The following is a 53,457-nucleotide window of genomic DNA, read 5'->3' as shown; positions in this document are numbered from 1 at the left end:
AAAACTCCATGCCCGTTAAGCGGTGCTTATTGTTCTTCCCTCCCCCTGCCTCCTAGTAACCAGCATTTCTTTTCCATCTCTACAAATCTGTCTAGTCTGGATATTTCTTATCATACAATGCGTGCCTTTGTGTGCCTGGCTTCTGTCACCTAACATAATGTTTTCAAGGTTTACCTATTTAGCATGTACTAGTATCTTATTCCCTTTTATGGCCAAATAATATTCCATTATGGGAATATACCCTCTTTTCTTTATCCATTCATCAGTTGAGAGATATTTGAGTTTTTTCTACCTTTTGGCTATTGTGAATAGTGCTGCTATGAACCTTTGTGTACAGGTTTTTGTTTGAGCCCCTTTTTTCAGTTTTGGGGGACGCTTATGAGTGTGGAATTGCTGAGTCATATGGGAAATCCACACTTCGCTTTCTAAGGAACTGCCAACAATTTTCAGTAGCAGCTATTCAATTTTACATTCCCGCCCAAATCGGAGGCTCTAAGTTTTCCACATCCTCATCACTTTTGTTATTTTAAGTAAACCATCCTAACGAGGGAGCGACGTCTCACTGTGGTTTTGGCGTACATGTCCCTCGTGACTACTGACATTGAGTCTGTTTTGAAGAGCTTGTTGGTCATTTTTATACCTCCTTTGGAGAAATAGCTATTCACGGTTTTTGTCCATTGTGTAATTGACTTGCTTGGTTTCTTGTTGCTGAGCTGGAGGAGTTCTTTATACATCTGGATATTGGACCCTCAGACACACGCTTTGTGAATATTTTCTCTACTCCGTGGGTGGTCTTTTGGCCCTCTTGGTAGTGTCCTTTGATGAATAAAATTTTTCATTTTGACGAAGTCCAATGTGTCAATTTTTTCTTTTGTTTCATATACTTTTGGCATCTTGCATGCATGTTTAACTCATTGCAGAGCAGAACAATTTAAGTACTCAAACCTGATTATCAGTCCCCTGCTTAACACCCTCAATTATTCCCACTGCACTTAGAAAAAAGTCTAAAATTCTCTCCGTGGGCTACAAGGCTCTGCACAATTTGGTCCTTGTCTTTCTCTTTGGCCTCATTTTTCCACATTTTCTCTGACTTTTTTTGCTCTTGGTTTCTCAAGTATGTCAGGCTCTCTCTAATCCCAGGACCTTCTTACACGTCATTGTTCTTGCTTGGAAGGGTCGTCCGCACCTCTTCTGCATTAAAGCTCGTTCCAATTCATCCTGCAGGTTAAGTGTCACCTCCTTGGGAACCTCCCTTAACCCCCAGCCCCTAACTTATTCCATCTGGGGAGAGGTGGAGTTTTGCAAGCTGGATGTTAAACAGCCATTATTAGAAATTAAATGATAAAAAACACAATGAAGACATTACATTAAAAACAACTATAATAAACATTTGAAACGCATTGCATCCTAATTATGTCCTTCCACTGTACTGTTATCCACGCCCGCGTAGCCATCTGTAAGTACCAAGCACTGGTCTGCTGCTGTGCGCCTCACTGCAGCTCTTGCTCTGCTGATGGAAACCCCTGAATCAGTCACGGCGGGGGAGTACTGAGCAAAGGCCGCCGCTCAAGGGCTTTTTCAGAACCGGCGCTACCACTCACCATCACCCCACCGTCCCATCTCCCGTTGCCTGCCGAGCTTTTCTGTTTGGTCTTTTCCATGTTTTATAATCTTTTAATTTATTATTTGAAATAGCGTGTTGAATGTCTATTTCTCACGAGAGTGTGAACCCTATGAAGGAGGCACCAGGGTACTTGTTCCCTATTGATTTTTGTGTTCCCAGCACCTAGCACAGTTCTTATAGCACATGGTAAATTCCTACTAATTTCGGTGCCAGATTGTCAACAAGGCCCAAGGAGCAAATGCCAACATTTCACATACAGATGGATTGATGGCAGGGATTCAAGGAGAGTATGAAATTTTCCATTTCACTGATTGGGCTGCCTACCATGAGGATTTACATATTGATGATCATTTAATTATGTTCTAAAGTTTACCGGGCTTAAACATTTCTCGGATGGCTTTTTAATTAGAAGATAGCTAGGGATGGCCAGAGGCGATTTTCACCCTGGCTGTCTGTACAGGCAAACGCTGTGTACTAGTTTCCTAACGTGGCTTGCAGTCGAGTAACTCCAGCCTCTGCCTCCAACCTCACAGTGCTGTTTTCTTGTTGGTCTTCTTTTAAGGACATCGGTCGTTTTTGATTAAGGGCCCGCCCTACTCCAGTATGACTGCATTTTAACTAATTGCACCTGCAAAGACCATAGACCGATTTCCAAACAAGGTTGCACTCTGAGGTACTAGGGGTTAGGACCTTAATATACCTTTTTTGGAGACACAGTTCAGACCGTAACATCCTGCAAGCGCTTCCCATTGCACACAGTGTGCACGCAGTGCCCCACAACCAGCTGGGCCCGGTGGACTGCAGCGTGTCTGCAGCTTCCTCTGATCAGTCTATCGCAGGGGTGTCAAACTCATTTTCCCGGGGTCCACATCAGCCTTGAGGTTGCCTTCAAAGGGCCGAATGTAATTTTAGGACTGTATCAATGTAGCTACTCCGTAACAATTAAGCGAGAGCTCAGCACTGCCACTGGGTAGAAACAAGGCGTGGGGCCGGATAAAACAAGGTGGAGGGCCCCTGTGTTTGCTGCCTGTGGTCTATCAGGTGGGCCCTTTACTTCCTCCACCCACAGAACTTGCCTTTGCTATCAGAGGAGGGAGTCCCCAGGATCTCAAAAATCATCCTGAGTCCAAATACAGTCATTATGTTTTCTTTTGTTTGAGGATTTAAACAAAGCAACCCACTGGCCATAATTTGCAGGGCCTGGAAGCTGGCATCAAGGCACAGAGGAACACCTGGCAGCCCTTGGCTGGGATCCTTGAGAAGTGGGAGTCGATATCCGTACCAACCTTATATAAGCGCTGAAATGCCGGCAGTGATCACCACCCTCAGGACACTGTCAGCGACAGAGGAGTCGGGAGAGCTAGGCCCAGCTGTCCATAGACATCATTTCTCTATGGAAGCAGATTATATTTCTACCCCCCTCTGGGGACATTTACTGTCAGTAAGTATTGATATGGATGTAGTGATTGTGGAGCTAGAAAAGTCCAGATAAGTTATCTGAATCATCCCTTATTTTATTAAAAGTTTTTTCTATTTATTGATTTTAGAGAGAGAGAGGAAGGGGCTGGGGAGAGAGAGACTGAGAGACATCGGTCTGTTATTCCACTTGTTTATGCACTCACTGGTTGATTCTTATACATGCCCTGACCAGAAATCGAACCTGCAACCTTGGCGTGCCAGGATGACACTCGAACCAACGGAGCTCCCTGGTCAGGGCCACCACTGCTTTATTTTATAAAACCAGAAGCTCAGAGAAGTGGCCCAGTGCCCAAGTGCACAAGTTCGACAGTGTCTCCCCTCTGGCTGGGCACTCAGGCTAGTGCTCTGCTAGCAGCCTTGCAGACTGAAATCCATGGCTGCAATGCCAGATCTTCCCTCTGTTCAAAGTTAAGTCAAAAAACCCCAGGGAGGACTATGGAAAGTGGATTCATTATTTACCTGTTATGCTGTACTTTCAAAGTGTGCTAATTAGCATGTTATTTAGAATCATGGGGGCAAATATTTAAAAATAAAGTGAAAAGATTTGAAAATGGTTGCTTCTGGACGGTGGGAATTGGAGATCAGGGAGGCACTGGGGAAGTGATTGTTATTTTTTGTTTTAACCCTGTATTTCTATTTGATTTTAAAAACTTTATCCGCATATTACGCTATCCATATCTATATCTATATCTACATAGATATAGATATAGATATAGATACAGGTATAGATATATATAGAGAGAGAGGCTCCACAAACACCAAACACATTCCTGGCACAAATTCTTTCCTACTCCACAAGGGATAAGCGTGTGACTATGTATGAGGTCAGAGCATGGGGCGCCAACCCCACGGGGTCAGCTCAGGTCTGGAGCCTGGTCCTCCAGCCCTGCAGGTTTGATTGGACCTAGTGTCAAGGGATGCTCGACCCCCTGAAAACCAGAGTCCCCTGTGTAAATGTTCAAGAGATTGTACCGGATGGTCCATTGGTAGTTTACAGTGAGAAATGTAACAGTTGAGGATGATTGGAAACTCATGTTAGCAAGTATACACATTGTCTTCTTAACAGAGAAACATACCTGAGAAGTCTAATCACATTCAGAAGGTTGCTTGATAAAGAGGGAATCCAAATGAAGGACCTTATAGAGTCCTCGGAAATATTTTAGTCAGACCACGATAGCCTGGTGACTCTCCCTGCTCCTTTAATAGCTGACACAGAGCAGCGGACTTTTCCGGTAAAGGGCAAGACATGCGATGTCTTCAGCTTTGCAGGCCATCCCTGTCACAGCGAGTCCACTCAGCTGCTACAGGGCAACCCTGGACAGCTGCGTCCCAGCACAGCCTCACCTGGACACGCCAGACCGGAGCTTAGTTAGCTCTGCTTGCCAGGCAGTCCAGGAGACTGGCCCATGCTGGTGTTCTGACTCCTTTCTCTAACTTTATTTCAGTAATTTTTTATAATTTCTTTAAACTCTCAGACTAGAGAAAAATTGACCTAATTTTAGTTGTAAACCATAGCATCTGAGTTAGGTAAATGGCAACCTCTTAAACTCAATAGCTGACCAGCCCCCAAATCAGCCTGCATAAAAGACATTTGGGGGATATTGTTTCAGAGCCAGTGGGGAGGGTAAGTCCCATGCCTTTCCGAAGAGCAGAAATTCCTTCCTTCCCCAACCTCCGAGGTTTTGGTCACCACTGTTACACCCTCTTGGTCTTTATCCAAGTGATACACCTTTGATTTACGTCATCATAAGCACCTTGAGGAAAGCACTTGCAGTGTTTGTGATCAGTGGGAGAAAAAGACTGCCCATGTCCAGCCTGAACTAGAGCTGAGCAGGACTGTAGAAAACATACAGCTGGTGAGCTGCGTCCGAGAGAGGAGTGCTCTAGGCTCCGCCCATAGGGAACACACCCTGCACACACCGACCAGGTCTGGTTGTGGGTCTGCTACCGCGCTTCCTAGACTCTGCCTCGGCCTCCTGAGAGGGTGCAGTGCCCTCCCACAGGATAAATGAGACTATTTTCTTACTCCCACAGACTCACAGTGCAAAACGTGCTGTCAGAGAAAGGGCCCAGGGCCACAGAACTCAGGAATGCTAATTGCTCACTCTTCCTAATCCCCAGGATTAATCCCACAAACTGCCTGGGGTTTGATCCTGCGATTACCCGGGATATGTTTTAACCAGACTCCCTCGTAGAAATTCATATTCCATTGATCCTGAGGACTGGCTTCCCATGGATCTCTGGGCCCAGTGAGACGTGTGAACCTGAACGGGACTTACAGCATTCATGTACTCTGTGACTAGCCAGGTGCTCTGGGAAAATAAAATGTAGTCATTGAAGAAATATCTATTTTATACTGCATTGTTCTAAGTGGTAGGAGCTTTGCTGTTAAAACAAAATCCGTGCCTTGCTCGGGTTATCTGGGATGCAGAGCAAGGGGACACACCAAACAAACAAATATATAATGAGTCAGGAGGTGACGAGAGCTGTTGAGAAAAATAAAGTAGAACAAAGGGGTGGAGACTTTTAGTTGGGAGGGGTTGGTATGTTAGTGAGGTGGGATGGTCAGGGAAGCCTTCTTGGAAGCGGTGATATTTGAGCAAAGACTTAAATGTAGGGAGAGAGGAGGCCATGTGGATACAGAGGGAAGAGTGTTCCAGGCAAAGGAAATGGACTACAAGGCCCTGAGGACTGATCAGTCTCAGTTGCACCCATGGATACAGTTTATGAAGGTGACTGAGTGATGCCATGGAAACATGAATGTCATTGGAAGAAGAATTGATTGCTTACAGTTCCTGAGGATGGTACACGCCACACAGGGCCACAATGGGGAGAAAACAGGTCTGGTCAGGCAGCAGAAGTGGAGTGAAGCCAATGCCCAGCCCAGCGCTTCTACCGGCTTCTACCGCTGTGTCCGAAGGAAGGGGAGGCAGGGCAGAGGAAACAGCTGATTGGCTAGTTTGAGTAATATTGCTGGGCTCTGGCTAAAAAGGTGCTCGCTGTTGCTTGGTACCTGGCCCTGGGCTGGTTTAGGGCAGGGAATATTGGCGGGGTGTGGGAGAGTTAGATACGGAGGTGGTTCAGAGCATGGGCTGCAGTCCCCCGGGGAGATGGAAGCACCTTTGAGTGTTAGTTTGGCCTGTGATGGATGGATGCCAAACAGACAAATACAGACTCTAAGAAAACACAGAACTGATCACGTAGGGTGTGGCAGATCAGGTTAAAATTCCTACAGTGTGCAAACTGGGTGTATCTGGGAGTGGCAGGAACCCTTCCGCTCCCACAGACCTGTCCGCCAACCTTGGTGAGGAGGTGACAGTCACAAAGGTGAGGCCAGCTGCTTGTACTCAGCTTTTCAGTTAAGATGGCTCTCTAGTTCCTGATTTCTTTCAGGCTCTAGCCCTATGCTAATGTGTAAGGCTGGTTACAAGTTTTATCTGACCATTCCTGCTGTTACTGAGTAAGTTTTGATTTTTCATTCGAGTCCTATTTTTGTTTCTGTTTCAAGAAAATAACAGCAGAAGTATGTACCAATGGACAAGATGGATGATGGCTCAGTTGTGAGGGAGAGCCTATTCATTTTGATTTGTCATTAAGTTTTCATTTCATGGAAGAATGTTTCCTGAGATTTTTACTTGCATACAAGGACAATTTAAGATTCATTCTGTGAACTTACAGGCGCTTTTTTGAAAATTGCAGAGGTTCTCTCACAGCCTGGCTGGCTGATCGGCTGTCTTTTGTGTCCATTTGTTTTCACTGCAATTAAAACCCACAGCAATTATTCAAATGCAAAGAACCAAAATTGCAAGAGCGAATGTTTGAATCTTGGAAAATAAACATTTTGCTTTCTACTTGTCGCATTCCAACTTATTTGATGTGCTGAGAGCAATAAAGCAAAATAAATAATGTTTTCCAAGAGCTGCTTCAGCTCAGATGACAAAGAAACGTCAGTTGTAGATTCAGTCACAGAAAGCTCAGAATTTCATTCATTTGGCAAATATTTACTGGGTGTTTGCTGTGTGCAAACTTAGTGCTGAGAAAATAGTGCTAAATGAAACAAGCTTGGTCCTTGCCCTGAAAGAACTTAAGCCTAGTGGAGGAAACAGATGTTTAAAAGAGAAAAACAGCCCTAACCGGTGTGGCTCAGTTGGTTGAGTGTTGTCCAGCAAAGCGGAAGGTCACGGGTTCAATTCCAGATCAGGGCACAAGTCTGGGTAGCAGGTTTGGTCCCAGGTTGGGAGTGTAAGAGACACAACCAATCGATGTTTCTCTCTCTCTCTTTCTCCCTCCCTTCCCCTCTCTCTAAAATAAATAAATAAAATATTTTAAAAAGGAAAAGAAAAACACCCAATTACATTTATAACTATACGTTGTGATACATGCCATAAAGGAAAAGTAAAAAGGGGAATATGATTTAGACTGTGAAGGAGGGCTCTAAGGAGGTCTCTTTGACAACAGGTGGTTTATGAATGTCCAATTCAGTGGCACAGAATTCCATTTCATAGTGCCCCAAAATTCCATAGGTCAGGATTTCAAACAGCACGCGGTGGTAATGGCCTGCTCCTGCTCCACGACGTTTAGGAAAACGTGAATGTCTGGGAGTAACTCAAACAGCTGGGGGCTGGGATCATCTCTCGGCTTCCTCCCACACTTGGCTGGTGTTATATTGGGCTGGATAGTGGCTCCAAAGAGAGAAGTCAAGTCCTAATCCCTAGCACCTGTGAAGAGGACCATCTATAAACACCCTTGCAAAAAGGGTGTTTGTAGATGTGATCTAGTTAGGGATCTTGGGTGAGACCATCCTGAATTGAGAGAGGGCCTCGATGCCAATAACCTGTGTTCTTGTAAGCGTGAGGAGAGTTGGGAAGAGGGGAAACACAGGAGAGGGCGACGTGGAGAGGGAGGCAGAGACTGGAGTGTCCGCGCCCTGGGGAATGTGCAGGGTTACTGGCTACACAGAAACCAGGGGACAGGAGTGGAACAGACTCTCCCTCCAAGACCCAGAAGGGGGCAGCACTAGTGACACCTTGATTTCAGACCTCTGGCCCATTTCAGAGCTGCGAGTGAATGAATTTCTGTTGTTTTAAGCCACCAAGTCTGGGGTAACATTACAGCAGCCACAGGAAACTAATACAGGTTTGCAGACTGCAATGACTCAAAGGAGGAAGCAGCTCAAGGTGGCCTTCTTGTTGCTTTCAGCTTCTCACAGTGTGGTGGCCAGGTTCTGAGACAGAGGTTCCTGGAAGCACGTGTCCCAAGAGCTCAGATGTCAGCAGGCCAGGGCAGGCTTCTGCCCTCTTCTCAGAAGACACATTAAAATCACTTCTGTTACAGTCACAAGCCCACCCAGATTCGCAGAGAGGGAGAGGCGTGTCGAAGAATCTGTGACCGTGTTCTGAAACACCCCAAGGAGCTGGCCCTTTGTGGCAGGGAGTAGAGAGGGCACAATTGGTACTATCCATGCTGGCAGCCACTAGTCCTGTCGCTATTCACATGTAAATTATTTTAAAATTAAATAAAATTAGAAATTCAGTTTCTCATGTAATGGGGTACAGGGTGAGGGGTGACCAGGAAAATAGGAGAAAATCCCCACAAACCTTGGTTGGAGGGAGTGGACAATATGGCTTAAGATACTTTTCCTAACGAAGGCCAGATGACAGCTGTGCCACTGCCTCAGGGCAAGGTGGGCGTGACCCATCCTGACTCCTGATACATCCTGACTCACATACAGAAGTGAGGGGATCCCCCTGGATCACCAAGTCACTCTTGCCCTGACTGTGGATGGCAGCTGAATAAATGGAAACAATACAGGAGAACTGGCAAACATACCTCACTGTGGGAGGAGGTGGAGTTGAGGTCACACAGGAGGCTCCCGGTCAGGATTTAAACTGAGGGCAGGCAGCCATGAGGGACTCGGCCATGTGGCTTGGAAGGGTGTAGAAGGGCCACACTGCGGGGAGCGAGACGGCAGCCACGCAGGCTGTAGGAGCTGGTCCGCTGGGTGTAGTGAGAAAGCAGGCATGCCGCCAGGATCGTGCCTGCCCTAGTTGACTCCAAAGCCATCAAGGACCACCTTGCAAGACGCTGACCTTGCAAACCTGGACACTATCTGGACTCTCGGGACTTATGTCTTTCCTGAACTTCACCATGATCTACTGCACCGCGTCACATGCTTTTCTGGACTATTACATGGAGGCTGATGACAACATACCCCAGATCCGGAAGGGGAGAGCCGCCGCAAGACTGTGTGCACAGCTGGTTTAAATTCAGATAAAGAAATGGGGAACTTTGGGGGCTTTCGGCTTACAGCCTTTCGGGGAACAAGGGAAGTACTGGGTCTCATGGAAAAGGAGGGCTCAGAGCATAAGTGCTCAGAGCGCCCCCTCCCCCAAGGTTGGAATATTGTAAATAAAGACCTGTTTCTTCCAACGTTAATTGTTTGGTCATTCACCAAGGCGCCACGTGGATGGGCCCTCTCTGCTCGGTTACATTCAGGCACACGAGCTACGTTTCAAGCACTCACATGCCAAGCTAGAGGAGAGTGGCATAAAATGAAACTGGACCAGTAGGGGCCAAATCACCCAGGACTTTACTGAGCATTTAAAGGAGTTAGTATTTTATTCTAAGTGAAATAGAACTTGCCTAATAGGTTATTTTGTATTTTTATGAGAAGCCTAAAAAGAAACAAATGTATTGTGGTTAGTTGGTATATTTGTCAGTAAAAAGTCTACAAGAGACAGAAATCCAAAATCACAAAGTTTTCACCAAATTAGAAATCTAGTTTCTCTCTCTGTTTACAGGAGTGTAGGCCGCCGTGGTGACCCCACAATAATCAGGAACCTGGCTCTTGATTGGGGTTTCTACCTAGTATGTAAGATGTCTGCTTCAGTCCAGCTACACCTGCTTTTCAGCTAGCAGAAGAAAGAAAGGGGGAGACGGAGGGCGGTTGCCCCTCAGCTCCAGGGTGACCTCACTTCCAGATCCTTAACTTAATTATATCTGCAAAAGCTCTCTCTCCAAATAAGGTCGTGTTCACAGTTGTGGGAGTGAGGGCTTGAACTTTGCTCAGTTGAAGGCCATGTCTCAGAAAGGTGCACATAAAGCTTCCACTACAGCTTATTGGCCAGTACTTTGTCTGTGGCCACACCTATCCTGCAAGGGAGGCTGGGAAATACCATCTTTATTCTGGGAAGCTTGTGCTCAGCTGAAAAGCAGGGTTTTCTTACCATGGAAGACGCCAAGATGAGCTATGAGCGGCTGCAGCTATCCATCTCTGGCATTGTTGTATGCACTTAAGCATTTCCCACTAGACCCCGAGTTCCTGAAGGAGAGGGACCAGTCTTGTGCATCTTAAATCCCCAGCACCTAGCATATAATAACTCATCACTGATTATGTGCTGAATTGCACGCACGCTTGTCAAATGCAAGGGTGTTTTCTATTCCGACATTTTTTTTTTTCAGTAAGACATTTCCTAGAAACCACACCTTCTTTTCCCCTCCTCTTGCTGGAAGCATGAGGGGACTTTTCTCAAGCCTTCATCCTGGGAACCTGGTGAATCTCCTGGAGATGAACAAAAGTGTAGTAGTCCCTTAGGAGTACCCCCATCCCCACCCCTGGAATTTTTCATTCCTGAGGTTGTTCACACTGAGCCGCCTGTAACTTGTCACTTACAGTTGCACTGTTCCCACCGGACCGGCTCCCGCTGTGGCCTGTGCTCCTGGGTAGGTGATCCTCTCTATTTGCCTGGCTCCCCAATTCTCAGAGCAACCATTGCCCTATGACCTCAGTTCTCTGAGAGATCTAAGAAGACTTGTTGATTTTTAGTTTGTTCAACCTTTTTCTTATTAATACAACGATTTAGGGAGGGCATGGAATGGTAAAGGAAACATGAAAGAGAAAATATGAGGGACAGCCAGGAGAGGCAGGAAGCTCCCCTACAAAGACAGGAGCTGCAGCTCCACCTTCCTGCGGCCACCCCACCCCTTCCATATGGCCCCTGGGACTTAGTCTTTCCTGAACTCCAACTCCTGAGGCCACTTCAGCTTCTGGAATGGTGGTTTTCCACTCTGTTCATTAGAATCCTCTGGGGAGCCTTTGTAACTCCTTGCACCTAGGTCTCCCCTAATTAGAAGCACCTGAGGGGGTCTAATGCACAATTGCTGCTGAGAACCAGTGGTCTAGACTTGGGCTACTCAGAGAGGGGCTCACCAACCATTGGCACCACCTGGGCTTGTTAGAAAGGCAGCATCTCGGGCCCTAGCCCAGATCTACTGCCAAATCCAAATTTGCATTTTCATAAGGTCCACGGGTGATTTCTATGCACCCTAAAGTTTGCGAAGTATTGACGAGATGATCTCCCCATCCCTTTGGCCCTCATGAAGCAGAGAGCGCTCGGGAAGGTGCGCTGTGAGCCAGCCTTCCCGGGGACCTCATGATGACAGTGGAGAAGTCCAAAGCAGCCAGCATAGCTGGTGTACCTGCTGTGGTTTCCCACGGGCACTGCATTTGAAACGGAGAGCACTAGATCATCCAATAGCGGTAGGGTCCTTTCATCTGAAACAACAATGCTGAGTTCATTAGCTTCAGGGTTCACGAGAGTCAAAAATGCTCTCATTAAATAAATTATAATTGAAGAGTTGAAGAATAGTCCCAAACACCAACTGTACCCCTGAACTACGTGGATTCAGTCACTCATCCCCGGCTTACTGTTTCCATAAGCTCTTTTCCCACCCTCCCTACAAGATGTCAGTACTCTGTGGAATAAAATAATAACAGCATGTGTCAGGCACTTCGCTGCTCTCCAGGACAGGTGCATAAAGCACAGCTTGAGTGCAGCGGCTAAGAACTTGGGCTTTGCAGCCACACAGCCCGAATTCCAACCTCAGCTCTGCCACTTACTAGCTGGTAACTCTGGGCAAGTCAGCTGACCTCCTTGGGGTCCTCCCTCATAAAGCTCGGGTGGAGTGCAGGGGCTCCGCAAAATAATGTGATGTGTGGGATTTTCTTTTTAAATATTTCTGAGAAACAAAAAGGAGGAGAGACAGACGAAACAAGATTGTCAAAATATTAATAATTGTGAGGCTGGGGGATGAGAATGTGGGGTTTCTTTATGCCATTCTCTCTACTTTTGTGTTTGTTTGAAATTTTCCATGATAAAAAAAGTTTATTTTTAAAGTTTTGTTTATGCTTTTCAACTGTGTACTAGTATTTATGATTATGGCAGAAACCCAACTCAATCCTGCTGAAGCCAAAGGAGGGATTTATTGTAACTGGGCTGTGAAACAGACCAGAGGGAAGGGGGAGCTGGGCTCCGGCAAGACTGGATACACTGCCCAAACACCACCTGGGAGATCCTTCTGTCCTCTATTTCTTCCCTGTTACTGTTGGCGCATTCACTTCTTTGGCTGATACCAACTTGTCCAGGTGGCAAGGCAGAGAGCCGCCCACAGCTAGTAGGCCCATATTCCTGGGTTTTGCGATAAGAAAGGACCAAGAGGTGCTTATCACCGGACAGCAATTTGAATAGCCCCAGGAACCCTGATTGGCCTCGTTTAGGTCACAGATCCACTCCTTAAATCAATCATTGTGGCTGTGGCCGTGAGTCTGTAATTGGCCCGCCTGGGCTCACCTGACCACCTCGGTAGGCAGATGGACTGTTTTCTGGAGACTCGCTTGGGAGGGATAAGGGCTGAGCGGGCAGAAACAATAGCTGCCCTTACACGGTTTCGGGTTGTTTGTGCTAGCTCTTAGATTACAAGCAGTCTTTGATCACAGATCATGACCTTTTCCTTCCCAGTTCTTTTTTTTCCTTCCCATTTTTATTTTAAAGTTTATAGAGCTGATTGCAAGGCTGGGTGAAAAAAAATTAGTAGTTTCTATCTCTTCCCCCATTTTCCTTCCTTGGCAGCAACTAGTTTCAACCCTCCAAACTGGCTCTTTTAGTCCCAGTTCCACGTATCTAAATGATATCCTTCTATTGCTACACTTGACTTTTTAGTTTGGGGCATCATCCATGGATTTCCACCATGGGAGGTGACCCTGATGTCTTTCACACACACTCCCACCCCCACCCCTCTTATTTATCCTTCCTACGCCCCCAAGCTCCCAACAGTATCACATTGATTCGATTGATGTCTAACCCTTCTGTGTTAGACTCTTCATGACGGACCCGCCGCGATCATAACTATGTAAACACTGCCTTCGGCTCAGCCGCAGCTGCAAAACTTCTTGTTCTCCTTCGAGTTCACTTGTTTTTTTCACTGACACTCAGTCCCAGTTCTCCAGTGGTCTCATTTTCCTCTAACAAGATACACTCAGACTTATGAGGCACTCTACACGTTCATCATGCTGAAGAAGGCTCCAAGGCTGTCTGACCCCTCCAGCCTGCACTGGCTGCCCCCATTAGTACCCAGCTCTCATCCTGGCATTTCCCTTCACCACCGCACTGGGGATCCTCTGTCCCAGTTTCCTGCAGAAGTGGTATTCCAACAGCAATTAGTGAAACTACCTGTAAAACTGGAATAATAACCTGAATATAAACTACTTAATAACCATTAAAACTAAGTTAAATCACAGGTGAAATTATTGGAATGAAACTTACCTGTTCCATGTAGCTACTTAAAACACACTAATTGAAAATCTCTAAAAGATGGGAACAAATTCCCCTTAGGCAGATACATTTGTGGAATTTTCTTGGTCCAAGTTTTTTTTTTTTTTTTTTTTCAGTATCCACCCACGGTTGAAGTGGAAACTTGGAAGTATCTGTGAGATGACACATAATTCTCTATTTCACGGGGACATTCCTGTAATGACTTGAAATACTGAAGAGTTAGAATGATATATGGCTCCCTGATTCATTTTGACTTTTTAAAACTTTTTTTAGGACTGTTGCATTAAAATGCTCATGAAAAAATTCTATGTGGGAACAGTTTGTCCCACCAGCATATATTTTTGCTTAACAGAATTAACATGTAGGTGTGAATTTGAGACCTTACCATTGTGATTTCAGGTTAACTGCACTCCCCAAATTCATTTGTTTTTATTGCATTTTATAAAATAGTTCTAAATAAGGCAGCAATTTGGTTGCAAAAAAGTTTAGGGGGACCTATAGTTATGGAAATATATCAACTTGAGTCATTATTCAGAAAATATAGTTAGCCAACAATGTAGAAAGAATATTCCTGAACTTCTGACCACAGCATTTTACCATCTAAAGGTATGCATGCTTATTGCAATATTGCTTTCTAAATGCTAAATTGGTCTAATGTTTACAATGCTGAAGAAATAATTTTCGGGAAGGATATCCTAACAGTGGTTCTCAACATGTGGTCCAGAACAGCATCAGCCTCACCTAGGAACTTGTTAAAGATGCGAATTCTCTTCTCCCCACACCCATCCACTTAATGAGAAAATTGGGGGGAAAGGGGAACAATCTTTGTGTTTAACAAGCCAAGTGATTCTGATGCAGACTGTTTGAAAACCATTGTCCTAGAAAAACATTGTGTGAGTTAGAGATTATGTTCTGCTGTCGGTAATAGAGACCTGAAATAACAGTAGCTTAAGGTACATGTCCTCTTATTTTCTCCCATAAAAGAAGCCAGGAAGTAGGTAGTCTTGAATGGTTCAAATGTCTTATTTTTACTCTGTTCTTACCATATGACTTCCATCCTCATGGTTTCAAAATGGCTGCTGAAATTCCAAGCATTACAAACACATTCCAGGCAGCAGGAAAAAAGTAAGAGAGATGGGTGGAAGACAAGCTAGGTAAGCCACGTTTTAAGTGCATTCTCAGGTACCCCACCCAATGATTCTGCTTTTTCTCTTTGCCACCCCTAGTTGAAATGAAGGCTGAGAATTAATAGTTGGTCATATTGTTGCTCAGAATAAAAACACAAAAGCCATGGAGAATGGATACTAGTAGAAGCTAGCAACTTTTATATCCTTCCTGGAATGGAGTCAGTGATCAAAGTTATACTTTTGAGCATATTATTCTGAAAGAGCTCTACAGTAACCATACATTAAACACATTCTTTGATCTGTTAGAGGTATGGCTCCATTCTTCCTTTAGGCAAAGGTCTTTCTCACCTTGAGAATCAGAACAGCCATTTATCAGAATAAACAAATACAATTTACTTCCCATAGGTTGAGGCTGTGGTTGATTTATACCAAGTACCCTATATAATTCTTTGAGTGCATGATTTGTAACATATATGAAAAGCAATCAGTAAAAAATAAGATAAAATAAAAAAATGCATTCTTTTCAGGATTGAATTCCCTGAAAAGGATTGTAATCTTGAAAATGCATCATAAGGAATTGATTCAAGGACAGAAAAAGCTTTATGTACAAAGCTGTTGACAGCATTGTTATTTATGACAACAAAACAAAAAAAATAGCAGCTTAAAATTCTGAGTGAATTATCACATGACTGGCAGATAGCCATAAAGGTCATAGAGCAACACAGGAAAATACAGGCGGTGGGGAGAGAGACAGAAAAATGCATATGGATACGGATAAGATTCGAAGAGCATTCAAAGAACTATAATGTGTTTGTCAGGATGTTAGAATTATGAATACAAAGGGTTTCTGTTTAAATTTCCTTTATTGTTCTATGAGAAACAACAGCAGCAACAACAATAAAAAAGGAAAATAAATTTACCCAGATCACTGACCGTGACTTTTTCTCAGATTCTATTTGTTCTCTGCATCATAAATTCCTGGGGGTTGGTTTTTGGAGCACAATTTATTTTACAATACTGGAGCATTAACATCAGGTAGCAGCAAATACAAAATGCAATACCCATCTATTTAAAACTCACATAATGAGAAATGTCTTTTGAAAATGGTAACACACACACAGTAGGAGACAGAGATCAGTTGATAAAAATGTTTTAGACAATCAAAACTCTCATCCCATCATCATCGACCGCAACAAAAACAGCTGTAACGTGCGTCGTGTGGATACACTTTACATTCCCAAAGACGACTGTCACTTCATAGAATATATCTAAAGTAGTCACATTCTGGAAGGCGGAGAAATCTTCAGATTTAACTCTACAATTTAAACATTTATATAAATATTTCACTTAAAATAACCAAAACATTAAGAACAGCAGCAACATGGGTTTTTAAAATTATATTACAGTAGTTTGTTCACATAATGTGTATAATTTTGTAGCTCTTTCGTTATTAATATCATCTCATACAATTTAGAAATTCCAAGGTCCTGGTCTCATCACCAAATAACTTAGACTGTAGATTCTATAAATACTATCCAAAGAATAATTATAAAACACAGACAGCAGAACATTCTCCGGACCAGAAGGAATCATGCCAAAAGGTTTTAGGGGCGGAGTAGGTTGGAAGGCGTGCACAGATTCTACAGGATTCCCGAGGCAAAAGCTGTTGTGACCAGCTCCCTGCAAGGTTGGGCACTGAGTCTGAGAAATGTGCCTGGGGGTGGGGAAGAGAAGGTGCTGCCCCCTCTTCATGGTTCCATGTGTTTGAATATGGAATTAGACTGATTAATAACTGGCAAATTTCTCAATAACAAGGAACAGAATCATTCCCCATCAGAGGCAAGACACCGGATCACGAGGCGGACATCTATTTTTCAGCATTTGCATTTACTCTGATGACCAAAGGCATAAAACCCCAGATTTCAGCAGCACCTAGTGTGCTCCAGCCTGCATGACAGGGAGGCACTTCCACCCCTCTTCCTAGTCTAAGCCGCCGGGCCAACTTGCCAATCCCACTGGGTTAGGAAGAACCCCTGGTGCGGTGAATGGAGTTTCTTCATACTTAGATTTGGCTACAGAAATTGCTCCTGCATTTGTGGTTTCTTTTAATACTTCAAAGGTTTTTCAGAAAAGGTAAATGGTTAAGTCTCACAATGGTGTTGGATCTACGTTAGCCTTATTCTAAGACTGTTCTCTGACATTTAAATAGTTTGTCCCTATTTTAAAAACACTTCATACACTATTCAAGTGATTCTCACACACACACACACACACACACACACACACCCCTTGTAAAGAAACCAGGCTAGGCAGCCAAGTGCTCAGTCCGAAGCCCAGGAAAGCGACAGCTAGCCACAGCCACACACAGTGGCGGCCTGGGAAGGAGTTCTGCAGGACTCAGCTCTACCCAACAGTTCCTTATTTTTAAGAACAAGGACTTCATAATCATTGTTTTCTGAAGAATAAAGTCATTTGAAGGGGGCAGGAAAAAGGAAGAAAGAAAAATGAGTTCAAAAGAGGAAAGGGAGACAATGAATGGTGCCACTTGGCAGTTGCTATCACAAACTTCAAAACAAGCAAAGTCCATTTCACAGACATTTAGGTCGCAGACGTTTTAAAAAGTACGTGACTACTTCAGTCTTCCAAGGAGTCTCACACTGGATGGATTACTGTGGAATCAGCAGACTTTCGTTTTGTGAAACTGACACGTAACGATGATCTAAGAACTGGATGACCCAGGTTCTGTGTTCTGGAACATAATACCTTGAGTATTAATCAGTTCTCATTTTTAATCAGTAAATGTGCTTTAAAGAGAGAGCTGAATTAAAAAGGAGGCCGTCACGACCCCGTTGTGTAACATGATGCCACAGTCATATAAATAAATCCCTTTGTTCCTCTTCCGGCACCGTGTGTCCAGATCCCCCCGCTTACCCCCACCGCCTCCCGACATTCAGACACCGACCGCCACACCCGCAGAGTCTCCCGACCCTGAACTGAACAGGTGAGGCACCCAACGGTAACTTATGCTTTGGCAAGCAGGAAACTGGAAAATTCTTTGAGCTCTTTCTGAGGTAGTGAAGTCTTTCCTTCTAATATTCTACTGGTTAGAAAAAGTTGAGCAGGTTGAATTACAAGGCAAGTGGAGTGCTGGTCACTGAACTTAACTGTTGTTCTGAAACGGGTGGTTTATAGGGGTGATTGCCTCACATCCAAATCTCCTTCCACTGGACCCTGGTGCTTCCGTGGAGAGCTTAGGATATTAAGGTTGCTGTAGGAGCAGGGCAAGACGCAGACCCCTGAGGGCATTGTGTAACTCACTAAAGCTTGGATTTAATCGCCGCCTATTTCTAAAAAAGTACCCGGCATACATTAGGAGCTCAATAAATATCTGATGACTCTTTAAGATTGCTGATTTAGCTCTGTGAGATTACAGGCAGAAACAAAAGAAAGTACTCAACCAACTGCAGGCTAATCGTCACCCAAGGCTAGGTCACCTTCCCTTGTGCGTGCAATCTCGGACACCTTTCAAACGAGGAGAAGGGTAAGCTCAGCTGGTCGTGGACGCGGCAGAGTCTACAACGGCGTAGTAGCTCCACCTTGTTTCCATCATGACTTTATCATGTTGTGACCGTGGGATTTTTACCCATAAATAACTTTGTTGAAGACAAAGTGATCCACTCTCTCTGCTGTTCTTCAAGTTTTTCTGCCAAGCATTTAATCAAGACAGGGTCCACCTTAGAATCAAATTTATTAGCAAACCAATGTCCATCCTTGATAAGCCACCTTAATTCAGCTGCTCCAAAGATACACACACTTCGGAGGTGAGAGCCCGTACAGCTGGGATAGAAAAGGCCTTCGTGATAATTCCACTTGACAAGGCGAGTCTTACTCTGTAGGTCAGACACATCCTGGGCGGACCGAGAAATCTCCCCAGGTACTCCTGGCACCCGAATTAAGGTAGCCCAAAAGTGCTCATCAGGCGAGTATGTGTCTTCAGACCAGGCAAAAAAGTCTTTAACGAGGGTGCTGTTGAAAACATACTTAACAAATGCTCGACTTAAAACAAAATAAGCGCTGCCAACAAATATCTCAATGTTATGAGGGGGCGCTTCTTTGGAGACGTTTGTCCTGACCGGTAGCTTCACGTACTCATAAGGCACCTGTCTGAGTTCATGGTGATAAGTGAATCTTTCCACTTTACTGTTAGTGGGCTTCGCTGTCTCTAACATATTTGCTCCATTGAGTTTCTTCAGCTCTGACACTAATTCAAAGTTTGACTTCAAAGGAAAGTCTTGCCCACACAGGTTGATAACATATTTCCATTTAACTGAAGACTTGAGAAGGTCTGACAAACAATTTAAATCAGCTTGGAGTCTGGAAATGTGGGCATATTGCACAGTCTCTAATTTGGAAGCAATGAAAATATTGGAGAAGCACTTAGCTAAATTGTTCATGGCAACTTTGAAGGTGTCAGGCGACTTCAGGTCGTAATGGATGCAGTAGATATTGTGCTGGTTGTATATAGTGTGGATCAGCCTTTCAACCATAATTGCATCTTTGTGAACAACCAAAGAATAGGCTATTGGGAAGCTTTTCTCCTCTCTTGAAACAAGCTTTTGATGGTACCTTCTTAGGGTCTGATAAATGTCACAATCGCTGGTCATTGCCACAACATCTTCATCATCCAAGTCGATGATGTCTCTTCTTCTTATTTCCAGGGTCTTGCCAATTTCCAAAGGCTCCTGCTCATAGACGCCCGAACAGCTGACTTCATACTGGACTTCATCCTTCATGTGGGCATATCTGTTCCTCACAAAAGGGGAGGTGCTCAGGGAGTATTCGACCAAGTAAATGCCTCTCTGAGGGAAGAGGAGTCTTCCTACATTTAGAAGCTTCAGCAAGGAGAGCAGCCACAGGGTTAAAAACAGGATGAAAACTTTCTGCTGTAGGGGGTATTTAAAACAACATCTGAATATCTTCATTCTGTAAGAGGCAAAAAGGAATAATTCAGTTGAAATCAGTTCAATTCAACCAAAGTCCCCTGGGTACCTACCCCATGCTGCTGGAATGCTGGGCTCAAAGATGAATTAAACAAAGTTCTCGCCCTTAGAGTATCCAGAAAAAAGGAAAGGAAACTATGTAGAATGGTGGTGTTTTGTGGTATTCTGTTAACTATCTAATTTTGGGAGATGTTGCCTACCAAATAGAATGGAAAATAAACTACAAAAAATATAGGTTCTATTTAATTTTATATTGTCTGCTTGGCATATCTGGGGAGAGAGTACTGTGGTTTGCACAGAGGTCTAGAGAAATGGATGTCACTAAGGGATCTTTGGAGATGCAAATGGCCCACCTGAGACTAACAGAAATATCCATCTTGATTCTACCTTCAGATCCTGAGTAGGTCTATGTCTGAAGCCAGACGGGGAAAACCCAGTGCATCCTACTGCTGCTATGGACTGAGTGTATCCCTTCCAAAATGCGTATGTTTAAGCCCTAGATGTGATGGTATTTGGAGGTGGGGTCTTTGGGTCACAAAGGTGATTAGGGCAATGAGGGTGGAACCCTCATGAATGGGATTAGTGCCTTCCTAAGGGGAGAGCGAAGAGAGCTCCCTCATCCCTTCCACCAAGTGAGGACATAGCAAGAAGTCTGCAGTCTGCACCTGGTAGAGGGCCTTCCCCAGAACCCCATTATTCTGATCTCGGACTTGCAGCCTCCAGAACTGCAAGAAATACTTCTCTGTTGTTTACAAGCCATTCCGTCTATGGTATTTTGTTACGGCAGCCTGCAGAGACTAAGACTACCTTCAGAAATAAGAGCAGTGGGCAGACACCCCAAGGATCTATACTAGGTATCAGAGACTGTAAAATTTTGTAAAGATCATACAAATTTGGTAATCTCACCCATTCCTTTACTTTTTACTTTGTTAGCCTCCATTTCCTCGCAGGGTTTATAGCAGTGTGACCCTCGAGGTGAGGAAAACACGACTCTCATGGAGGGCGGGGGAGAAAAACCACCGGGGGGGGGGGGCCGACAGGAACAATCTCCCAGTCTCAAATGTGCCCACCCAGGAGAGCGCAGGTGTGCAAGGGAGGAGTGTGCACAAGAAGGCTCCCTGCAGTGCTATTCGTTCAGGCTAATGATTGAAAAGCACGAAACCATCCTTCCACAGGGGTGGATTAATTACACCCACACTAGGTGAAAAATTCTGAGACAAATCCCGATGTGCCCACGTGGAACAATTCCCACAACACATTGTGAACTGGAGATAAGCAAAATGCAGAATCGTGTGTAGGGTGCTCACGTGCGTCAAAAAAGACTATACACACGGGTGTCCACGCACAAAGAGCACACACTGGCGAAGCTTTCCTGTCTCTGGAGTTGTCACAACTACTCAGCTCTGCTGTTGTAGTGGGAAAGCTGCTACCAGGCAGTGTGTGAGTGAGTGGGCAAGGCGGTGTTCCAATAAAACTTTATTTACAAAACCAGAAAACTGGCCGAATCTGGCACACAGGCCAGAATTTCCTGGAGGTTGTTGTATAGACTCGACACAGGGAACAGGAGTTCTTTGCAATGCAGGGTGGGAGAAAACTGAGGATTAGGAGAAGGATTTACTTATCACTGAATAGCCTTTTGAGCTACTTGAACTTAAACAATGATTATATTAGGTAGAAGCAGCCTAATAAGGGAGAGGGCATGGATGTGCTTATTTTGGGAGCAGCAGGAGGTGGGGATCCAGGGAGTACCACCCCAAGGTTTGAGGATAGGAGGGTTGGCTGAGCTCCTAGGGCTGTTTCAAGGAGGTCTGAATGTTGCAAACTGGGGAGATCTGAGGAGCCCATATGCAATTTCCTAACACACCCCAATAAGTCTTAGATGACAATGTAAACTTGTGCCCGTTTCCTCAGAATTGGCAAGAACTGTTTGAACCGGATTTATTTTGGAAGATTGTACAGCTCTGCTGGGAATGGCGTACACTCATTCACCTTCATCCGAATCACGTTCCCTTCAAGACACCTTATGGACAGCGAGCCGTCCTGCAGAATCCGTGTCCTCTCCGGCCACATCCCAGTGGCTCCCCTGTGGGTCTCCCCGGGGTCCTGCTGCCAGCTCACTGCTCTTTTCATCCCACCCTTCCTGGGTCTTCAACTTCCATGCACGTGTCGTCGACAGCTTTATCTCCAACCCTCACCTCTTGCCCAAGGTTCCAAAGTGAACACCCAGCTGTCTGATGGACTTGTCCATCAGAGGTCTTACAGGTGCTCAGCTTCAACGAGTCCAGAGCTGAACCTGACATCTCCACCTCTCCTGTGTCTTCTGGCTCAATTTATAGTGAGACCATCCACTCGATGACCCAAGCTGGAGACTCGAGGGCCATCCGACTCCTCCATTGTCCCCATACCCACGTCAACAAGACACCTCACAAACACACCTCAAATCCATGCTTTCTTCTCCATGCCTGCTACTAGGTCCAGACAACCTCTTTGCTGAACTAGAACCCAGGCTGAGGGAATCCCACTTGGGCTCATGGCTGAGACCCTTGGCAGGTCTCAGCCTTCGGCTCCTCCAGAGCAGACTGAACAGGGTTCTGTCCACTCAGTCTCAAGGCCAAAGGTGCTGCCAGTTGTTGGAAAGTGTGGGAAGATTGACTCAATGAACAAGGAGACACAAACTACAACCCTGGAAACCTGTGCACACATTTAGAAATTAGGGGTTTTGATAAAATAAACTTAGAAGACTTATCAATCCCAAGTCAATCAGTCTTGTCATTGTCCTAATTCATGCTAATTAGGCATAAATTGGAAACAACTTGCATAAATGGCTAGAATTAGAATGAATTTTACCCAAAGTGAATTTTTGTGTTTTCTTTTCTTATTCTACTGGCCCATGGAATCTCAGTGAGCATCAGTGAATAGTTCCCCGATAGCGCAGTGATAAAGTGAGAAGATCTCCCATTTCTAAAGAGGTTTACAGCGTCTTCTAGAGCTGTCATGTCATTTATGATGTACCATTTAATTATCATCTTCACACTTACATAAAAAGGCGAAGGCTGGCTCCTGGTCCCATCACCCTCTCCCGGGGCCTCCTGCATCCACGCTTCCCTTGCACCTTCCTGAGAACAGGCTGCCTGGAGCACTCACTTCTTTGTGTGTGTGTCTGTGTGTGTTTGTGTGTGTTTTATTTTTTTAATTTAATTTTTATTGTTATTCAATTACAGTTGTATGCCTTTTCTCCCCATCCCTCCACCCCACCCCAGCTGAATCCACCTCCCTCCCCCGCCTCCACCCTCCCTCTTGATTTTGTCCATGTGTCCTTTATAGTAGGAGGGGGGCACCTTGTCTGTCTGTGGGTTAATCTTTGACATCAGGGGAAAGAAGCAGCCCTAACATGCCACTCTGTCCCAAGTGAAAGTAAAGCCCCTGCCCAGAAATTCATTTTATGGAACAAGCATTCCTCTCCCCAAGTTAGAAGAGGGACCGGTACAGGGTGAGCTTTTGTCAAATCCTGAAAGGGGCTGTTGACCTCTTCCCTTCCGGGAGAAGTCAGCAGGTCATCCCCGGCTCTGAAGCCTGCAGGAGATTAGAGATCTAATTCGGCTCCTCTTTGGGACACCACGGCCCCTCCCAGCAGGGCCTGTGGTCTGCTTAAAGAACACCCAGCAGCAGCTTCAGGGGCCAGGAGCTGCAGGGGGCAGAGGGGAGCTGGGCACAGCCACCTGCCTGTTGTGGCACTACCTCCCTTCCCTGCCACCCACAGCCCAGGCCTGAGGAAACCCCAGGGCACCAGGTTTGGAGAGATGAAGGGGAACTCCTGAGGCCTGACACAGCTCTGACTAGAGGGGGCTGGTCTGAGGCTGCCAGTCTTGCTGGCCCTGCAGTTCCTAGGAGACAGGGCACTAAAGCCACCTTCTGCAAACACTCCACCCGGCTCTTTCCTTCTTAAAGGCTCTGTCTTAAAGGCTGGGGAACAAGAAGCAGGCAGGTGTTTTCCTGCCCTGAAGTAGTCTTATAATTACAGTACCAATAATTTCCCCTCCATGGGAGAAGGGTATTTCTCGGCCCATGTGCCCAGGCAGAGAAGAAGGCCTAACCTGCAGTGGAGTTTATCCCCACGTGGGCCCAGGAGCCTAGCGATGATGGCAGAACTGAGAAGGAAGTAATGGCACAGTTTGATCACCAGAGCTCAGCTGAAATGGGGCCTATTTGGATAATTCAATAAACACCCGACAGGATGTGGAATGAAGCCTTTGCCCCAGCCCTAGCAGGTGCTGTTTACAGCCTTAAAGGAAACAGCAGACACACAAAGGTACACCCAGCTAAGTGGTTATAATTGCATTCAGGGCTAAATGGCCACGGCCATTAGCAGCTCCTCCATGGGGGGCAGCTCCTCCGTGAACCCTCCTTAAGTCAGTAATTTCGAGGTCAGGGCGTATCAACAGAGTGCATGCATCCCTTCCCAGGGAAGGGAGGGGGTGGTAAACCTTGAACAGGAGCAAGGAGACTGGAAGAAAAGTACTGACTGTCTGGCTTGGGCACCAAGAAGGAGAGACCCACAGGCCATATTTGCCGATTAGGTGGCCTCAGTGCTCTCCAGTCCCTCCCTGCACACCTGCAATTCTTTCTGGCAACCACCACAGGTGGCGGGTACAGGGGGGCACTTGGAAGAGAGGAAGGAAAGAAGCTGTGTGGGCTTCAGGATGCCAGACCTGGGCTTGCGTCCCTGGAGAAACACTTAGTAGCTCAACACTTAGCTGTGACATGGATCAAACTAACCTCCGAAGCCTGGCTTTTTCTATCTCAGAATGGGGATTAGATCCCCTGCCCCCAGCTGCTGTGAGGGCTCAGGAGACCCTGTCTGTGACGAGGGTCACCCCACAAAGATGCTCAGCACACGTGAACAGGCCTTTCTTTCCTGTGCCCTGCTTGCCTGACTCCAAATCATGGGGGATGTGCTGATCTTGTGTGTGTGTGTTTTTATGAAAAAATCCACTAGATAATTTTATGCAAACAATGTTAAGGAAATAACTTTTACTTTTCTGACCAAAGTGAGAGATGGAAATGTTTTAAAGGAAGGAGAAAGTTCTGGAGAGCTAAGAGCTCACTCGGGAGCTGGGTGGGAAAGGAGGAAGCCACACAGGTTCCTGCAAACACTGGGGCTTCAGCTCAGGGGAGGCCCCTGTACCCCACTCAGGAATGGCCCATCAAGACCCGGGACCCTGGACAAGTTCCTCAACTTCTCCACACCTCTGTATCCTCATTGGTAAAAGGACGGTACTGCCAGTAACTGCCTAAGGAATTTTGAGGCTAAAGGAGGCGAAGCAGGCCAAGTCCATGTCATGACCGCCTGGTAAATGCCAGCTGTGGCTTTGTCCCAAATGTCATTATTGTCCTCATCCCCATCACCTCCACCCTCAAACCCAGATACTACTATCCACCCCCTTTTTTAAAGATCTTGCCCAGACTTTTGGCTTATTGTCTTATTCTTCAACATACTTTCCATTCTCCCCAACAGTCTCAATATAAATTCAATATTTTAGAATTAATAATGCCTGAATACCCCATGTAATGTTTATTAATCTAATAATATCATTATTATAATGCAGAATCCTTCAACACGGAGTGGAGACTTGGGACACTGTTCTAAATACTCAGAATTGAAGGATTCAACCCCTTAACAGATCAGTGAGGCAGGTACCACCTTTCATCTTCGTACAAGACAGGACACTGAGGCCCAAGGGGATTAAGAAATTGCCCAAGGCTATAGGGCTATAAAGTGTTTTAGTCAGAACTTGAACCTGGAGGGTTTGCTCCAGCGATGTGCTCTTAACCCTTTAGCCAATAGTGTCTCTTGGAATTAAAGAAAAAAATATGTCTCCCACAACAGTTTGGGTCCTTGACTAAAATTTCTCATTACTCTGCCTTATCTAACCGTCCTAAAGCTGGAACAGAAATGAATGGCGAAGCAGGTTTGAAGTCCTGAGCCCTTCCACCCTGCTCATTTAAGGGCTTATTTATTTACATGGTAAGCCAGCCTAGAGGAATGCCAGGTGAGGAACACCCTCTGGTCCTGCAGTCAGCAGCGGGGCACCCCTGTGCTAAGGAAGAGCTGAGGCAATCTCCCAGCAGAGGGGGAAAGGAAAGGAAAGCTCGTCCTAAGAAATTCGTCATCCCTGCCTTGTCTCACATTCCATCACTGCTTACGTGCGGACTCACTCGTTCGCAGTGACCAGTGACGCAAGTGGCAGTCTGTGAGAACTGCTAATTATTTTAGAAAACTCGGTGAAATCCCTGTCTGTGTGGAGACTATTTCCTTTGTGGGCCACCTTTAACTTCTTAAACTTTGTATCATTATATGTCAGTGTGAAAAACAGGATTTGAAGAGTTTATTGATTTAGAAGTGTCAACGTTTTCTTGCTAAAGTCTTGCAAAGAAGAATCATCACTGCAGAACACTAATAAGAACATGAGCTCATTAAAAAGAAACAAACCCTGATCTAGTTGAATAAGCTAAGGTCCTTCTACTGTATGTAGCTCCTTGATTTCAATAAAGCCTTTGATTCTCTTTGATGACACGCTCATCACTGAACCCGGAGAAAATTCCGGAGGACTAGCAAGCAGGAGGCTGACTCAGCCGAGGTGAATTTCCTCACCACCCCCTGCAGCCCACGCAGAGTCTCCGAAGGCGCTGGGAGGCAGGTTTCTTGCCCAGATGTAGAGGAGAGGTTGCAATGGCAAACAGTTCTCCGACCATGAGCGGAAACAGCAGCAGACAAAACACAAGAACGGCGCGGCAGGGTCAGCAAACTGGGAACAAGCAGTCCTTCAATATTAAGAGGGGACAGTTTTAAAAAGGAAAATGTGTGTCATTCTTTTGCTTATAAAAGTAAACACTTTCATTAAATAAAAAGAAAAGTCAGAAAAGTCTCAAGAGGAAAACGAAGCTCCCCAGCAATCCGCCACCCTGGGCAACGCCACTCCCTGGATGGCGTGTCCTTCCAGACCGGTCTCGATGCACCTTTCGCTGGCTTGCTTTTTAACAAGAAGTCTCACGATGCAGCACCGTCTCGTGTTTCTTTCACTTCATAAAATACTGTGAACAAGTCCTATTCTAAACTGGGTCTTTAAGTTGGTACCAGGTAAATGATTTCAAGCAGAGGTCAACATACTTTTCCTTTTTTAATAAAGATTGTATTTATCTTTAGAGAGAGGGGAAAGGAAGGAGAAAGAGAGGGAGAGAAACATCGATGTGTGGTTGCCTCTTGTGCACCCCCATCTAGGGACCTGCCCTGCAACCCAGGCATGTGCCCTGACTGGGAATCAAACCAGCGACCCTTTGGTTTGCAGGCTGGCGCTCAATCCGTTGAGCCACACCAGCCAGGGGTCAACATAATTTTGTATAGGAAGAAAATATTTAAATAATAGCATTTATGTTTCTGGGCCTTCTCTGCCAAAGCTTAATTCATAAATCCAAAATTTTAAAATGGACAAGGACTTTAATGGTGATTGAATCCAAATTCCTCCTCCTCTAAATGAGGAAACAGACTGAGCCAGCATTTAATAGCATTCCATTCTTGGGATGCTTTCCCCATCACATACATGTTTGTATATCCAACTACCCCCCCAGGGGTTGGACCACAGGGCAGGGGACTTCCACTCCCCATATCCAGGCCCCTCATGGTGGCATTCTGTCAGGCCTGGCTCCACTGTCCCCTCCCCTTAGATGGTTCTGGCCAAAGTCAACACAAATCTTCATGCTGCCCAAGTCACTGGCCACATACCTGTCCCCTCCTCGTGGTTTACACCGAGCACTAGAACTATTTTGCATTATTTTATTTACTCTATTCAATAAACCTATGAGGAAGGTACTATCATTATCCTCATTTTTCAAATTAGGAAATTGAGTCACAGAGGATAGACAGTATGTGAAGGAGCCAGGATTTTCAATTATGGCCCAATTTTAGAGCCTACACTTATAACCACGATGTAAGGCCTCTCCAGTCTCTCCGCAGTAGTGAGGCCCATCCAGAACGCATTTTGAATCCACCCAGCCTTTCTACTCCAAAAGGAACCTCTCCAATCCAAGCCAGCATCAACTCTCGCCTGCTGGTGAAATAAGCTCCTCACTAGCTTCCTTTGCTTCTGTCTAATCCATTCTCTGTATGGCAGCCAAAAGGACCTTTTAAACATATAAATCAGATTACCACCACCCCTCCACCCCGCCAGTGCAGCTCCCTACACTCAAAACCCTCCACTGGGGTTTCATTGCACTTAGAATAAAATCAGGACTTCTTTCCATGGCCACGAGGCCCTGCCACTTCCTGTCCCTGCCCTCCTCTCCAACTTCATGTTATTCCGTTCACTGCACTCGAAGCAACACCAGCCTTCGAAAATGTCCTAGAACACCAGTCTCTTTCTTGTCTCAGGACCTTTGCACCGCTGCCCCCATGTTTAGGCCATCTCCCCCGGGGCCTAGCCTGACTGGACCCTCCATATCTCTCAATGTAGGAGAAAATCCTTTCCTGGGGTCCTCGTTGACCACCCTTCTCGAATCTCTCGACTACCAAAGCCCTCGTTTGCTCCTAGCACTCACCACAGCAGCAGTTCCTCTGTTAGCGGGACGGGCCTTGTTCCTGCTCTGCCCCGGCCCCACGTCCCCGCCTACCAGGCGCAGGGTAGTTGCTCAGTGCGACAAAGTCAGATGACCCAAGTTCTAGTCTGGGCTCCGCCATCAAAAATTCCTCAAGTGACCCTGGCAAGTCATTTAATCTTGGGCAAGTCTTTATTTTCCATGTGTTAAATGTGGAATGGTTTTCCTATCCCACAATGCTATTGTGAAGTCCTGTGACCCAGTCTATGGGGGAAAAGAAACCAAACAACTTTGGTATGCAAATTTGGGGTACTAGGACCTCTGTAAGAGAGATGATTTCTTGGGAAAACTGGGAGTCAATACATCGTAGTCTACTTTTATTTTGCTGAAATAGTGCCTGGATTACTCCCTTCTTTCTGATGTGCTATCTGTTCTTCACTATCTGACAACATTCTTTTTTGTTAATGTCTGTTGCATATATTGTTCCTGAAGACATACACTTGTTTTGGATTTTCAAAGACAGGAAGATAGTTATTCTGGTTAAACTTTAAAGTTTTTTCTCCCCAAGTCTGCTCAATAGCTTATGAAAGATTGATAGTCAAACAATTCCTTTAAAGACATCCAAGAGAGCAGTGCAACTAGTTTTGTGCAGAGTTACAGCCCGCTAAGGAGCTTCTGTAACCCTACGCGCTGCAGGAGCTACAGACCTTCCCCTACACCTAGTGTTCTTAGGGGCAATTTTCCAGATGGTACGAAACTGCAGTGGCCCGTCCTAGCATCCCTGTTCAGCCAAGCTAGCCCTAAGGGCCACGTAACAAATGGTACTGAGGATTCTGCAGCAACGTGAGGACAAGTATGGCTAATTCCATATTTTATACTGCCAAAATTAATTCCTCAAAGGTTACACAGAGCTCCAGAGGCGTGGCAACTCCAATTTCCCCCTGGACGTTGGAAACAGAATCTCTTGCCCGTGACTGCATCACAGAGGCAGCAGCTGTGGATCACGGCAGCCGTGGCGTAAGGCCAGGCCACACTCTCATGACTGGATTCGACACACTCCGTTCCCAGTCAGTGCTAAGCCAGCAGGGCAGCTCCTGTGTTTGCTGTGTTCTGCCAGCATGGTGGGGAGTGGGGCTGGAGACGTCAGTGTGCTTCCGTACTTCCCCTACAATATTCAAGACGGGCAACCCTGGCACGATGCCACCATTTAGGAAAGGCCTGTATTTTTTGGTTTAAAATGTACACATTGTCCTGAAAGCCCGTGTGCATATAGATACAATAAAGTTAAGATCCAGGAACTTAAAATTAAGTTAAACAGGTGGGGAAAATATCTGCAGTGCTCAGGAAAATTCTGCTGAAACAGGAATTTCAAAAGCAGTGATTTCTTGTCAACTGTCTTGCCAAAAGTCAATTCCAGACATGACTCCAGGGAGCTCTCCAGTTGGCGTCTCCTACGGGGATGCATTCTATCAACAGCTCTACCTACAGGGGCAGGTCTCAACATGGAGGTTTTATTTTAGGTTAATGGAATTAAAAAGTGGAACGATTGTTTAGTTAAAAACTAAGCATCTACGCAAACATATGCCGACTGCATAGGACACAATGGGCAGAAGCAGGCCCCTCAGACCTGCATGTGCACGATAACGCTGCAGTCCTCAGGACGGCGTGGCGCCGCGCTGGGCAGACAGAGGGCAGGGGGTGGGACTCAGGAACAGACCTGGCAGGGAAGGGTTTTACATACGGCTGTGGTAGCAATGGCCAGTCGCCTTCCAACATCCATCCTTCCTCTATTTTTTAGTAAGAAAACTCCTCCATTGTTGGTAGCAGAAACGGGCCCCTCTAAAAGTCCCTTTCCCCAGTCTCCATTATAAAGCATCAGTCTATGAAATATAATGTCAGTTCCTGGGGAAGTTCTTTAAAGGAACCTGATTTGGGGGGAAGTATGCCACTTTGTTACCCTTTCCCCTTTGTCCACCTTCCTTTCTGGAACTCTGACATGATGGCCAGCATTGCAGCAGCCATCCTGGAACCATGAAGAACAGGTCAAGAGAACATCAGAAACCTCATCCCCCAAACCTTCAAACCACTGAACCACCAGCAGCAAATGCCCCACTCTGCATTCTTGTCATATGAGAAAAATAAGCCCCTTATGTGTTTAAGCCACGTTGCAAAGATATACTTTGAAAGATGACCATGTGAAAAGAGTAATGCTTAAAACATACACGCACAATTAAACTTAAACTTAAGCCAGGCTTAACTATCTACTTATACAAAGGAAAAATCCCAAATATAGCTAAGTGCAACATTATGTCTCAGATGATGCTTAATGTCTCATCCATCTGCATTTAGGAGCTTATAGAGGTTTTAGGTAAACATCTGAAGGACAGCGGACTCCAAGATTTACCAAATTAACTCCAACATTGGCATGAACTGTGCAGCCTGCCTCAGGTACGCACGCCTCAGCTCACAGCAACCCCCATCCCCTTTTACCTGGTTCTGGCTACAAGCAGGGAGTAGGCCACGTAATTTCTGAAAGTCACCTCACAGATGAGCAGCCTCCTTGAGAGCTTGTTGTAACAAGCTTGTTACATATCAAGAAAAAGATATCAGAACAACTCACAGGGTGAGCCATGTTGAATAGTTGTGAGTCACTCCCTCATTCCTCTCCTCCCTGCCACACGCCGGCCTCCTCCACCTCAAACTTTGTGTACCACAGAACGGGTTTGTAATTTAAAGCCGATGCCTTTGAATTTAAGTCCCAACAGCACACAGGAGCTGTCACCAATCTCTTTAGCCTCAGCCTCCTCGTCTGTGTGGAAGAATGCCCAGGGCGCTGACTCACGTGTTCGCTGTGATGGCAGAGCTCAGGCATGGCCGAATTCTGGCAGGAGGAGCAGGCTGGCACACAGGCCGCACGATGGTGAGGGGTGGAAAGCACTTAGAAACAGCCAGAGAAGGAGCGTGGAGTGTCACAGAGTGGGGACTGTTATGCCAACAGGGACTGGACTTCATCATCAACACCAGCTCCTGCACCCAGAGATCACCTTCCCGAGGCCGCCACGGGGTCTCACTGGGCAGGGGGACATGCAGAAGCCTCATTGAAGCCTTTGGCTTTCTCAAGGTCAAGGGGGAAGTCAGATGGGTGCCCACTACACTATTCTTACAGCTTTTTCTGCAGGTTTTAAAATTTTCAAAAATAGAAGGTTTTCTTGTTTGTTTGCAGGTTTTTAAAAAGGATTTTAGTTATTTAATTTTAGAGACAGGGGAAGAGAGGGAGAGAAACATCAATGTGTGGTTGCCTCTTGTGCACCCCCTACTGAGGACCTGGCCTGCAACCCAGGCATGTACCTGACTGGGAATCCAACCAGCAACACTTTGGTTCCCAGGGCGGAACTCAATCCACTGAGCCACACCAGCCAGGGTTCAGTAGCACAGTTTTAGACACCTTTTTGGGTCTGGGGTCACTGCTGTCCTGTCTCTGGAATGTACACTTTGCATTAGCTGCTTAACTTCTTTGTTTTAGAAATAACTTTTCTTTTATTGTTCCGTAATTGTGAATTAGGTGATCATAAAAACATGTTTCTATTATTTTATTGTGGTAAAACATACCACACATATATAACATAAAAATGTGCAACTTTAATCATTTTCATGTGTGCAGTTCAGTGCCATTAAGTACACTCACAGTTTTACAGCCATTACTACCACCCACCCACAGAACTTTTTCTTCCTCCCCCACTGACACTCAGGGCCCGACACACCGACTTCCACTGCCCCTCCCCCGGCCCTGGCATCCGCCCTTCTACTTTCTCATTATCTGAATTTGACCGCTGTAGGAACCTCGTACAGAAGGAATCAGACAAGGCTTGTCTTTTCCTGCCTGGCCTATTTGACTTAACACAATGTCTTCCAGTTTCATTCATTTTCTTCCTTTTAAGGCTGCATAATATTCCATTGTATGTATCCACATTTTGTTTATCCGCCTGTCCATGGACATGCACCGATTGCTCCCATCTTTTGGCTACTGTGAATAATTCTGCTGTGGACACGGATGTACAAATATCCATCCCCGTCCCTGCCCTCACTTCTTTTGGGTGTATGTCCCATGCATGTGTCTATATACATACATATACACACACGTGTCACACATGCGGCACATGTATGTGTGTGTGGCATGTGTGTATGTGTCTTTATTCTCATATATCCTACTTCTATCCCCCTTCAATTGGTTGTCTGCCCACCCACCCAGCCAACGTGTACTGTGTGCCTGCCGGGTGCCAGGCAGACACTACATTAGATCCTGGGGAGATACAACTAGAAACTGGGCTGCCCGGGGGAATGCAGAGAGGCACAGTGAGGTGTTGCGCAGCCTGAACACAATCTCAAGAAAGCCCCGTCATTTTGTTACATTTAAATTTTATTGTAGAGACAGTTTCCGAGAAAAGGTAAGTCACTAGCTAGCACTTGGAAATGTTTCTTTTTATTCAGGGATTTTCCTGCCATAGTGTTGACTTTATGTTCCCCCCTTCTTAGGCTCTCTCCCGTGGTTGCCCATCCCTTCCTCCAGCTCCACCGCCTCCACATCATTCTACTAGCATTTTGTCACGACCTAGTCTTTCCAGCCAAGTGTGTCTGCCTGGTGTGCCGTCCTACTCCTCGATCCCCACCCATCTGACACTGCATCTGTCCGCCTCTGCCTGCCTCAGAGTGGGGGGAGGGCAGAAAGGCCAAAGGAAGAGAGAACCTGGTGGGAGATGGGCAGACAGAGCCTCTCCTTGTCGTACCCAGGTGGAATGTGGGGGTGCGGAGAAAGGAAGCAACAGTGCAAATATTCCAAATATGCCACAGCGACACAGAGGAGCAGAAGGTGAGAAATCTGGGCAAACCAGGAGCCGCACCGAGACTGTTCTTCCTGGCCCTGGGCACAGCTGCCCACCCTCTTGTCGTCCGGGTTAGCGGCTTTGTCATGGGCTGTCGAGATCTCGAGATGACCGGGAGAAATGCCAGGGTATACAGAGCCTCCAGAAACAGATCCCACCTCTCCAACAGCAGAGAGGCCGACTGTCCCATCTGGGCGCAGGAAGCCCTGCTCCAAGGGGACAACCTTGTCTATGCTCCCCTTAACTAGATTAGAAAACAACAAAAGGGGACCAAGGAAGAATGAAAGCAAATGAAGAGCTAGAAGTACCGAGCATTCATGGACGTTTACTTGAGATTACAAAGAGCTCCATTAGCACCAGGCACTTACTCTCTCGCTGGCTGCGCTGGGGGAGAACATCACATCACGTAAGAGGTTCAGTAGCATCTTGGGAGGAGGAAAGCAGTCTTGGATGGTTTGGAGATTTTTGCAATTTGGTTTCAGGCTGGTCTTTCAATGCAGGGGAAGGGAGGAAGAAGGTCTGAGTAGGGTTAGATAAGGATCAAAAATAACAGTGTAGAATTCCAGGCACTTCTTCATGCTCCAGCAACCCTGGCTAAACGCATTCTTGCCATGAAGTTGTTTTGCTTTTGCCTTTTGAAACTTTTTTCTTTCTGGTGTAATTACATTATCTAATTGTACTCCTTTAAGAATCATGTGTGACAGATCGCTGTCAGACGTGTGAAAAGATGCTCAGCCTCATTAACTACAAGGTAAATGCAAATCAAAACCACAATGAGATACTACTTCACACCTGTTAGAATGGCTACTATCAATAACACAAGTAGGAATAACACAGGAAATAACAAGTAGTGGCCAGGATGTGGAGAAAAAAGAACCTTGTACACTGCTGGGGGGGGATGTAAAACTGGTGTAGACACTATGGAAAACAGCATGGAGGTTCCTCAAAAAATTGAGAAAAGAACTATCATGTGACCCAGCAATCCCTCTTCTGGGTATCTACCTAAAAAACTGGAAACAGTTATTCCCAAAGATATATGCACCCCCATATTCCCTGCAGCATTGTTCACAGTATGCAAGACTTGGAAACAACCCAAGTGTCCTCCAGCGGATGACTGAAAAAATGAGAGGTGGTACATATAGACAATGGAATATTACTCGGCCATAAAAATGGTGAAACTTTCCATCTGCGACAACATGGATGCATTTTGAGAGTATATAGTAAGTAAAATAAGGCAGACAGAAACAGATGAGAACCATACGATTTCACTCAGATGTGGGATATAAAACAGAAAGCAACAAATGAACGCACAAAATGAACTCACAAACACAGATCACAGTACAGTGGTTACCAGAGGGCAGAGGGGACCCAGGAGGATGAAGAAAGTAAAGGGCGTCAAATATATGGCGAGGGAAGGAGACTAAACTCTGGATGGTGAGCACACCATGTAATATATAGATGTTGTTATAACTCATGCTACCCCAATAAGTTTAATTTTAAAAATTCTAAAAATAAAAAAGAATCATGTATGAGCAAAATTTTACAATAAAACATGAAATAACTTCACTCTTGGCTAAAAACGGACTTGATTGCAAAACTGATGCATTCCGGAGCTTAAGGGAGGAGGGTGTGCAGGGAAGCGGAGGAATGAGGAGACCCAATTTTTACTTCCTATTATTTCCTATTGAAACTTCTGAACTGTGTCCCCTGGCGGTATAAACCTAAGAGGGAGAGTCAAGCGATCATCACCAACGGCTCCTGGTGACACGCTGTAGGGGCCATTGTGAGAGACGCGGAGGATGGAGTTAGAAAACAGCGCCCCCCCAGGGAGGAGTGGCGTGAGGGAGCACTGCAGGACAGTGGTCGTTTCCACGGGGACCATGACGGGCGTGAGAACCACGGCCCCATGAGGCCCACAGGGACTACAAAAGATGCCAAGTTCTCAAGCTTCATTAACTGTGGGGGAAGGCCTCTGATAAAAAATACTCATATCATTAATTCCTCAGGCCAGGACATCAGCGGCCAAAGCGGCAGAGGACATAAGGGTTTCTATGAAAAAGGACGGAAATAGGACCCAGACAGATCTGGACAGACTTGGACCTAGTAAGACAGAACTTAAGAGAGGTAAAGACTAACACGCAGCTCCAAGAAATTCACTGCGCTTGTACCGGATGGAGAAACGTGGTTTGACAGGAACGTCTGTACAGAACAGCTCTGTGTTTTGGCTGACTGTACGTTTGGAGTGTCACTGTTTGGTAGGACACGGCCAGATTTTTTTAAAGGCAGCATAATCAAACCCAAAGCAAATCAATCTCATGCTGTGAGAACCACAGGGCTGCCGCACGTCAGAGCCTAAAGGGGTCTTAGAAAGCATCTTCTACCCGTTCAGCCCTCGGGATGGAGGAAGGGATGGGTTTGTGTCTGGGTACGGCCTTCTACAAGGATACTGACTGATGGAAGTGAAGCGGCACAGTGAGAAGCTAGTGACCACAAGAAAGAAATAAAAGGTTAAGACCAAAGAAGTGAAAACTAGAAGAACCAAAGCTGACTCCAAATATTGAAACACGGGTTGCTGGGCCCAGAGGTCCTGATTCAGCATATCTGGTGGTCTCAGAAGTTGCTTTTCACGGGTGCAAATTACCATAGTAAGTGCCCAGAGGATGCTGATGCATCTGGTCCAGGGACCACACTGAGAACTGCTGCTCTAAGAAAACAAAATTATAGTTTTTAATTTTTTAAAATATGTGTGTGTGTGTCACACACACACACATATATTCCAAGTTTTTACCAAGACTCGATGGCCTATTTCCCAGTAAGTCCAATTTAGAGACAATTTATTGGTTTTAAAACCCACACATTGGTATTTAAGTTTATGCTTGAAAGTTCTACCTTTACTTTCTGACCCTTAGTGTTTCTTATTAGTTCAGCTTCACAAAGCAGACTTCTGTTTCTGCTTCTGCTTCATTTTCTGGCATTTTATGTAACAGTTTCTCTCTGGTCTTCTTTCACTTTTCCTGTATTTTTCTATTATGTTCAGCAGAACAAGCTTCATTACACATTAAGATGTGACCTGCTTTTATCAAATGGTATCTGGCTGCCCACATCTTCTATAATAGTAAATATTGATCCAGTCCTTTCCCCAAGGCCCACACTAAGCCCATGTGCCCAGGGGCCCTTTAGGTTTTGAAGCAGCTGCATTTAATTCCTGATTAATTTTATTTGATCTCATGTATTTAAAGCTTCAGACTTTAGGAAATTTACCAGCAGATGGAAATGCATATAAAATGACATGCAAAGCAATGCAAATTAATACAAAACATACATCTCTAAATTGCTTAGGAAAAGTCTGTGTGACTTGACACCAATGTCTGCTTTGCTTCTCTGCACTCTGGCGAGCGTCACCAGATCCTTTCATTACAGTTACTTTCATACAGCACCCAGCGCCTGACACTTGTGGACGTGCAGAGGAGAAGACCTCTGCGCATGAGTCAGACAAAGGGGATCCTGACCTTGGCTTTGCCACTGTTTGGCTCTTATGACTTGGACAGGTTCTCAGAATTCTCTAGGTCTCAGATGCTACATCTGGAAGTGATGGAAACGACATCATCACAATAAATCCACCAGCACTGAGGCTTACTGGGTGCTCACGGGGTTCCAGGCACGATGCACGCACCGCGCATACATTGTGCACACAAGACGCGTGCACACATGGGGCACCCATGGTGTGTACAAGCACTCCTCACGAGAGTCCACAAGAAGGCACCACACAGCAGGTATCTCTTAGGTGTGGTGCCACTTAAGAGACCAGGAAACCAAGTCAGAAAGGCCAGGAAACTTGTTTAAGGTCATAAGCTAGCAAGTGGCAGGGCCACCGGAACCAGGGCCACCGCAGTGTCACTCCGGGGGCCTCTCTTAGTCACACTGCAGCGCTGCTCTCTGATTTCCATCTACGCTTCTCCTAATCATTCAATTTGCATATCTATGAAGTAAAACTTCACATTTCAAAAGACTGTTTTAGTAAGACGTTGATAGTTTGTTATATGAGTTTGATAGCAAAATGCCAGAACGATGAGATTTTTACATAATATTTCGAAGAGTGGGAGGGGCTGTGGATACCCTGTATGTTCACCCTCTCTTTCCCATTCATTCATTCTATTCAAAGACCAATAGGAAGAGGCTCTCATCTTAAAAAAGCCAGCCCTCTGTCCCATTCATTCAAGGAGCAGCTTCCAGGGAAGTAAGCGTGCCTGTCCCCACCCCACCACTGTACACACAGGAACATACCAGGCGGTGCTCATTCCCGCTACAGCTTCGGTGGAGATCCAGCACCCCCCTGCTTTTCCTCCCACTTCTCCCCGTGAAGACAGGAGCTCTTTGCCAGGTCCACACCCCTCCCTCAACCTACCGCAGCAGTAAAGTAATAGCCCAATACTGGTGGCCCCCCAGCTCACTGGAGGGTAATCTCGGGCCTGATCTATCCAGATACTTACTACTGTTTTTTGCCATGGATAATACGCTCCCATGTATAATGCGCACCCATGTTGTTGGGCCAAACATTTGGGAAAAAAATCTTTTGTTTTCATTTTTAAATTCAATTATTTATTTATTTATGTTTAGAAACAAAACAGACAATAGTATTCCAGGGTATTATTTTGCATATGGATATCATCATTGCTTTGTAGAGACACACTTTAATTAAATAAATAAAAGAAGTAAAGGCATTTATACAGATACAGAGTTAGTACTACCCATGTGTCATGAGCATCCTTTACTTTTCCCTCAAAAATTTGGGCAAAAACGTGTGCATTATACATGGCAAAATACGGTAAGTATTTCTTCTACTCAGGAGCCTAGAGAGCAGCTCAGACCCCACAAAACCAAACTTGTCTTTTCTCCCCAAATCCTCCCCCTCCACTGCTCCCTCCTCCGTAAATGGCAGAGCCATCCACCCAAGTGCTCAAGCCCCAGCTTAGTGGGAGTCACTCTGCACTCTCACACCCTACACAAAACTCGTCACCAGGGCACTCCGGGGTCTGCCTTGAGTCCACCCACTTGTGTCATCCCCAAGGCCACTGCCTCTGCCTGGACCACCAGGCCCCTCACAGCCCTCAGCAGGCCCTGCCCCAACTTTAAGGGCTCCTCAGGTCCATTCTCCACACAGCCCCTGGAGCTTTGTTTTGTCGCAATTTAAATCTCACCAATATACTTTCAGATGTGAAACAGCCCTGAGGATCAATTCCACAAAATGACCCAAAGACCTGGCATCATCTAGTCCTGGTACCTGCTGACCTCACCTGGTGCCATTCTCCCCTCAGGTCCTGCTGGACCTGGAACAAGGCCTGTTCTCCTCTCCTCTGTCTTAGGGCACACCCTCCCCTGGGGTGGACATACTCCCCCTTTTCTCCTCCTCCTCCCTCTACTTAGTTTATGCAGCTCCCATTCATCCTTCAGGTTCCACCTTAAATCTCCCCAAGAAGGCCTCTTGCCCTCACCCCAGCAGTCTGTGCTCCCACAGCACCCAGTATGACCCGGCACACAGTAAGTGCTCAACAAACCTGGGTTGATGAAGTGACTTTTCATCATTGCATTTGATAATCTTATTGCCTTCTTCCTGCTTCCAGCCTAAGAAGGAAATTCGTTGAAGCTGACCTAGTTTTACTTCCAGTCTGTGGCACTATAGTCAGCCCCAGGTCCCCAGCCATGGTCCCAGCACTAGCAGCCCCACTAGTGGGTGACGTTCATGGGAAAGAGAGCAGAAACTGGGTACTCTCTGTAAGGTGTCTGTCTGCCCCCGGCCCCATGACCAAGTTCATGCAAAGTTAGTTTCATAACTATTTCTTGCCTGCCTATCCTGGCATGGTGCCATCAAGTGCCAACTTCGACTAATTGCCCAATTATGCCATTCACCCCTAGACACTATCTCTCTGCAGACTATGTGGCATTTAGCAAGTAACTTTAGCAAGAGGTAAGTAACATTTGCCTCTCGAAGGACCCAGTTCAAGTGAAAACCTGGAGGGAACACTTCTTCCTCAGTCCCACAGGAAACACTTTGCAGTCCTTCCCAGAAACAGTCAGTGCCGCACAACCTGGTTCTTCCGCTGTGGCTATTGTTTCTCTGCAAATCCAAGTTCAGTATGATTCAACAGCCTGTTAATTGGTCATTTCTCACAGAGAAAAGGGCCTTAGAAAGTGCAGCATACAAACTGCTCTCCTGCTCCATTGACTTTCAAAGGTCTTACTTCCTCAAGACACGATCCACACACTGTAGACAAGGACCGGCTCTAGAATGTATTCGCTGGGTGGTTTCACAGTAAGGGCTTGTTTTCTGCACATAAGATCAAAAGGGGTGACGTCTACGCCTACCAAACCGCGCGAACACTTAAATTATCTACCCCAACTCCCTTAATATTCTGGTTTGTTGCTTTTCAATTTTGAGGATGAGAAGAGGAAAAGACCAGGCCCTCAAGGCTAACGCCACCTCTCCCACAGCCTAGCCAGAGTGCAGTGCACAAGGTTCTCCAGCTACCACGACGTGGAAAACCTCCCCCAGGTCGGAAAGCGCAGTTCTTAAATTAACAAAACAATACCGCCCACTCGCGCCGTTAGCCTAAGTTTAGACGGTAAACTGACTCCAGAGTCCACACCTCTTCACTCCGACCTCCGGGGGCTCCGAGCCCGCCAGGAGAGGCGCCGCCGCTTCGCAGGAGGACGATTCCCGGCCAGCTCCGCCGCACCCACACTTGGCCTTAGAAAGTGCAGAAGATGGTCCCTGCGGAGGCCGCGGCGGGGAGGTCAGTCCCGCAGGCTCCGATGCCCAAACTATTAAGAGACACGCCACCCCCACCACACCACCGCGTCCTATAGGGAAAGCCGAGGAAGCCGCCCGTTCCCGCACGCGCCGCCTCCGTCTCCCGCCCACTCGCCTCCAGCCCCCAGGGCCCCGGACGCCCAGGTCTTGGGTGGGGTGGCCGGGCCTCGCAGGTCCAAGGCTGGAGGGTGAGTCCAGAAAAACAGGAGTGGGGACCTCGACCGTCAGCTCCCCTCACCTGGGTGGGGGTGTGGGTGGGCCCTCGGCCCGGGAGGACCAACACAGCGGGACCCCGGCCCGGGAAAGGGCGCCAACCGGCAGCCACTTTTTCACCGCTGTGGGCGAGTCCCGGGAAAACCCAGGGACGCGCCCAGCGACCCCGGGCCTCTCCGCCCCCGAGCCCGGGGTGCGGACCCGCACCTGCGTCTCCCGGGACGCCCCGGCGCGGACACGTGCCGGCTGCCCCGCAGCCTGCAACGCTCTTACCCAGCGCTGGCTTCAGGGAACTTTCCAGCGTCCGGCCGCCGCGCAGGGCCCCGAAGTTGCTGCGCACGGCGGAGTCGCCCACCCAGCCCCTGACTCCATCCCCGCCCGCCGGGTGCCTGCGCCGGCCCCGTGCGACACCCGCAGGCCCGCGGGCGCGGGTCCAGGCCGGGGGCAGCCCACAGTCCCGAGGCGACTCTCCCGGCCCACCCCACCCCCAGCCCCTAGAGGCTCGCGGCGCCCGAGTTTTCTCCGGCTGGAAAGCGAGAGTCGCGAGGAGAAGGTCTGGGCGTCCCGGCCACCCAGCACCTGGGACAGGAGCTCTGGACCCGCCACCGCGGGACAGCCCCACACCTCCGGCTCCGGCGTCCCTCGCCGGCCTGCGTGGCCAAGTCGACTTACGAAAGGGAGCGGCGCAGCCCCGAACGCCAGGTCCCCGAGGCTGCACAAGGCGCCCTTGCGGGGGCCGCGAGCTGCGCTCCGGCCTCCCGGCCCCTCTGCGGCGGCGGCTTCCTCCCGCCTCCTCTCCCTTCGCCACTTCGGCGGCGCGCCCTGCGAGGGAGTTGCTCTCCCTCGGCCGGGGGTGGGAGAGCGCCGAGCGGCCCCCGTGACGTGGAGGGGAAAGGAGGAGCGCCGCTGCGGCGCTCCCGCAGAGGGAGCTCCCGGCCCCTGCACTCCGGGATCCCGGCTCCGCGCGCGGGGCAAACTTCCCAGGCGCGCGCGGCGCGCTCTGCTCTGGCCCAGCCGCCGCTGCCCTGAGGGTCATCCAGGTTCCCTTCCCTGCCCGCGGCAGATAGGCCAGAAATCCCAGGTCTGGAGAGCTAAGTGACTTGCCCCAAGTCGCTCAGAGGGCGGTGACAAAGCAAACTCACCTCCGCGTCTCCCCGCTTCCCTCCGAAGGCCAGCCTCCGCGAGGCTCTGGCTTTGCAGGACTCGCCCACTCTCATGGGTAAGATGCGGACAGTGTCCTACGCAGCCTGGGGACATGTCATCTAGGAGCTGCGTGGGAAGGTGGAGCTTTATGTCCAATAAATAGAGTACAAAGTTGTTTTTCAATCAGTGCCTACATGCCAGGTAGACACGAAAGCTTCCTCTTTAACCCCAAGTCGGGGTGAGGGTGGCGGGCCGTGCGGACGCGGTATCCGGTCCCAAGCCTGCTCACCCAAAAACTGCATGAAAGCAAGCACACACCTACTTAGCCAGCTGGGCAATATCTACGACTCTGCCTTTGTAGCGGCTTCTTGTGACTGTGCTAACTTCACGAAGTGGAGGCTCTGCGTTGTGCTCCCAATCGCCGCACTTGCAGGCGACTCCCGCGGCGCTCCTTTCCTTTCCGGGCCTGAGCTCCTAGGGCCTGCCTCCTGCGGCAGGGAGCGCACCAGAAAGTCCCGGCTGGTTTCTTCTTTCCTGCTCTGCCCGTCCACGTTGACTGAGGGCCTGCTGCGTGCCTGGCTGATCGGTAGGGAGATGGGTAGGACCGCGTAGAACCGGTTAGGAGCCCCGCAAGGGATCCCATACTTCTTGTTCCTAGGATCTAGAGTCTGCCCACGGTAATGGAGACTCTGAGACTACACTGCCTTTTAAAAAGTTCCCTTTGATCGGATGGAGCAAGTAACATCCATTTTTCAAACTTATTATCAAGCAAATGGCTAGTTTTGCGGTCATCTTTCTCCCAGTGAGAGCTCCTCTTTTTGGACAGTCATTAGAGGTCACATAATTCCCTCCTGGTCTCCTTCATTTGCACATTGTGATGATGATGGTAAAAACAACTGAGGTTTCTATTATCCATCTATGGCGCTGTTCTAAGCAATTTACGCAAATTAGCTCTTTCAATCCTGACAGCATTAAGGAGGGAGGTGCCTTGTCTTTTGTGATTTTACAGATGAGGAGGAGGCAAGTGAGGCAAAGTAGTTCGCCATTAAGTGGCAGAGCCAGAGCTCAGAGGCAGGTGGTCTGTCCTGGTGTTCGTGCTGCTCACAGCTGAGGAAACCGAGGCTTCAGGACTGGATCCAAAAGGCTCACCAGACGTAGTCAGCCTGGCTCACCCAGCGGAGCTTCCAGGTGTCTCAAGAAGGGGTGCTCTGAAATCCACACACACACTACATCCCAAATAGGTCCATTTGATTAGTTTGAATAGATCACACCATGAAGTGTCTGTCCAGTAGTCACTCACTTGCTCCACTATCTGCGACCCTCAGATCAACCTTTTTGTCAGAAAGCAAACTGTTTCTGTGATGGGGCCTTAAAAACACCGTTGACATAACGTCTGTAATCTTTGTTTTGCATTGTTGTATGCGCAGGCCGCACCTAGCTCGGTCCCTGTCCCGTCCATCTACTACCTTCAGCCAGTCCCTTCCCGGGAAAGCTCGCTCTGGTCGGCGCTCCGGGTCTTCAGAAAGCAATTGCGCAAGGCTGGAGGGCGGCCCCAAACGGCCTTTGCTGAACACTGCAGCCTGCTCAGCACTCCAGCGTATTACTGAATTTTCTGTGTAAAACGCGCACCCACGTTTCCAGCCCAGACTTTCAGGAAAAAAAAATTTTCATTTTAATTTTTAAATTCAATTATTTATTTGTATTTAGAAACAAAGCCGATTATCATATTGCAGGGTATTATTTTGCATACAAATATTATTATTGCTTTCTAGAGTTACATTTTTAACGCATAAGCATAAATCATAAGCAGAAGAATTAAAAACATTTATATAGATACGGAATAAGTACTACCCATGTATAGTGAGCATCGTTATTTTTCCCTCAAAAATTTGGGCAAAAAGTTTGCATTATATGCAACAAAATACAGTAGTTTCCCAGGGCTGCCTTAACAAATTACCACAAACTGGGTGACTTAAAACAGCAGAAATGTATGCTTTCACAGTTCTGGAGGCCAGAAGCCTGAAATCAAGGTGTTGGCAGGGCTATGCTCCTTGTGAAGGAAAGAATCCTCTGCCTCTTGTAGCTTCTAGTGGTTGCTGCCAGTCCTTGGCATCCTTGGCTTGCAGCTGCGTCATTCCAATCTCTGCCTCCGTCGTTGTATGGCCTTCTTTTCCTGTGTCTCCTTTGTGTCCAAATTTCTCTCTTCTTTAAGGAATACAAGGCGTTGGGTTTATGGCCACACTAATCCAGTATGACCTCATCTTAACTTGATTTCATATGCAAAAACATGATTTGGGGGGGGGGGAAGGGATACTGTTCAACCCAGTACAATGGCCAAAAGCCATCCACTGTTAGTGAAAATGTATTGCTCTAGTTGAGATTGCAAAGAGATATAAATCACAGTCCCTGCCCTCAAAGAAAGACCTTGTAGTTACAGGAATAGTCCCTGCACCCAGAACAGAAATAACCAACAAGATAGGACGTGCTAAGAGCCACCTGACTGGGCCAAATGGCAGCTTATGGGCCAAATGTCACTCATGCTTGATAAATTCAGCCAAGGTGACACAGTCGCTGAAGACACAAAGAAAGGACTTCACCTCAAAGGGAGGGTGATCCAAGCACATCCCTGAAGGAAAGTACGAAAAGTAAAGCTAAGGAAGGGGGTCTTATCAAGAGCACAGATCCAAGGGGGGAGTTCCACTGCAGAAATGAGAGGCTGAAAGAATGCAAACATCTACCATAGCAAATATTTTGGTTTGGTGAAAAAATTTGGGTTTTTTTCCCCATAAGATGGCTCTAATAGTGCTTAGTTGTCTTTAACTTTATTTGAAACAATTTTGTTAGATTGTAAAAAAACATCAAAATTGGTAAATTTTTGTGTAGCCATTTTAATATTGAAGATGAAAGAAGAGACACAACATTTTCAGCATATTATGTTTTATTATTTCAAGACAGGTAAAAACGCAACTGAAATGTAAAAAAAGATTTGTGCAGTGTATAGAGAAGGTGCTGTGACTGATTGAACATGTCAGAAGTGGTTTGTGAAGTTTCATGCTGGAGATTTCTCTCTGGACGATGCTCCATGGTCCTGTAGACTGGTTGAAGTTGATAGCGATCAAATTGAGATGTTAATTGAGAACAATCAATGTTCTACAACGTAGGAGACAGCCGACATATTCAAAATATCCAAATCAATAAAGTTATTGGTAAAAATGAAAAATGTGTCTTTTATTTTATGGAAAAAAACGTACGGACTTTTTGACCAACCCAATAAAAACACAATCAATTACTTTAGCTATAATAATAGTATGTGGTAAGGCCACAGCAATTAGCATGCTTTAAAAAGTGCTCTATTCTTTCATTAATTTGGTCTTTATGGAAATCTTGAGTGTCATCGGTGAAAGGAATGTAGTATTTTATAACCAAGGATCCTGGGGCTCAACGGGGTCAAACAGCAAGCCAGTTGTAGAACTGGTAGGAAACACACTGGTCTCGATATTCCTCATTCAGGAATTTTCCCACCAAATGATATTACCTCCTGGGTCAGCCTTCTGGTACTGATCATGTTGTCTTGGCTCAAGGAAAACATGTGGCAAACAGGGTAACCCTGTAAGAAATGGAAAGCTTCCCTAAAATCCACGAGACTCCCAAACTGGAGCTGTGGTAAACATCTCTGGACATCTGAATTGGTTTCACCGAACCTTTTGAGGATTTTCAAGTGCATTGAAGGGTTTTCTTTGGCCTCCAGAGACATCATAGGATCCAGTGGCCTTCTGTGGAGCTCAGCTGGTTATCTTAAGGAAATGAGGGTTGAATGGAACTTGAAGGCACACAGAGACGTTGGTGAGAAGTTGAGGGGAAATTGACCACAAAAGACAAGAAGTTACATCACAACATGGTAAGCAGTAGACACTAATAATTGAAGCTCGGCATCTAATCTCACCAGTGTAGAGTCACACACAGATGACCAGATCTTGGCATGCTTTGTGATTTTCTGATTAGAGTTTGTAACTATGGCTAGCAGCTGGAAGCAAGCAGGAAGTCTAGCCTAGGGCTGTCTGATGATTGAATGTGTTTCTCTGGATTTTCTTTTACTTAGCATGCTCCATAGTCTTTAAAGGTATATTTAAGGAGGAAATGCTTTTGTGTCTAGTGTTAGTCACCAAATTCTCACTTGCGCAAAGTGCTACACTGGTTGCTATGGGAGAATACAAAATACAAAAGACAGTCCCTGACCTTGAGGATAATTGCATCTAATTTAGGAGACACGAAACATATAGATTAAAAATGATGTGAGTGGGACTGCAGTGGAGTTCCTAAGCAGTTTGTTACCCCTCAGTTGGCTGTTCAGATGCAAAGTCTCAAAACCAGGCCCTCCCTGCTCCCCTCTTTAAAACGATAGCCTGCCCCACCTCCATAGCACCTTTTCGCCCTTCATCCTGATATGTGGTCATTATGACATTTATCACTATCTGAAATCAAGTTGTTTGCTGTTTACTGTAGACATGCTCTAGACATAATAATATCCTCGACAACATGGAATCTGTCATGTTGCTGTATTCCTAGCACCTAAAACAATGTTGGACACTTACTCGGTTCTCATTAAATATAGTTAAGTGAATGAAGCATTTATTAACCAACGGAGAATGGGCTAAGAGCACTTGGATTAGTGTAGCGTTTTCCACATTTGCCGAATAAAACTTATCTAGACACCTGTCAAAAAAATTCCTTGGAGATTCTGACTCAGTAAGCCTGGAGTGAGGCCCATGAACCTGTATTCTTAAGAGGCATCCTGGGGGATTCTTTCAATGGGGCAGCCCAGGGCACACCAGGTTAACACAGTGAATGAGGGCGGGTGGCAGAGAAATGTGAAGTGAGTGAGCAGCTTCCAGAGTTGAGTGGCCGCTCACTGGAACCATCTATAAAAAACGCTGACACACAGACGCAGACTCCAGAACAATGGAACTAGGGTCTCTGGGGGTGGGCAGGGGTTGGGGCCAGCTTTTAAAGCTCATCAGGGAATGCCAATGTGCAGCCAAGGCTGTAAGCCCCCTAAGATCGGCGGCAATCTTTTAACAGTACTCTGAGTACTGCTGGGCTGTGCTCCAGGGGCTTCCAGTTTCTTGTGTTCCACAGCTGGAACCCTTGACCTCCTAGTCTGGAAGGGACATGTGCAGGGACTTATACAAAAAGCCAATTTGGGGAGAATGATAGTCTCTTTCACCATTGTAAAAAAAAAAATGGGTTGTTTAAAGCAACAACGCAGTATAATCTCTTGTGCTGCATGGACAGAGCAGAGAACACCTACCAGAATATTTTAATGATGAGAAATCTGAGGCCCCCTAGGCAAAGCCTGGACGGGCAGGGGTGAGTCATAGCCAAAATGCCACGCTTATAATAAAATGAAGGACAACGTAGGAGAATCTTGACTTTCTATGGTAGGCCTGGAGAAAGGTGATAGGGACTCAGAAAAGAGAGAAGGGGAAGATGTGGAAAACATCTGTAGAAGTGGTCCTCGTCCTGGCTGCATATTAGAGTCACCTGGTGAGCCTAAGAAATTACTGATGCCCAGACCTACTCTGAAAGATTCTGCCCCAATGGGTATGGGGGTGCAGTGTGTGTGTGATGCAGGAGGGGTGTTAATGAGAGGTTTAGTGAGAACAAGGGCAGCCTGGGCAACTTCTCGTGATAACAGCAACGCACACCCATTTATTGAGCAACCACTACGTGCCAGCCACTGGGCTGCTTGCTTCACACAGATGATCTCATCTGATCATCTTAGGAGGACCGTGCGTGCATTGGTAACTCCATTTATAGACATGGAATGAGACCTAGGCAGGGTAACCAGGTTCCACGACTAGTGAGTGACGGAGCCGGGATGTCAGCCTTGAGCCTGTGCTCATATCCGCTGTCCTACACTGCCTCAACCAAGGCGGGGTCTGAAGGGAACATCACCAAGGAGAAGTCCCTGTGGGAGAGGCCATGGCCACTCACTTCTAAGTTGCTTGCTGTGCTGTGCTGTAACTCCTTCCCTGTTATCATCAGGCCTTCAGGGAAGCCTGCTCCTGCTCCGCAACAGCTGGGGTGCACGGTGCTTCCGGGAAAGGTCCAGAGATTAGCATGATGCAGAGGCATGGGGGTGGGGTGACAGCGCCAGTGACTGAGAGCAATGATCAGGGACCAAGCTGACCAGCAGGAGATGGAATTTTTCATAGAAAAGCGGGTTCCATGGGAGAGCATAAATCTATTCTTTAGGAAATGTGGAAACGTGGAGAAATGGGGGTACTGAAAGTGGTGGGGTGTAGCGGCCTTCACACTGTATGTCAACTGAGGGGCTCAAGGCATTCCTCTTGGCTTCTAAAGGGAAAGGAGGGCCACAGGTCCAGAATGCTCAGGGCTCCCTGGGCTTGCGTCACTGCACGTACAATCATCTGTGGCAAGAGCTGGGCTCTTCCAAATGTAACTGTCTGCTCCTTTATTTATCCTGGAAATCTCTTTTGCACGAAGGACCAACATTTTCTTAAACTTCTTCATTTCCATCGCCAGCATATCTTTTGGGAACTTTTTAAACAAAGAAACAGTTTTTGTTTTGTCCTGTTTAATTTCTACATGACTAATAATGTGTAGGCAACAACGAACAGAACGAAAGAGCTGTGCTGAGATGCCGATGCTGCGTGGCTGGCGAGGGTCCCCCCCCCCAACAGGCTGGGTGACCCGCCTTACCTCTTCCTTGTCTCCGGCTTGGCAGGGACGTGACCCAGCTTCATATCTCAGCTAGGTATCTTGTGAACATCTCAAGACAGAAATGTTAACTGCTTTTACCACTATTTACATTATAGCTTCAAAGGTCTGCATCTACCGTCACTATTTTAAAGACTCTGGCAAAGTAGCCAAAATGAAAGAATGAGAACTTACAAATATGTCCAAGGAATTTACAGGTAAACCATGCAGCCTGTACTTGGGGCTTAAACGAAGACCGAGGCAAGTTGATTTGACATGGCCTCAAATTCTGTTCCTCTTATTTAGGTGGGAAAAGAATTAGGGATGTGAGAACATTATGATCAAGTTTAAGCAGAAACTTACCACATTTCTTGGCTTTTACATATTTAAGAAAGATATGCTCCTGGTGTCCTTCTGTATAGGCTTCAACAAAAATGAGATGAGGAAAACAGAAGGAGAGGGAGGGCAAAGAAACAAATGCAGGGGTTACGTGCCGTTAGCCCTCGTAGTACTGAAAATCCAAAGAGACTTAAAATCCAGGCCCTGTGGACACATGCATTCACTTAAGAACAATAGGATAGTCCCTGTGAAAACAGTTTGGGCAATATCTCCCATGAGTAAGTGTCACTTGTCCTTTTCACCTGGAACCCCCGAGACTGAAAGAGAGAGCCCAAGAGCAGAACCAGCGTGTCCACACTGAGACTCACCCAGTTAAGGTGTCTACATGCCGTTTTTCACCGATGAGTCACCCCGTCTTCCCCGACTGCCTGTCGATCACCAAAGGGAGCAAACACTGATTCCCTCAGAATGTTTACGTGGAAGGAGCCAACAGAGGCACCATCACTCCGAGTGATGTTGAATCCCAGCTCTACCAATCAGTAGCTGTGTGATTGTGGACCAAGTGACTTCATCCTGTACCTCCATTTCCTCATCTGAAAATAGGGGTAATATTTTTCACTTCACAGGTGTGGTGAGGATGAAACCAGTTAACACACTAAAAGTGCTTATAACAACGACTGGTATATATTAAGTGCTCACCCCCTGCCCCTCACACATGGGGCATGTGTTTGTTTGGTTGTTTCTTTACTGGCCATCTGGAGTCTGTACAGCTAACTACTCTCTTGCACACGGGGATGTACTTACTTCTCTCGGCTAATCAAGGTAACCCACTTCCCTGGTTAGTGACTCCTGAAGGAAGAGGCAGATGGTACAATTCTGAGACACTGGCCAATTTTCCGGAGTGGTGGTGATGTTTCAGAGAAGGTTTCTTCCCAAAGATGTGCATTGGGGAAAAAATGTCTCTTCTCTTCTGCTAATGATGCTGTTTCTGCACGTACACCTGCCTGCAACAGCGGAGCCGCCTTGGCACTGTGAAGGGAGCTGGAAGAAAGATGCAAACACAGCGATATTGTTGAATGGAATTAACCAACCCCGAAGTTCCTACCTCTGGACTTCTGTGAAATAATGAATTTTCCTTATTGCTAAATTCATTGAGTAGGGTTTTCTGTTATTGTACTTGAAGATGCCATACTTGATATTTCTTGAGCATCTAGTATGTTCGAGATATTTTATAGGAAATACAGAGTGTAAAACCCTAGGCACGATCCTGACACGCTTCCCAGCCTCCCGGGGGAGAAGAAAACTAGTAACACTGAGCAGTAAATGCTAAGTGCTTGGATTCAGGCAGTCTGAGAAAGCAACTCGGGAGGTCACACGTGGAGAGAAGGTCAAAGAACAAGAAGAACATGGATGGGCAGCGGGGAGATGGAACATTCCAGGTAGTATAAACAAATGAAAGGGGGATTTAGAGATTGTATTAGTCTGCTAGGGCCGCCATAGCAAAATGCCACAAACCAGGTGGCTTGAGCAACAGAAAATTATTTCTCGCAGTTCTGGAGGGTAGAAGTCCAAGATCAATGAGTCAGCAGGGTTGATTTCATTCTGAGGCCTCTCCCCTGGTTTTCTGTATCCTGGAGGTGTTCAAGAAGTTAGTTTTATAGAAAGGATGCAAATATCAGGTAGAAGACTGGATTATTAGGTATTCCTGAAAGTTCCTTATCTGGCTTCAAGGGTTTCATTTAGAACCCAGCATAGGCAAAACACCTAGCAGACACCCCAAATCACCCAGTCTTCTTACAGGTGTGATCTGGGTAGGGTGATGTAATTAGCTCTCTGTACCTCAACCCTAGCTGGAGTAGACCTTTCTGCTGTTTAGTTTGGGCAATACTCAGCATGCCTTGGAGCACTGGGTGTTATATTAGTTTCCAGTTGGTGTATAAAATTTTAAACAGGCTTGGAAAATTAAGTTTAAGAATTTGATCACTAAAATGAAAACTTAGAATTGCAAGATTTCTTATGGTATAAATTTAGAATGTGTGACTTTTATAATCACTAAATAAAATACATGCTTTTAAAGTTTTTTCTTTTGTAAATTATATATTTTTGATTATGCTATTACAGTTGTCCCAATTTTCCCCCTTCCCCCCGCCCCCACCAGAACCCCCACTCCCTCAGGCAAGCCCCACACCATTGTCCACATCCATGGGTCATGCATACATATTCTTTGGCTACCATACTCCCTATGTTGTACTTTACATCCCCAAGACTATTCTGTAACAAGCAATTTGTACTTCTTATCCCTTCACCTTTTTTGCCCATTCCCCTGGCCACCCTCCCATCCAGCAACCATCAAAACGTTCTCTGTATCTATGATTCTGTTTCTGCTCTGCTTGTTTGTTTTTTCTTTAATTTTTGATTTAATCTTTATTTTTTCCATACCATTTAGTCCCATAATACCCTCTCCCCCCAGCAATCACCACAATGTTGTCCATGTCTATGAGTCGTTTTTCCTTTTTGCTTAATCCCTGTACCCGCTAACACCCCCCTAGCTGTCATCCTGCTCTCCATCTACGAGTCTGTCCCCATTTTCCTTGTTTGTTCAGCTTGTTCATTAGATCCCACATGCGAGTGAAATCATATGGTATTTGTTTTACTCTTAGATTCAATTGTTAATAGGTATGTATTTATTGCCACTATATTGTTTGTATCTTTGGTCTTCTTTTTAAAGAAGACCTTTTAACATTTCATGTAATACTGGTTTGGTGGTGATGAACTCCTTTAGCTTTTTCTTGTCTGGGATGCTCTTCATATTTAGGAAATATTTACTTAGAAAATTTAGGAAAATCTGAAGCATGGGCCAAAACAAGCCATTTGTATGGAAAAGCCACTGGAAACAGCTTGATTGTGCCTGAAATTTGGGTGGGGCAAGTCCACAGGGAATCACCAGTGTGGGGCAAATAATGTAAGCCAGGTTGATGAAGTCTCAGATATGGTACCTGCCTGCTGGCTTTGTGGCTCTGTGTGGTGAGGGCTCAGAAAAGGAAGAGTGGCTTCTGCCAGCACTTCTGTCTGGGAGAAAGCTTTCCCCCAGCTCTTGCCCGGATGACAGACAATTTAGTTCCTCCCTGTATGTCTCTGGTGCTTTTCAATCTGCTGCCCCCATGCCAGAGAGTCCAGCAATTTCTGTCTTCCTCAGTCTCAATCCCTGCTGCTTTTTACAGCCAGAAGTTATGGCAACTTCCTTTCCTGGCACTGGGACCCTGGGCTGGGGGAGCCTAGGACCCTTCACTCCCAAGATATCCCTCCCAATTTTTATACACTACACATGGGTGTGGGACCAGCCTGTTCCATGCCTCCTCCCCTCCTACCAGTCTCAATGTAGCTTCTTCTTTAATTCTGTAATTGTATGACTTCCATTTCTGACGGTTTTATAGTTTAGTTGTAATTTTGATGTGGTTGTGTGAGGAGGCAAGCCGTGTTTACCTATGCCACCATCTTGACTAGAAGTCTTATTCTTTAAACATTTTTTAAAATTATAAATGTGCTTTTTTTTAAGTTTAAAGTAAACTGCAAAAGTATACTTCTACCAGTGATTAAGAAACATAAATTGACAGTTACAAAACAGTCAAGAGGGTGTAAAGCACAGCACAGGGAACATAGCCAGCAACATTGTAATAACTATGTGTGTTGCCAGGTGGGTGCCAGACTTATCGGGGTGATCACTGCATTAGTTATATAAATGTCTAATCACTATGTTGTACTCCTGAAACTAATATAATATTGAATGTCAACTGTAGTTGAAAAATAAAATTTAAAAATATCTTTAGGGACTGTCAGTGCATAGCTTTATTTGCAGCATTCCAGACCTTTTACTCAATATAGCCCACCCCCAACAGACACTTACACAAATACACATTCAGAGCTTATAAAATACATATAGCATATGTAATATATGTATATTTATATGGCTACATATTATATATGCACTCACAGGCATATCAGTTTTATTTAAAACAACCAGTATATGTACTAAACATTTTCTAACAATTTGCCCTTTTTTTCACTTACTTATAATTTTCATGTTAGTACATATAGTCCCAAAGGGCCCATGTTTTAAATATCTCCTTAAGTAATAAAAGCTGAATAGACCACCTCATGTAGACTATCCAAGAATTTTTTTTTTTTAAAAAAAAGGATAGTCTGAGAAAATTATGATGGAATAATAAAATTTTTTTCAGTTCTCAAACATTATAACTGGAAGGGTCATTATATCCTGAACATTTTCAAGGGACTCTCAAAGGAAGAAAAATAAACTGATCTAATAGAATAATATCTTTATACTTTTATTAATAGGCAAATGTTTCCAGGTGCTTTCTTTTCAGATACTTACAATTTTTTATCTGAATAGAGAAAACACACACATAGTACTAGTTTCAAAATTTGCCAAAGGTACGTGTAATTAAAAGTCTTCCTCTCCCCTTGGTTCCTCAGTCCCACAGTTTTTCTCCTTACAGGTGACTTTTAATGATAAAGGCATTTAAAATTCTATACATTTAAAATATGAAATATCAAAGAAAAACAACATTGTATCTCCTCTTCCCCTCCTCAAAATTCTAGTACTTGCTACAGTAATTTTAATTGCAATTTTGACTTCCCTACCCAAATGAGAGAGAAGGGACAGAATCAGTCCACAGAGGCAAGAAGCTTATTTGGGAGTCTGGGGTGATGATTAATAAGTGAAGAATAATATAGCTATCAAAGGATTAAGACAGGCCCTTGGGAAAACATATGCTCTTCAATATATCTCTTAAAAAAATCTTCATGAAAATGTAGTGAAAGTCAAAGATGAAGTAATTCTATTTAGAATAATTGGCTCTCAAATCAACACTCAATTCATTTTTTTTCTAAGACTCAGCACAGTTATA

At 46.0% G+C, this 53,457-nt stretch overlaps 1 protein-coding gene across 4 annotated transcripts; it reads right to left on the bottom strand.

Annotated features, from left to right (window-relative positions):
• Window positions 1-15,666: 15,666 nt before the first annotated feature.
• Window positions 15,667-41,883, bottom strand: GCNT4 (glucosaminyl (N-acetyl) transferase 4). Of its 4 annotated transcripts, none has more exons than XM_045197933.2 (2): window positions 41,473-41,883; window positions 15,667-19,823 (listed from the first exon to the last, which is right to left on the bottom strand). In XM_045197933.2, exon 2 carries the CDS (start codon window positions 19,820-19,822, stop codon window positions 18,458-18,460), a length of 1,365 nt encoding a protein of 454 aa, XP_045053868.1. In that variant the 5' UTR covers window position 19,823; window positions 41,473-41,883; the 3' UTR covers window positions 15,667-18,457. The 4 variants fall into 4 exon arrangements, with proteins under 4 accessions (XP_045053868.1, XP_053768518.1, XP_053768510.1 ...); XM_053912543.1 differs by lacking the exon at window positions 41,473-41,883 and adding an exon at window positions 40,955-41,205; XM_053912535.1 differs by lacking the exon at window positions 41,473-41,883 and adding an exon at window positions 41,003-41,204.
• Window positions 41,884-53,457: the final 11,574 nt, after the last annotated feature.

Source organism: Desmodus rotundus, chromosome 1, assembly GCF_022682495.2.
Source record: "Desmodus rotundus isolate HL8 chromosome 1, HLdesRot8A.1, whole genome shotgun sequence".
Classification (NCBI taxonomy): Eukaryota; Metazoa; Chordata; class Mammalia; order Chiroptera; family Phyllostomidae; genus Desmodus; species Desmodus rotundus.
The sequence above is the reverse complement of the archived record's forward strand: the minus strand, read 5'-3'. Positions and strand labels throughout refer to the sequence as shown.

Bases quoted from the DNA above. Each gene is read 5' to 3' on its own strand.
- GCNT4 (XM_045197933.2), bottom strand. From the start codon at position 19,822: ATGAAGATATTCAGATGTTGTTTTAAATACCCCCTACAGCAGAAAGTT.